The sequence below is a fragment of the Thermobia domestica genome, chromosome 18 (assembly GCF_964235325.1).
Source record: "Thermobia domestica chromosome 18, izTheDome1.hap1.1, whole genome shotgun sequence".
Classification (NCBI taxonomy): Eukaryota; Metazoa; Arthropoda; class Insecta; order Zygentoma; family Lepismatidae; genus Thermobia; species Thermobia domestica.
Genome location: NC_137471.1, coordinates 154,669,379 through 154,741,467, shown reverse-complemented (window position 1 = coordinate 154,741,467; position 72,089 = coordinate 154,669,379). Strand labels below are relative to the sequence as shown.

The 72,089-nt window shown below is 35.7% G+C and overlaps 1 long non-coding RNA gene across 1 annotated transcript; it reads right to left on the bottom strand.

Annotated features, from left to right (window-relative positions):
- Positions 1-50,232: 50,232 nt before the first annotated feature.
- Positions 50,233-65,859, bottom strand: LOC145674882 (uncharacterized). The gene is made up of 3 exons (XR_014129052.1): positions 65,467-65,859; positions 55,062-55,197; positions 50,233-51,146 (listed from the first exon to the last, which is right to left on the bottom strand). It is a non-coding gene; the product is annotated as an uncharacterized LOC145674882 (long non-coding RNA).
- Positions 65,860-72,089: the final 6,230 nt, after the last annotated feature.

The following is a 72,089-nucleotide window of genomic DNA, read 5'->3' as shown; positions in this document are numbered from 1 at the left end:
TATTTTGGCGAGTTGAAAAATGTAATAGATAATGTAGGTCCCGATGCATATATTAGAGAATTTTGCAGTGGCGGGACAAAAAAATATGCTTACGAGGTCTTCAGTGGAGGTACAACAAAAACATGTTGTAAGGAGCGGGGAATTACTCTAAATAGTGAAACAATGAAAATTGTTAATTTCGAACAAATTAAAAATATGGTTCTTAATGATGCCTCTCCTGTAACTGTGTCAAACCCTTGCAAAATTGCTCGTACAAACGACATCAAAAGTATCAGCAAAGTGGAAACGAAAACCTATCAATTGGTACATACAAAACGCAAAAGAGTTGAAGGAAGTTATGATACAGTGCCTTATGGTTTTAAGAGAAATAGACTATTGTAACAAAGAATAAGTTGTGTAAATAGATAATTATACATTATGGATAAAAAACAACTTTTAAGTTCTTTCTACTTCATTGATAATTCCACTGATCTTTGTGTATATTTGAAATATAGTAGTGATTATAAATTTTATGTGTTTGTAAAATTACGCATTGTTAATGAATGTATTGTGTTATCAATTAATGAATGGTCCAGGTTTTTATCATATTCCATGTATATAAATGATTGTTTTAGAGAAGATGAGAATGCAACTGAATACGCACTAAGTGAGAAAACGAAAGTAATACTTGACGCTAATAATGACGATGTTAATTTAATGTATATTTGTGCAAATGATGATAATAGTAGAGTTGAAATAGATTTTTCTACATGGAAAAAAATATGTTACTATTTCCCATGTATTGATGAAGCAATTTCTTCATGTTCTACACTTGCTCCTCTAATAAGTAAATATCTATATGAATGTGTTGTGAAGGGTAAATTTTCTAAAGGTACTTTTATTGAAGATACTGTCACAGCAAATCGTATTCAGCTAGAATTAGGTTCTATGTTATTGGGTGATTGATAAATATTTTATTTTTGAAGAAGTATAAAATAGAGAGAAAAAATGGAGTTTCGCCATCCTTTCACTTGTATTATTGCAGGCCCTACTGGGTGTGGTAAATCATATTTTGTAAAAGAGTTTTTAAAACATTATACCGAAAAATGGAAAAATATAGTATGGTGTTATGGTGAGTGGCAACCTCTGTATGACACTCTATCCTCAGGTTGTACATTTAAGGAAGGGCTCCCCAAAATAGATGATTTTTCAGCACAAGTTGGCCCACATCTTGTAATTATTGATGATTTAATGCGAGATTGTGATACACGAATTGTTGACTCTTTTACTAAAGGTTGCCACCACCGAAATTTAAGTGTTATTTTTATAACACAAAATATGTTTCATCAAGCTAAAGGTATGCGAGACATATCATTAAATTGCCATTATACAATATGTTTTAAACACCACAGAGACCAGGCTCAAATTAATTATCTAGCACGCCAATTATATCCTGGTAACACAAAATTTGTGCAGGAGGCCTATCAGGACGCAACACGAGATCCTCATAGTTATTTGGTTTTTGATTTAAAACAGGGCACTCCCGACGAACATCGTGTTCGAACAAAAATTTTCCCCTCAGATTCTTACAATTATGTTTAAGTACCAGTAAAAATAATCTCAATAACTTTTATATTTCAATACTCAATTTTAGTATAATAGGTACAAAAAATGATTAGCAAAGAGAGTGCAAATTTACTAAAAATTTTAGTAAAGGCAAAACCTAAAGTACGCCAAGCAATTTTACAAAATGCTGATCCCGAATTAATTCGCTCCATTTGTGAATGTTCCTATAACGTATTACAAGGAAGTTTTCCGTTAAATAAAAAAGAGAAAAATAGATTAAAAAGATATAGAAAGGAATTGAGGTATTTAGTGAAAAATGGTCCTTCATTAAAACAAAAGAAAAAACGAATAATTGTACAAAAAGGTGGCTTTCTTACTCTTTTGCTTGCACCTATTAAAGGAGGTATACTATCTAGTTTAATTAAATAAGTATGCAGCATGCACAAAAGCTTGTTTTAATTGCACCAGAAAAATTGCACCAATGTCAAACTATATCTAATTTAGATGATGAGATGGAGAAAATATGAGTGTTGAAGAAAACTGGATACGCTATAAAGATGTGTTACAAAAATATTTGCACATTGTGCAAAAGCCTACTGCAACAACATCAACTAGTGTTGGTACTAAGGAGGAGGAGGAGGACGAGGAGGCCGATGAAATACTATCTACTCTCCCCGAAAATTGTCTGCGTAAAGCAAGACCTTTATTACGTAAATTAAAACAAAATTCCTACATTCATTGGGATGACAATGGTAATGTTAATATTTATATAAATTAATTCCTGGTGCTAATATAGTAGATCTAATAGCAGATTTTGTCAGGTGGCGCAAGAAAAATATTCCCCCTACAGGTTGGGAACCCTTTGCTGTACTGTTAGCAAAATTCAATATACCTTTAGAGTATATAGGTAACCCACATCGCATAGAATATATTCGTAAGCTGACATCATCATTTGCCGGTGCTGCTGATCCAAAACAGGAAGAAGAAGAGGAGGAGGAGGAGCCACCACGTAAAAAATGGGAGTTATGAATCCCCGATTGCGTTATGAACTTTTCCGGTATTCTAAACCAGGAAGTCTTGAGGAACTAAAAGATAGGTTACAAACTTATAATATGCAGCAACAATCTGTGCTAACGTATGAACGTAAGCTTCTAGAAAACTCTCAACAAGTGCGAATTAAGTGTCATCTTTGTCACTGAAACCATAAACTAGTAAATTGTCCCCATAGACTGCAACCTATTCACAATAAAGGTATTGGTCAAGAGAAAACAACTTACAATAACATCAGTAATTTTAAGAAAGGAAGTGTGCGGACATTTAATGATAAAATGGTGCATCGTCCCCTTGCAGTGTTTGTTAAAGCAATTATATTTGAAAACCATGTTGAAGGAGCAATTGATACTTGCTCAACAGTTAGTTTGATCGACAATGCATTAGTAAAATTGTTGGAGAATAATAAACAAATAAAAACAAAAAAAGAAAGTTTTGTTGGTTCGGGAATAGATGGGAAAACAGTGACTATTAATGAGTCTGTGGAAATACCTATTCGAATTGACTCTGTTACTATGAATATCAAATTTTTCATTCGCCCTTGTTTGTCTCCAAAATTTATATTGGGAATTGATGCCGTTAAAGCTAATCATATGGTCATCGATACGGTGAACGACGTAGTGATACTGAAGGGTGGACAAGTGCGTGCCCCTATATTTTATAAACGTTACATACCATCAAGTTCAAACATTAATGAGTCTTCTAAGTCTTTTGTTAGTGGACCAGTCCAGCGGAACCGCAGGGGGAGGATCGAGTTGTTTTGGCCCACATCTAATCCGAAAAGGCGGCTCCAGAGGGAGGTCACTAATGGAATCCAGGGAGCAGTAGGAAATCGTGGTGTGATGCTGAGAAGAGATGGTCCAGTGGTTCATGCCTTGGTTGATAGTACGAGTTTGGCGAGTTGGTCCCCGGTCGCAGGATCGAGCCAGCAGTCCAGTCTTAAGAGGATAGTAACTTAAGAGTCGTTTTCGTCTACTGATGGTACCCAGGCCTCCATAAAAGGAGAGTCACCTGCTGTAGATCCTCAATTGGATAATCCGGAGGGAGAGCTTCAACGTTATGTAGAGCAGTTATATGCTTCGTACTCCGATGTTTTTACTGAAAAGGTAGGCACAACACATAACTATACTTTAGATATTCATGTAAACGATGAATCACCAATACGGTTAAAACCTTATCCTTTGCCTCGCCAAGACCAGAAAGAGCTTGATAAGATTTTGGATAATTTATTAAAAGATAACATAATAGAAAAATTAACGAGCCCATGGGCATTCCCGGCCTTTTTGGTGGATAAAAAGACGGAAAATAAGAGACTTGTGATCGATTATTCTAAATTGAACATAAGTTTGGATATTGTTTCTCAGCCTTCTCCCATTATGGAGGACGTTCTTTCAGCTTTGAGCAAAGGAAAAGTCTTTTCCGTGGTCGATATGTCTTCAGCGTTTCACAATTATTATTGTCAGAACGTTCGAAAAAATATACTTCTTTTGTAACTCATCGCGGTAGTTATATGTACCGAAAGTTACCTTTTGGATTAACAATGGGTAGTTATGCTTTAATTGAAGTACTTAATAAGTTATTGTATGAGTTGAAGGATGAAGGAATTGAATATTACTGTGATGATATAATTATTTTTAGTAAAAATGTAGAACATAAAGTTTTGCTAGAGAAGGTACTTACTATTTTCCGTAATAATGGGATTACAATATCACCAACTAAAAGTCTATTGTTTCAAACTAAGATAAATTATTTAGGGTTTGTGATTTCAAATGGAAACTTGGAAATGGATCCTAAAAGAATTGATGTTATACGAAATTTACCCCCGCCAAAAAATCGAAAAGCTTTAATATCTTTGGCAGCATTTCTCCAATTTTATGGGAAGTTGTTGAAGGGTTTAAAGAAATCATGTATCCTATACATAAGTTGCTCAGTATACGGACAAAATTTGCTTGGAAATCAGAGCAGCAGGCCGCTTTAGACAAAATAAAGGAGTTGTTTGAAACTCAGATTGTCTTAAAGTTTCCAGAATTAGACCGGAAATTCATAGTGCGGACGGATGAAAGCACCTGGGCCCTTAGCGGGGTCGTCGAGCAAATGGATAGCGCCGGGAATATTAGGCCTGTGAGTTTCTATTCGCGAACTCTTAAGCCAGCGGATTTTCATAAGAGTGTGTATCATCTTGAGTTGCAGGCAGTGGTAGAAACTCTTGAACGACATAAATTGTATTTACGTAATCGATTTGATCTTTCCATAGATAACCAAGCCTTGACTTACGCCTTGAGTAATGTAAGGCGGATGAAAAAGTATGGCAGCTTATTGTATAGGTTAGCATGCTTTAATTTTGATGTTAAACATTTGTCATCAGTCCAAAATATCGGTGTAGACTTGATTTCACGGATTTATGATCCTTTCAATTTTGATATTTATGATACCACTTTAGGTGAGGAAGAAATTAAGAAAAATTTGTTAAATATAAATTTCTGGAACAATCCGAATTCTTCTATTTCCATAAAGGAACATCAGTTGCAGGATTCTGAATGTATACAGATTATTGAACAATTGCAGCAAGGTAAGGAAGTTAAATCGTTCAAATTAGTTAATGGTATTCTTTGCAAGAAAACCAAGGCTCATATTCGTCCGTTTAAGATATATGTCCCGAACGCTCTTAGGCCTATGATTATGGATTTGTTCCATAATGACCCACTATTCGGGTCACATTTAGGGGTTTATAAATAAATCAATAGAATCGCCATGAGATACACGTTGGATCGGATTTTTACGGACGTTCATGATTATATTACTTCGTGTGAATTATGCCAACGCGCGAAAGCGAGTAATGTTACCCCGCGGGGAGAGTTAATCACTGAAGTAAGAAAAATTATTAATCCCCATTGGGTCATTGATACCCTAGGTCCCTTCCCAAGAAGTAGGGCTGGGCGATACATATTGATAATTGTTGGTAGATGCAGTAAATTTTTAATGTTAGAGCCTCTCAGGGAATTGAAAAGTTCTCTTGTTGTTATAATAGAATATTACGTAAATTGATGAACCGACACGGTTATATACATATTCTTTCCATGACAACGCGCCAACTTTTACATCACATATTTTTCGTGATTTTCTTGCGGGATTGGGGATTAGAGATTGTCGGTATCGCCTTATTTTCCAGCGGCAAATTCAGCGGAACGTCCGATAAGAGTAATTAAAGATATTTTGAAAACATATGTTCATGATAAACAGGAACATTGGGATAAGATGTTGGGAGAGATAGAATTCTCTTTGAATAATTCTATCCACGAGGAGACACGTGTTTCTCCCATGCAGATGAAATATAATTATAACGTCAATGATCCGGTAGACGTGAAATGGAGGATCGATATTTTATTTCAGAATAAACCAGATCGCGATACTTTGCAATGTGCTATTCAAAATATGGAGAGAGCGTGGCAACATCGTAAACGGTTATATGACCAAAATAGGGTCCCCACTGATTATCAGGTGGGGCAGAAAGAACTTTTAAAATCCCAACTGAAGTCTTCATTGACAGATAAGATTAATAAAGGATTATCTATGAGCTGGACTGAACCGTTCGAGATCATTAAGCTGTTGACGAACAACACATTACTTGTTCGGAATGTAGAAAATCCGAGAGATGTGAGAAGATCACATGTGGCGTTAGTAAAGAGATTTCGTGAGAGGAGGTCTGTACCGTGAATTTTTGGTACTGTACTGTCACTAATATAGAGAGACCTGTGGGTAATGATATAAGAGTAATATTGAAATTTTCAGTAAACTGTTAATAATTATATGCATATGTATGTAAATTGTCTTTGGTGATTTTGTACTGTTTCCTTTTTCTATTTATGTAGGGTGGCCACCTGCTAACCTAGTCATGTTTGTTCGGCTTCTTCTTTTGTATTTCGTCTCCATTTGTTGTGAACGTAATGGGGACCCATGATTTCTTGGTATGCTTATGGATTTCTGGAAGGAGGATATGAAATGAAATTTGAAGGTCGGATACATGTATTTGTATTCATGTTATTTTCATCAGGTATTGTGTTATGTTATTTGAATCGGTTTGGAGATTATACCTACATTAGAATTTATTTTGCACTTAAAAAGAAATAATTATATATTGAAAGTAATTTTTCCATACGAATTGTTACTATTTGTTAACATATTATTTGGATGTTACGATTCTATTTAGTGTTTGGTTATAATGACAATGTTTTCTGACACTTTTGCAAACAGTTTAACTAGTTGGATCCACGGTGAATTCAGATGGACGTATGTGGATTGATAATTTATTTTATCTTTTTCTAAACTTTTCCTAGTGTGATTGATTTTGTATGGTTGATCTAGGGGGATTTTTTTAAACTCTTAGTATGATTGTTTGAATGAGTGTTTGTTCCTTTCTTTCCTATACTAACATTTTTCTAATATCGTCCACAATATGTCCTTATCTGTAATTCTATTTATTTCTCGATTCGCTCGCTTTCAAAAAAGATTTTTTTTGTTTGCGAGTAGGCAGGGGCGAGGATGTAACATATAATCCATAGATTTTATGGATTTTATGTCACTGGTTATTAGATATTAATAGAAAATGTGTCTCTAGGAATAATTTATATTATTTTGTACCGAAAAAGCTTTTTTGTTCTTGCCTATTCTTTTGTTTTGGTTGGTTATGCCCTCTGGTGGGACGTACTAGCACGACGGATGAGCTATCTCTATAGGTGGCCATAGTTGTGCTGGAACGTTCGACGGAGGAAGTATAATGGTTGTATTTCGCTACTATTATCATAATTTGTGATTTAGTTATTATATCAAAAAAGGTTCTTCAATTATATATATATAAACTACGAGTGATATTCAAAGTATAATTCTGTTAAAGTTTAAAATTCGAATGTAATCATAAAGTATAAAGTGGAGTGCTGTAACCTCATGTCGGCTAGTTGTTCTATTCGATAGCACGGATTGGCTTAATAAGGCAGCGAGGTATGTAAGTTTCATGCTTTTCCTTCCTTCATTATATTATTCTTGCATTTAAAGGACCGTTTGCCATTTTGTTAGTTTTAGGCACTTTGCCTATAACCTTTCTACCTTTTTTCTAAATTGAATTAGATTCCTGCATTATTACCAAACGGCGTGACTAATTAGAACAAGTTAGCTGGTACTGAGGCAAATAGTTTACGCTGCTAATTGGATAATAGTCTAAGATTGAAACTATTTAAATTCTCTTTCCATTATCACGAAGACCATAATGCAATACTGATTTTTGCATTGTTAAATATATGTTGATTATTGGGTTCTTGAAAGTTTAAATATACTGTTTGAATTTTCCAAAGGAGATCGGTTGTACGAGTATTATTTTATGAACTCAAATCCTACAACTACTATTCAGAGATTTATTTTCATAGTATTGCTTATTAGTAGCGATACCAGATTACGTATCCTTTCTATATTTCATTGTGGAATTACGAAACCACTAAAATTAATATCGGGGGAACTGATTGATGTGTTCTCTTCTCCCACCCATACATATGCGCTAGTTTTCGAATCTCAGGTTATATATGATTTAATTGAACATATTAAGATATCGAAAGTAGCGTAATATAAGTATGGTTACACACTCACAATTTTCAGAATACACTTGCGTAAACTTGTTATTGAAAACCATGTGTATTTATTTATCATATTTGTTTCTATATTACCACATTCTATCACAAAACAGTATTAATATACACAACGGATAATCCTCACCACAAGTGAACGATATTTTGACGAAAACAGTCGCTCCAATAATGACTTGGTAACATCCCTAACATTAATTATTGATACCGTTCAACATAAAACTGAGATTGACAAGTACTCAAATAAATAAGATATATAAAACAAGGAAACATACAAAATACTATATACAACAAAAATAATAATAGTAAATGCAACAAGGTTTCGCTACTATATTTCTAAAAGTCTTTTCAGAGTAAACGAAAGTCCAGACGACAGTAGCAAATTATGTTATTTCAAATGTCTAGAAAGAATTGTTTCAAAGAAGTTTGACCTCTTGTTTATATTTGTATTTATTATTTTTAATTATTTCCTTTTTACGGATGCACTGAGCTACTATATTATACTTGCCACTTGGTATAATTGTTTCCAGTCCAGCTTGTCCAGCTATACATTGAAATTTAACTCGAGAAACATTTACCTCACTCCTACACTCATACTCACGTACACATAAAGGACCTTATACATCACTATACACTTCCTCAGGTATATCCTCACTTACACTTTTCTCATGGGTCTTCTCACAAGTCGTACCTACCTTTGCCCGCGAGGTGGATACTTCATTTAGTTTTTTGAATCTGGACTTCCTCGAGGATCCCAGCGGTGTTGAATATCCTCCTGGGAAGATCTCGGATCATCTCTTTCGTACCCTTCGTGTGAGTACCATTTCCTTCCTGGTCGTCTATTTCCCCTCCAAGAACGTGAACGACCGCCTCGTCTGCCGCGTCAATAGTTCGCTCGTCCTCGTGCACCATCTCGTCCTTCGTCCGGTGATTCTTGTCTTGGGTTCACAGGCTCTGTCTTGTTGTTCACCTGGTCCTTCGATATAGCTGCTACTTTAGCTTTACGAGTGATCAACTCTTCTCCGTTCTCCCACCTTCTAGCGCCATCTCTTCCTGTTTTCCGTCTTGCTTCCCATGTGTCGTGAATCAGTTCAAGTCGTCGGACTGTTTCAAGAATTTCCGCTAACTCCTGGCCTCGTGATGAAACCAACTGTCTCTGATATTGAATTGGTAGCAAAGTTATGACGGTGTTACAAATCTGGGCTTCACTGCTCTGGGAATCCAAGTCCCTAATCTGACAAAATCTATTTGTAACAAAACGTTCAACACTCCCATCAACCTTAGGGTTGAATGGTACAGTCTTGAGGCGCGTTAGCCTAGCACATGTCACGTCTTCTGAATGATAATGTCTTAAAAACATTTTCTTGAAGTCGACATACGTGATGAATTTATTCACATTTGAATAATACCATGACAGCACTGCGTCTCTTAGTATGAACGGTAATACCTTAAGCGTCTGACTAGGTCGCACACCCATTAGAGCACACCCTCGTTCAAATTGTGTTGTAAACGCTTGAGCTGACAAATCACCTCTCTCTGGCGAATAGTGCGTGAACGATTTTATATCCGTTAATCGCAATTTCAAATCCTCTTCGTCTTCTTCCTTTTCCATTTCCTCCCTATAGTCCTGAGCTGCTTCCGAATAGGCTCCGCGACGGTTCGTTAGTCTTCTGGCGTTTCCATTCTCGTTCCCATTAGGAGCAAGCTGTCTTTGTCGGTTACTTCTCCTTTCCGTCTTCGGGGGCCATCCATCTTCTTCTGAATACCCGCTCTCATCGGACGAACTGGTCTTGATCCGTCTCCTCCGTCTTCTCCGATTACTTGGGTGCACTTTAGGTTCCTTGCTCCGAGAAGCCGCCGTAGTCTTGAGGGCACTTCTTCCACAGCAGGTACCGCTGGAATTACTTCTATTGCGCCTTCCATCTAAGCTTGGTGATTGAGCAGAATTGTATGGCCGCTTCACGTCTGTTTCCTCTTCTACGCCTGAACTATGTCTTCGCCATTCCTCCTCGATCCTTTGTTGAAGTGACGCGATTGCTACCTCCTGACAAGCCATCTTTTCTTGTACTTTCCACAGTTCCAAAGTGTTTTGCCACATGACATCCTTCGACTGACTCACTTCCTCGCGACACTCTAGCAGTTGATTATTCATCACCGCGTTTGCTCTAATAATTCTTCCAGAAACCTCTTCTATCACCTTTCTACATTTATCAGTCTTCTGCAGGACTTTTAACTCTTCTTTGGCTAAATGATTTTCTATCTGTGCTGTAGTCATCTGCAACACCTCATGCTTCACATCTGCAATCTCATCCTGTATTCTGTCCTGGCATTGTGTCATACCTGCTACACAGCTCTTTGATACCTGATCGATTCTTCTGTTTACTTCTTCAAATTGCTGACTCGACTTTTTCTCTGTTAGTATTGCTACTTCCTCACGTTTACAGACGGTATTCTTCAAATCATGATTCTCCTGCTGAGTTCCGTTCATCTTTCGTGAAAATTCATTTACCTGTTCAGTTAACGAGGCGTTCGTCCTGTCACACTTCTTGCTATTTTCTTCAATCTTGTTCTCCAATTGCTCTCTAATATCCCGTAAATCTTTCTGAATGACCTTCATCTCAATCTGATAATCTTCTTTGATTTTCGATCTGAACTCACATTGTCCCTTTTCATTATACTTCTCAAACATCCAGATAAGCATCTGCTCCATAGCATCCAAAGACAAACTTCGTGCTCCCGTCTCCATCGCCTTATGTGGGTTGCACTGTCAACATTTAATAACGACTCAACGGGTGCATCATCCTCGAGTTCATTTTTTGCATTCCATTGTTCTTTTTTCATTTGACTACACACGCGGTGATATCAGCGATCACACAGACAACATTGTACATGATACTCATCTCTAGCTGGGTCCTCTTTCTGACATGGCCGCACCAGCAGATTCACTTGCACTTGCACTGTCTCTTCGTCGATTACGCCGATTTCAAACCATGTTCCACCCACTACACAACTAACAGTCCACGAAATTCACCCTCTTGATTGCAACTATTCTTCACAAGGGTCTGAGTCAGGACCATACCTATACTCAGGACCATACTTATGTGTTCGCAACCCAAGTCTTAAGGTTGTTGAGCTGATTGATCCGAACAGTGGGAAATTGATAGGACACCGATCCAAACATCAATGTAAATTGTGGAAGCCCACTAAGGAAGAATACTGGGAATGGCGGAAGAAGGCAGAAGAGAATTGTGCCAGTCAACTTCTGAAGGACTTGCCTGATGAATACTGCGAATAGATTGCAGGCTGTACATATTTCGAAATATTGTGTATATACGTATATAAGTGTATGGGTCCTGTTTCATTTGTTTGTGTATTACCTTGTTTTTATAAGTATCTGCGGAACTAAGTGAAAGTTAATTTTTGAATGCTTAGTGACGGCGCAGGGATCAACTTATTCGGACGCCATATGTGACAGGACACGCTGCCCCATCAGCATTTGTGCACCCATTGTTTTCGCAAGTTTTGCGTTTCGTTCACTTCGAGCGGTGTGACTGAGCGCTCCGCTCAGTAACCTTCTGAACTCCACCTTAGCTGTCTAGACTTGACTGGCAACATTGACAACACAGGATCAGCAGCAGCAGTATAAAAAGTAAGAACAAGTGGGAAGGTATAAAGAGAAGAATAAAATAAAAATTCAACTACGAAGAATTATTTGTAAATGAATTAATAATAGAACAAGAAACTTTTAAGGACTAGTTTTAACAAGCCGGTCAAGGTAAGAAAAACAGAACATGTTTAAAGCTAACAAGTAAGTCGTATTTGTGAAGAAGCAAGACACTGCAAGTAAACATCGCATGTTACTTTTGGAGAGTGTCGTACTTGAAATACTTGGATTCTATGCTTAGTTTGCATGAGTAAAATAAAAGAGATATTGAGCAATTGAATTTAACGTGAATTCATGTACTAACGTCAAAGAAAAGAAATAAACCAAGTGATATGTGTTTACGGTATACGACACACTAAAGCATGCTTTGCACTCGTAACCTTACAGAATTCTTTTGATATAACCGTAAAAACATATGCGCATATGAAAAGTTAATCTAAAATATTGATCATTATTTATGTAAGCCGATATAATAATATATATTTCAAATACTTCACTCATAATCTAACCTATTTTATTGGATACTGCATATGAGTGCTACAAAAAGAAAATATAAAGTTTCTTGCGCCAGACAATATTAGTAGAATTTGTATACACTCTAGAGGATCAGGAAATATAGAACGTCGTGTATATAATGAGCGCACAATATGAACGCATTACTTTGCATTGAATTCTTTTAGTCTTAAGCTCAAATTTGGAGCATATATCCAGAAAAAGCGCTTGAAAGAAAATCAATCTATATTTGATATAGGCCTATATAATAGCATAACTTCAATTTATAGCTATAAAAATATCTAACAACTACAGTAGTAATATAACATCGTTACATAAATGTATTTTTTCTGAAATCTGTGCTATCTAACCTATTTATTTGTGAAGAATGTTTGAAGTATCAGTACTAAATTAAATTCAATCTAAATAAAAGTTTGCCAGTCGCGACCACCAAGTGTCATTTAGTTAGTCACTTTGTATGTAAAGCAGTATTGCACTAGTGAATCATCTGTTCGGGTAAAGACAGAACTGAAGATATAAACAATTATACAAAAGTGGCCAGTACAATGTAATAGTTCAGTGCATCAGTAAAAAGGAATTAATTAAAAATAATAAATATAAAAACAAATAAAAGATTAAGCTTCTCTAAAACAATTCTTTCTAGACATATGAAATAACATAATTTTTTACTGTCGTCTGGACTTCCATTTATTCTGAAAAGACTTTTAGAAGTATCGTAGAGGACCATTATTGCATGTATTATTATTATTTTTGTTGTATATAGTACTTTGTATGTATCCTAGTTTTATATATGTTATTTCTTTTGAGTATTTGTCAATCTCAGTTTTATGTTGAACGGTATCAATAATTAAAGTTAGGGATGTTACCAAGTCATTATTGAAGCGACTGTTTACGTCAAAATATTGTTCACTTGTGGTGAGGATTATCCGTTGTGTATATGAATACCGTTTTGTGATAGAATGTGGTAATATAGAAATAAATATAATAAATAAATGCACATGGTTTTCAATAAAAAGTTTACGCAAGTGTATTCTGAAAATTCTGCGTCTTGCATCATGTTTCTACGTCCACGCTTCGTCTAACAACTTCGTGAATAACATCAGTGTTGGGATTTATATTGAAGGCTTAAATGGTAAGTTGTCGAATACGACCCAAGAGTGTTGTAGTATTAATATTGGTATTCTTATTTGAGTTAACTATTTCTTGATACACTGTTTTCGGAGCGTGCGCTTCTGCTACCGAGATTCCGGATAACGGGAGGTTATTAAAAATTTGTTTAATATTTTAATCACCAACACCCTCCACCGTTACCGTCACCGTCACTGATATTATTATATACCGTTTTTAAACTCGAAGTGGCAATACTAACAGAGAAAAAGGTGAGTCAGCAATTTGAAGAAGTAAATAAAAGAATCGATCAGGTATCGAAGAGCTGTGTAGCACGTATGGCACAATGTCAGGACAGGATGCAGGACGAGATTGCAGAAGTGAAACATGAGGTGTTACAGATGACTACGGCACAGATAGAAGATCGTTTAGCCAAAGAAGAGTTAAAAGTCCTGCAGAAGACTGATGAATGTAGAAAGGTGATAGAAGAGGTTTCTGGAAAAATGATAAGAGCCAACGCGGTGATGAATAATCAACTGCAAGAGTGTCGGGCGGAAGTGAGTCAGTCGAAGGCTGTCATTTGGCAAAACACTTCGGAACTGTGGAAAGTACAAGAAAAGTTGGCTTGTCAGAAGGTAGCAAAAGCGTCACTTCAACAAAGGATCGAGGAGGAATAACGAAGACATAGATCAGACGTAAAAGAGGAAACAGACGTGAAGCGGACATACAATCCTGCTCAATCTCCAAACCTAGATGGAAGGCGCAATAGAAGTAAATCCACTGGTACCTGCCATGGAAGGAATGCCCTCAATAGTACGGCGGCTTCTTGGGGCAAGGAACCTGAGGTGCACCCAATTTATCGGAGAAGACTGAGGAGACGAATTAAGAACAGTTCGTCTGGTGAGAGCGGGTATTCAGAAGAAGATGGATGGCCCCCGAAGACGGAAAGAAGAAGAAAACGACAAAGAAGACTGCTCTCCTCTAATGGGAAAGAGAATGGAAACGCCAGAAGACTAAGGAACCGTCGCGGAGCGTATTCGGAAGCAGCTCAGGACTATAGGGAGAAAATGGAAAATGAAGAAGGCGAAGAGGAATTGAAATCGCAATTAACGGATATAAAATCGTTCACGCATTATCCACCAGAGAGAGGTGATTTGTCAACTCAAGCGTTTATTGTACAGTTTGAACGAGAGTGTGCTCTAATGGGTGCGCGACCTAGTCAGACGCTTAAGGTATTACCGTTCATACTAAGAGACGCAGTGCTGTCATGGTATTATTCAAATGTCAACAAATTCCTCACGTATGCCGACTTCAAGCAAATGATTTTAAGACATTGTCATTCAGAAGACGTGACATGTGCTAGGCTAACGCGCCTTAAGACTATACCATTCAACCCTAAGATTGATGGGAGTGTTGAACGTTTTGTTACAAATAGATTTTGTCAGATTAGGGACTTGGATTCACAGAGCAGTGAAGCCCAGATTTGCAACACTATCATAACTTTACTACCAGTTCAGTATCAGAGACAGTTGGTTTCGACACGAGGCCAGGAGTTAGCGGAAATTCTTGAAACTGTCCGACGACTTGAACTGATTCACGACACATGGGAAGCAAGAGGGAAAACAGGAAGAGATGCTGCTAGAGGATAGGAGGACGGTGAAGATGTGGTTACTCGTAAAGCTAAAGTAGCAGCTATATCGAAGGACCAGGAGGATAACAAGACAGAGCCTGCGAACGTATTGGATTAGAATCACCGTACGAAGGACGAGATGGTGCACGAGGACGCGAAAACTTTCGACGAGGCAGACGACGTGGTGGTGCACGTTCTTGGAGGAGAAGTAGACGGCCAGGTAGGATATCGTACAGACACGAAGAATATGAAAGAGATGACCCGAGATCCTCCCAAGAGGATATTCAACACCGTTGGTGTCCTCGAGGAAGTTCAGATTCAAAAAAACTAAATGAAGTATCCACCTCGCGGGTCGGAGGTAGGTACGACTTGTGTTGTGAGAAGACCCATGAGAAAAGTGTAAGTGAGGATATACCTGAGGAAGTGTATAGTGATGTATAAGGTCCTTTATGTGTACGTGAGTATGAGTGTAGGAGTGAGGTAAATGTTTTTCGAGTTAAATTTCAATGTATAGGTGGACAAAAGTGGGAGTATAACACAGATTGTGAGAATATTGATGACGTGAAGACTGACTTTGAACGAATAAAAGATTGGTCTGGTATCATACTAGTGTGTGCGTTGGATGAAGTTTTGCAAGCACTTGTTGAAAGCGGTGCGGAGGTGACGTTGTGTAGTTTAGAGTTATGGAGAAAGGTTACGAAGATTATATAACATCCGAAATTGAAACCAGCACCCCACGAATTTCTTGTCGATTATAGTGGAACCAGGAAGAAAATGGTGAAAGGCGAAGCATATCTTCCTGTGACAATTAAGAGAATACAAATGGATGTTCGAGCTTTTGTGGTCGACGGGCTCAACCAAGATCTACTGGGTTGTGATTACATGAGCAAGTTTCAAGACAGAATGAATTTTGGAAATGGCATGGTAACCATTCAAACTGGGGAGCAAGAAGTCGTAGTACCCATGGTTGAAGCGAAGGAGGAAGAAAATGCATGTAATAATATGATTAATGAGTTGAGTGTGGATTACCATCTCTCTGTAACCGTCATAGAAGAAGAATGGAGTGAATGCGAATGCCATCCAGAGGAAGTATGCGGCTCACAGGTATATGGATGCGATTATGAAAATCTAAAAGAAGTTTTAAATCAGTGGAACGCGTATTGATTCAACAAGAAGATTCGTATAATGTAGTTAGGTCAAGGCAAAGAGAAGATTGCAACCTGAGACGAATTACGCTGGCACAAATAAAGGATCAAGCTCTTGTGGAAACTTTGTATGACCCACTTGTTCAGGAGATTCAATGTTCGGCTTGTTGTCCGAAGAGAGTGGAAGTCAGGGAAAAAGCGACTGAAGAGTCTCTACGCTACTCTAGAAGAAGTGAGAGAAGTGGTGCAGAAAGCTCCTATTGCTCCGGAACACAAGGAAATTTTGTTCAATGTGCTGATGAAGAGAAGAAAAGTTTTCGCCCATTTTCCAGGAAAATATAACAAGTTTAAGTATACAATCCAGGTTACCACTGAAGATCCAATTGTGAAACGACCTTACCCAGTTCCACTGTGTTATCGAGATAAGACGAGGGAGCAGATCCAAAAATGATTGCGTCAAGGTTCATTGAGACTGCAGTGTCAAAACATCACCATCCCTTGGTAATAGTCAGAAAGAAGAACTCCGATGATGTTAGAGTCTGTCTTGATTTGTTCCATCTTAATAAATTCGTATCTTTGACAAATTTGAAGGTCGAACGCCTCGATGACCTCTTTACAAGATTTAATGGGATGACCTGTGCAACGTCCCTTGACCTGGTGAATTCCTACTGCAAGATCGAGTTAACTGAAGATTGTAGGGATCTTGTAGCACTCTCTTTTGAAGGCCAGATGTATCGTCATTGCAGACTACCCTTTGGTTAGAAGAATGGTGGACCTTGTTTAATGGCAGCGTTGCAGAGAGTGTTGGGAGTTGCTATTCTTGAAAAGATCTGGGTATATGTTCCAGATCTGGATATATGTTCCAAATGTGAGCTTAAGGTTGAAAGAATTCAATACAAAGTAATGCGTTCGTATTGTGCGCTCATTATATACATGACGCTCTATATTTACTGATCTTCTAGAGTGTATACAAGTGATTGACTTCTACTAATACTGACTGGCGCAAGAAACTTAATAATATTTAATCCTTGTATCACTGATATGCTGTATTCAATAAAATAGATTAGGTTATGTGTGAAGTATTTGAAATGAATATTATTATATTGCTCTAGGTAAATACTGTATCAATGTTTTAAATTTACTTTTTATATGCGCATATGTTTCAACGATTATATCAAAAGAATTCTATAAGGTTACGAGTACAAAGCATGCTTTAGTGTATCGTATACCGTATACACATATCACTTGTTTTAATCCTTTTCGTAGACATTAGTACGTGAATCTGTGCTAAATTCAATTGCTTAAATATATATATCTTTTTTACTATTACGAATGCAAATAAACTATATAATGCAAGTGTTTTCAATACGACGATGCCCAATAGAAATGTGAGATGTTTTCTTGCAGTGTCTTTCTTCTTCACGAATACGGCCCACTTTTTAGTTTCTTACCTTGACTTGCAGGTTAACACGAAACAAGTCCTTAAAAGTTTCTTGTTCCATTATTAATTCACTTACAAATAATTCTTCATAGTTGCATTTTTATTTTATTCTTTTCTTTATACCTTCCCACCTGTTCTTACTTTCTACACTGCTGCTGCTGATCCTGTGTTGTCAATGTTGCCAGTGAAGTTTAGACAACATTGGTAGAGTTCAGAAGGTTACTGATCGGAGCGCTCAGTCACACCGCTGAAAGTGAGCAAAACGCAAAACTCGCGGAAACAACACGTATACAAATGCTGATGGGGCAGCGTGTCCTGTCACATTTATTTTGATTTGTTATTTAACTTGGAGGCTTGCATAATATTTACTCTAACTACGCCCACCTCCAGCGTGAAGTACTTATTCCCTCTAACCACGAAGTCCGCTTTAAATATAAAATTAACTGCCCGAACATGACAATCGAACCCCGGTCGGGTTATAAAATACAGAACATGTAAGTAATATGTAGAGATAAAAACAGCGTAAAAAAATGTAGTTAATACTGTGGAGTCATAATACAAAGCTACCTATTTGAACAAGTACCACAAGTTAGTCCTTAGATTTCACATTTGTTTTTCTTTATGCGTATATCCATCATCACTGATATTCGTGTTCGAAAAGGACGCGCGAGCAGGTCGTTCAAGCTCGCTTTGCTCTGATTCGGAGTAGATGTAATGCTACCTTGTGCAGGTCACGTAGCACAGGTTGGTTCAGCCTTTGCATTCGTCTTTTTTAATATATAACAAGTTTGCAAGTGTACTATAAATCCGTGTGCAGTTAGTGGGTAGGCACCAAGAAAATAACAGAGTAGAAAGTATTAGGAGCTAAATAGTGAAAGAGTTGTAATCAATGGCGAACCTTGAGGGAAGTTACAACAGTAAAAATTAAATTTTTATCACTTCAAATTAAGATAAGAAAATTTACCCAACTTACTAACCATTGTATAGTGCACGTAATCAAAACATTAGCAAGTTTGTTATGTTGAATTGAAACGATGGAACTAATTTTAACCGATGTGACTTCCTTCTAAATGCACCACTGCTTATAACTTTTGTTGGCGGCTTTCACCAAACCTGTTCCTAGTAGGGTATTAGCATACGCCAAAAAAGTTGTTTTTGACGCATGATGACACTATTCTCTTGAAGGAGTGAGTCACTCTTATATCAACTTAACCGTATATTCTTAATCTGTACGATAATAAATGATATAATGTCACGGTCGTATAATCTACCCAATGTGCTGCAAGCTCATTACTTACTCCAATATGTTTATGAGTAAAAGTGTTGACAACAAAAAGCGCCCGCATCTGTCCTTCTGCGCAGTAGATGTCTGACTACTTTTAAAGCATTATCTACCCAGTAGGTTAGGTAATAGCCCATAGCTAAAGACTGCTAATAAAATAAGGCATTAGAATACAAACTTTAGGTGATCTACACTAAAAATTGGTCGCACCACTTTCGTGATGAAGAAAATTGACATTTAGTCGACTGTTCGTTTTTGTAACTGGCAAAGAAGATTTTTCTTGAAAACTGTATATAGAACAATGCGTAAACGTCGTTTGAAGTAGTGGGTTTTTATTCAATTTAATACGTATCAAAGCATATATAAGTAATCACGTAAGGAACTATTTTAAAAGCTAAATAAAACTGTCCAAACGTAAGGGCAATTTACGTAATCCAGTTCGTATGAATTACTGAGAAAATGTGTACGCAACAGCTGTAGACACCGAACTCAAAACATGTTAGTAAGTATACAGATAAAGGAAGTTGTTTGCAAGTGTCAGGTAGTCTAAAAATTATCGAGCCTTTGTAGGGTAGAATTGAGAGTATGTTAGTTGTGATTAGGAAATATTATGAACAGGGATGAATTCAGGGGGTAGCCCGGGGGGAATCTCCCCCCGAGGAAAATTCATTTCCCCCCCGGAGAAACTCCCAAAATTTCAGTCACAAAGTGTAGAAATTACTTCACCCAATTATTTGCTTTTCTTTCCGTGCACGTGCAGACGAAATCCGATCTCTCAATATACATATAAATGATGCAGACCTATTCTATATACATAAATTTTAAACATGTAACATCTAAGATAGAATACCAAATAGTCAACAAAATCTGTATTTCTTAACGCTATGACCGAGTTTGGCAGAACATGAAATTGTTAACTGTTGATGAAAGGTTTGTATTTTAGTAGGTACTATACTCTCGCCCTATATTATATATTAGTACTGTAGGTAGCACTAGCACAGATTGAGATAAGAAAGGAAAGACAGGGAAGATCTTTCGATCATACCATATGATCTCTGATGTCAGCAGACTTCATTCAATTCTTGAAAATGTTCAGTTCTTGCATTATTTGAAATAGAACGCCTAAATTCCATTTCTCGCATCGGAAGTAACAGACATAAATGTGGTTTACGATTGTTAAAGTAAACACACCTTTCTTTAACCCGTAAGTGCTCGCGTGGGGGTCTCCTGGACCCCCAGCAAGTTCCCTTAGTGATTTTCTTGAAAATAGAGTTGGTTATACTGCTGCCACTTACAGTACCTTCCCAAAGTAGAACAAGCATTCTAACAAGGCCCGAAAAGAAAGGTTATAAGGAATGTTTCTAGCAATTCTCACCGCAATATTTTAATTAACAGCTTAAAAAAACAACAAAAAATATGGGGGTCTGTGGCACCCCCACGAAATACTTACGTTACAAAAAATGGCGCGACTACTTACGGGTTAACTAAAAATAAGTCAGTTAAAGGGTGAAATTCAGAGGAATCAGGGAAGAACAGTTATCCCTCCTGGGTTGGAGATTTATATAGAATTTATCAATATAATAGTAGCATATAAGTGAAAGATTGCTATTGAAGGTGATGAAGATCCTGCTCAGTGCCGTGGAATGGGAAGGGGGAAAGCGGGGCAACGGCCCTGGGCGCCGAAGTAAGGGGCGCAAAATTCGGGAGGGAAAAAGAAAAGAAAAGAAGGAAAGAAAAAAGAGAGGAATGAAAAACATATGCACATGTGGGCATGTGCACATATATAAAATGAAAGGAAGAAAAGTAATAAAAAGTGCTCAAAATCAAGGAAAAGCAGGGTTTACTTTTTAAAATTTTCTCACCTTTCGCGGCTGGTCTGTCGACCTCACTCACACGTACGGGGCTACCGTCGTATACTGTCGCCCCAAGCGCTGATTTTCCACGACACGGCACTAAGTCGTGGAAAATCCTACTGAAGATTTCGCAAAGTAAACTATTGATGTGTATGCAATGAAGAAACCAAGGCTAATATGCTTGATTTAGAATCAGAAGTGTGAGAAAAATGATAACATTTTGTTAATATATTCCTATGTATGTTTGTTTTAGGACAAAAAATATTTGAGTTAATTTAGATCTTTTTAAAAACTTCTACATTAGTAACAAACAGTAACTACAGAACATAGGAAACAATAACAAAATAGCTACTGTAAATAGCAGTTAAAGTGTAGTCTAAAATATTTTTGCCAGTCTTTATTTAATGTTTTAGATAAAATTAAACGATTGTTTTTTTTTAAATTATAATATCACATTGAACATTTATCAGCAATTGGTAAGATGTGCATGTGAATGGAATTGTTAAATATGCTGCTTTCTTACAAAAATACAGAAAAACAACCCTCCCCCCCGAGGAGTTCACATTCCCCCCCCGGGTGAAATTGTCTGAATTCAACACTGATTATGAACCATATTTGCACCAGTTTAGTCAATGACTTTTTGTCACTTCATTGGCAACTGCATAATCCCGTTGCTAGAGACCTTCTGTAGTTTGTGGTCAAAAATTTTGACACACGGTTTCAACAGATTTCTTTTTAAATCTTAATTTACACTGCTCAAGGAGTTTTCCAAATATCGAAACAAACAATAGTCTAACAGTGCCATGTCCGTGCTATACGGTAGCAAGAAAGCTTTCGGCCATTTGGTGCGTGTGTGGCTTTAGGCTTTCTACGCTTGCTGTATTAACACGTGCTTTCATACAGTTTGCCTTTTGTTGTACTTGCATGCAATATTTTAGATGATTCGCAGAACGTCATAGCATCATTGGTAGTTCATTAGCTTATTGGTTTGCTGCCAGCGTAAAACTCTTAAGTCAAGCTTGAATGTAACACTGAATGTAAGGTTGCACCCATGCAACTTTGTTACTGGAATCCAGTTTGTGGTATGCTTGCACGCTTTCCAACCAAGCTGGATGCAAGCTTACCGATTTCTAATGCAAGCTTACAGTATGCAGTTTGCAAGTTGTCTCTGCTCGTATGGTCATCTATACTGAACCGAGTTCTCTCAGTTTCTGATAGGTCAAGTATGTAAGCGCACTAATGATGTTAGCCTGGTTTACCACACTCTTGCTGTTGATAAGTTCCAGCCGTTTAATTTGAATTCCTAGGCACACTCGCATTAAGTGTCGACAATTCAGGTCCGAGTCTGTCGTTCTGCCCGACATCATCAGTTCGTGGTGCAAGATACTCTTTCAATTCCACCAAACGCACAGCTTAATCTACCGTGGTGATTTGTAAGCTTTGCCAGAGATTGTAGAACATCTGGTGTCTTCGACTTCAATCTTTCCCGTATATTGATGTAGGTTATCTGCTTTTCATCACTTGTGATCAACTGTATTAAAAATGGCTCGAATTCGTTACCTTTCAGTAAGATTTTCAGATAAAATTTAATCGTGTATAATTCTTTGAGTCAGCTCATATGCTACTAAAGTGTCGTGCTCTTTTTTCTACCTAGCTTTATCCAAATCACTTAATACTATTTGATGATGGACATTAGGTCATTGGTAATGTCATTAGTGCCGATCATATTTCTGGACTTTTTCAAGAATATCGTTCACTATATCTGTGGTTGGTCGCTCAGAGCGAGTTGCATTCTGGACATCAAAATTTCTGGAATGAAAGCGACTGAATTGTGTTTTTGCTGTTTTTCAACGTATTATATTCATAAACAACATTTATTTCGTTGCAGACCTTCGCAGCATTTATATCTTTATCGCAATAAAATCGTAAGATGTAATGCAGCTTTGCCGAAAGCACACATATTTTCACGTCATATCTTACGTCTGAATGCGAGAATTTCGATACATTTTCCATATACTTGCTTCAACCGTCGGCTAACGAATGATGTTAAGCCTTACTCGCTGAGACTCATATAATCTGAGATTAGGGATACTCACACCATCTTTTGTGCAAAAGGCTCACTACTTTTGAACTACCTGATAGTGAAAAATGTAACAAGATGGATTGGCATGAATTTTTAAACCAACCCTCGTATTATTCCAACGTCAATTCTTGGAAATGAAATGCGACTAATCAACAGTTGGAAAAGAACAATGCTCAGGAATTTCTCACCCAAAAGGTACCTCATTTTTCCAGACACTCTTATTTCCTCCCGTCAGTCCATATTTGAAGAAAAAAAATTTAGCTACTCTCGTGGTATCCGCCCACGCAGAAGCCCTCATGACGATGACAGATTTTTACGTGATAATATAAAGTCTATCAATAATCGTCGCTTGTACAATTTATTCGAACAATCAGTGTTTTTAATGTGATTTCTATTAACTTATAAACCATTCATTATATATTATTAACATTATAATAATGCAAAAACTCAATGCTCTCTACGAACTATATTTTAGTTTTGTCAGTATATTCTTGCGCTGTGATCTGGCAACAATGTGACGCCGGAAGAGAGGTGTGTGTGTTTTGCTAGCCGCAATGTGAAGCAAGTGTACTAAGTTTCTGTCTCCACTAAAAGTATCGACATATGAAAGTTTCAGTGCCTAACTTCCAAAATGATATAAAATAATTTGAGGAACACTACACTCGAATTTAAGTAAACAAATCAGTACTTTTCACATATCAATGAATAATGAAAACCACATAGTCATACAATTACAATTCACAAGCTAGTGCAACATACTGAATTTTACACTTTGGAACAGTGCTATGTGTACAAAGTATGTTTTAACAGCAATGGAAGTTTACTCTTCGTTAATGCATTAGTGATTTTCATTTCGTATATTCGCAGTAATCGTCGCGCGTGTTTACGAATCGTCGTGCGCGCATCGTGTCGTTCCGAAATCTTTGGGCCAATTTCATTTCGAGTGAAATGTCAAAATTAATATAAAAATATTACTATTGTTCTAAATAATATGTAGTATAACCAACATAGTGAATCTAAATACACAGTGACCCACAATTCTTGTTATCATTTCTGAAAATGATGATAGTGCTAACCAAATGTGTCTAATAAGTCATATTTTCTTTTAGTGCTTCATATGTGCATAAGTTAAAGTGTATGCGGCATAAAGTGTTTATCAACAGGTAAGGTATTTCTAAGCAGTGGAGAACAAACATTACTTTCGTCTCCCACTATCCATCTGGCGTGAATCATGCATTGCTGCCCCACTTGTACTCTTTTACAGGTATTAACTGGTATACCTTGAAGCTGACGCATCAGCGACGGTGGGTAAACGGCAAATGTCTCTAGTTAGTGCTACGCTCGAATCTTAGGACCGTGGAGGAGTGAAGATACTTGTTTATTGCCAGTCTTTTACATTACTTTACTAATTTGTGCATTTAAATGATGTTGTAAGGAAGACTCCAAAAGAGATCCAAGGTTCGAATCCCAATATTATTATTGTTAGTCGGCCTTCTCGAACTGGAACAAACGAGTATCGAACCCCATTCCCATTATATCTGGCGCCCGAACAGGGACATCCGGAACTCGAACCCAGAACCGGCACTCCCATTATATCTGACGCACCGAACAAAGACAGATGTTTTAGTGGGAGAAAGTGAATTTTTGAACTTCACTGTTCTATATTCAATGCCATTTTGTAATTTGCATGTTGTATTTTTAAGCATAAGATTTTACAATGTCAACCCTTAGTGAAATGGAAACACTGCTCGAAGCATTCAGAAAATTATCCGCAAGTTTGGCTGCAACTAACCAAATGCTAAAATCAAATCATAATGAGTTAGTCAAACAAGGTAATAGTGTAAAAGCAGAAATTACAGAATTACGTGAAAAGTATGAAACGCACAAAAAGATTGAAAATTCTCAGGAGCTGTTAAATCAGCCAAACACTGCTGTACAAACGCAGGTAGGTCCTGGTTTAGGCATACAAGAATGCGAAACAATCACTGAAAACTTAAAATGTGAACCTAGCAAATAATGTTCTGTGAAAGAAACAATTCCTTGCATTTTTTTCACATGTAGTGTTATTTACATTTTTATATTCTTGTGTTTATTTTAGAATATAATTCATAAATCCACGTACAAAATGCTAGCGCTAAATTTAATGAATGTAAGAGCACAGATAGAGTTAGAATACACTAACGTAATAAATGAATACACATATAGTACTGTTCCATTTTGTTTAGAAGAGTTTCAGAATGTTTTAGGCCTCGATGCAGAAACTCATAGTTTCAATAGGGTAGCGAAACTTGCAATTTGCGAATATGTATTCAATTTTAATTGTGAATATAGGAGAGATATAGAAAAGGAGATAAATCTCCGCGTACGTGGTATTAGAAAAACTGCCCAGTACCAAAAATTGAAAGAGAAATGTGCTCGCGGCAAAAATGTATACTTTCAGTATGTAGCAAAAAAGTTGAAACTTCAATGTGATGACGTTAATGTCAGGAATAAAGTCATTGAAATAATAGTCGAACGCCTACAGAAAAAGTATTCTAATGATGTTAGTTCTTTTAGTGATCATGATAGTACGTTCAATGGAGAGGAAAAAGAATTATTTTCAAGCAATGTTGAAAGTCCTCCTCAAAATGCTCTTGGTGGTATTAAATCTATCCTCAAAAAACGTAGTAAGGATGTCAGTTTACATACTATGTCAGGTAATGTGGGTCAAACCGAAAAGGAAAACAGAATTCCTAAAAAAGTTAGATTTACTGATGAATTTAACGTGTACCCGTTAGCACATGTTCGCCATAGTTGTCCTTCTGAGGTTAGAACTAAAAGTTGTAAGAGGAAATTGGAAAATGTTGCCGATGATAGTGATTTATATCCAAACCCTGTTAAGAAAGGTAGGTTACCTGAAGACCAAGAATCCCATTTTGTTCAAACTAACGAAAGTGAAAATAGCAAGTGGAATCAGTTGTTTCAGTTGTTGGAAAATAATTCCGTACAATTACAAAGCATTACGACCAAGTTGGAAAATGTATCTGTTTTACATAACAATAATGTTTTTGCTCAGGGAAATCAAGTAAGTAATGAAAATGTCAGTGTAAAAGTAAACACCGTGCAGGTTGACTTCATGGAGGCTACCTCCAATAGTAGTACGAGTGTGGTTAACGTAACCACCACTAGGGAAATAAAAAGTGATACTGTTGTAGTATTTTTAGACAAAAATAAAGTCTGCACTTGTCCCTTATGTGAAAGGAAGTGGGTGGATCAGCTGTTTCCCCCCTCCGGCTCAATGCTACTTGTTCGTAAAAAATGTTTGTCTGCAAGTCCTGTATTTTTTGTGGTGTATACACGGCATGTTACATGTTATCCCAGAGTAAGATTCATTAAGCAACCAATTCAGATTGGTGAGTTGCATTATTTTTCCAGTGGTAATATATCTTTAGTGTTGCTGAAAGGTACGGTATGTATGTTCGTAATTGTATGTTTTAATAGAAATGAAACCATTCCATGTTCGCTTGGCATACATCGTGCAACTTGTGAATCCATGAAATTTAGATTCAGAAAAGGTAAGGACAAATGTATTGAACTAAGTCAAAACGTTCAGATTGATTATACACCAACCAACATTTTTTACTCAACTCGAAATGTTACTGAGAAAAACAAAAATTTTTGCTTGGAAAGCAAAAAGTGCAGGCAAAGGTTCTTCCACCGTGCGAAAATAAAAAATAACCTGAAAAGCTCCAAAGATGTGCGTAAATTAGGTAAGGTATTACGTTTACGTAAAAAATGTAAATTCTTCGCTGCCAATAGTTGTAATAACACTCAAGTGGTAAATGTTCCGAGTGTACAAACCAATTACAAGGTATCAGCTGATTCACATAGTAAGGTAGTACGAAAATCTACTGCTTACAGAATATTGCGTTCTTGTATTAACAAAAATAACTGGATGCCTAGTATGGAAGTTAAACTCAAAATTTTTGAATGCATGAGAATTTTACTCTACGATGTTGTACCAAATCCAATACGAAAAGGAATTGGGTAAACGACACTATTACATATCCGGATTGCCCATTTTCCATATTTTTGACATGGCAATGAAAATAAATTCTGGTTACATTGCAGAACATTTTGTACCAAATTCTTTTTGTTGTTAGTAATTATTTTTCATGCTATAAATATTTTCCAACACTGTTAGTGTTTTACAAAATTTTGAATGCTCAAATAAAATAAATAAGATTTTATTATATGTATCACGTTAATGGCTGTAGCCGACAGATACAGGAAAATTTTGAATATTAATTTTTTCGTTTCACATATTGTTGGACCTCATAAGATATTGAAAATGTTGAATGAGAGATACCATTTTTAAAATCTTGATATTTTAAATACGTATTACGAAATTACTTGTAATAGTATATTTTTTCGTTAGTGCGCTCACGATGAAATTTCATTTTTCGAATCATAGAAAATATAGTGTTTCTTTTCAAAGTGCAAGAGTACATTTGCGTAGTGAAAATTTTCAAATATAGTGAAAGGAAATACGTTTAAATTGTGAAAATGTGGGAAATCCTTACAGAATATTCCATCACGGTGTTGCAATTTTACAAAATTAAAATGTTTCGAATCACAAATTTAAATATTTTGGTGATAAATTATTCGGTAATAAACCTGAATAAGTATATTTTAAATTTATGAGTTGAATCTCTCAATTTCTAAATAACAACTATGCGTTAATTAATAGTAATGTATACTTACGATGTGTTACATCAATTTATTCGTTTTACCTAATCAGTATGCGTCTGGGATTATTAATCAGCTGAGGATACTTGAATTTTGGTGTGGTAAGTTATTGTAGTAGTAAGGTTTTACACCTGTACCCACCTTCATGACGTGTCGTTCAAATGAAAAGAATATATAATAAGACATCTTATTATAAATGAGTACCAGTAAGTTGTGTAGGTAATAATTGTTAGCGACTATTGTTGCATTCACTTTGTAGTAATCTTTTCGTTGAATACGAAAACATTTCAAGTAATACTTGAAGACATTGAAGCAAAGGTTCCTCCAATATTATGGGTTATTCATATTATGTAATGCCCGGAGTAGGCAATTTTCTTATTAGTCCCCTCTGTATTATTTTTGAATTTTACCCAAATATCCTATCTTTTCACTTTGCTTCGGGGATGGAAACATATTAACTAATAAATGGGTTAGGGTCCTGCTAATGTAATGCAGGCAGTATATTTTTATATACTTTGAGCGTGACGAGCTCACATGTGCCCAGTTTATTTCATTTTAAATAAATGAAATATTTTTAGTGTTATATTTACACATGTGTTTTTAATATGTAATCTTAATAAAGCATGAACCTATCGTGCGCACTATATCATATGTTTTACTTGTGTTGAATTATTTTGAATGTTCCTAGTAAATAATTTGTGTTAGCATGTCAATGAAAGTACACTTTTGAATTTTATAAATAATATTGATGTTTCAAATATAATAAATTTTTATGCTTTACATTTTATCTTCATGAAAAATAAAATCATGATAAGTCGAATTATTTAGTGATATATGCTGTTCTTGAGAGATATTATGTGTTCTATTTTAGAAAGTAAGAAGCATTATTGCAGGATCTCAAATCAATTTTACTATTTTAAACTTATTGGTATACATTTAGTTTGTGTTATTGTGCATTTTTAAATATGGCATTGAATATAATACCTTACCAAACTTAACACGTTATTAAATATAAAACTTTATTGAATATAGTATTGCATTGAAGATGTTAATATATTTGTGTAATTTGGTTTGAATTTTGAAAAACATTATGAAGTATAATGTTGAATAGTGTTTTGAATTACAAATAACTATTGATTTATATTCAAATATTGAAATTATTTTGTGTTTACATTTCAAGGAATAATTGAAATAAATGAAAGATATAAATAAATAATAAAAATGAAAGGACTCAAAAGACATTTACGAAATGGCCCTCGCGTTATCGTAAATGGCCCTCGCGTTCGTTATTCTTGGAATTTCGCGATTATGTGCGTCCGAGTGAACTTACGAACTGTTCTTCTTCAGTGAAAATGAATTTCAAATAACATTAACCCTCCATGGACTAATGGAGTGTTGTGATTGCTGTAGTGTTGCAGTATGGTTATGAAGACTTGGATTCCAGGGTTCTTGCCCACTTTTGTGATAACGTCAGTGGACATTCCGTTCGCCGCCAGTTGTAACAAGATGGATTGGCATGAATTTTTAAACCAACCCTTGTATTATTCCAACGTCAATTCTTGGAAATGAAATGCGACTAATCAACAGTTGGAAAAGAACAATGGTCAGGAATTTCTCACCCAAAAGGTACCTCATTTTTCCAGACACTCTTACTTCCTCCCGTCAGTCCATATTTGAAGAAAAAATTTTAGCTACTTTCGTGGTATCCGCCCACGCAGAAGCCCTCATGACGATGACAGATTTTTACGTGATAATATAAAGTCTATCAATAATCGTCGCTTGTACAATTTATTCGAACAATCAGTGTTTTTAATGTGATTTCTATTAACTTATAAACCATTCATTATATATTATTAACATTATAATAATGCAAAAACTCAATGCTCTCTACGAACTATATTTTAGTTTTGTCAGTATATTCTTGCGCTGTGATCTGGCAACAATGTGACGCCGGAAGAGAGGTGTGTGTGTTTTGCTAGCCGCAATGTGAAGCAAGTGTACTAAGTTTCTGTCTCCACTAAAAGTATCGACATATGAAAGTTTCAGTGCCTAACTTCCAAAATGATATAAAATAATTTGAGGAACACTACACTCGAATTTAAGTAAACAAATCAGTACTTTTCACATATCAATGAATAATGAAAACCACATAGTCATACAATTACAATTCACAAGCTAGTGCAACATACTGAATTTTACACTTTGGAACAGTGCTATGTGTACAAAGTATGTTTTAACAGCAATGGAAGTTTACTCTTCGTTAATGCATTAGTGATTTTCATTTCGTATATTCGCAGTAATCGTCGCGCGTGTTTACGAATCGTCGTGCGCGCATCGTGTCGTTCCAAAATCTTTGGGCTAATTTCATTTCGAGTGAAATGTCAAAATTAATATAAAAATATTAATATTGTTCTAAATAATATGTAGTATAACCAACATAGTGAATCTAAATACACAGTGACCCACAATTCTTGTTATCATTTCTGAAAATGATGATAGTGCTAACCAAATGTGTCTAATAAGTCATATTTTCTTTTAGTGCTTCATATGTGCATAAGTTAAAGTGTATGTGGCATAAAGTGTTTATCAACAGGTAAGGTATTTCTAAGCAGTGGAGAACAAACATTACTTTCGTCTCCCACTATCCATCTGGCGTGAATCATGCATTGCTGCCCCACTTGTACTCTTTTACAGGTATTAACTGGTATACCTTGAAGCTGACGCATCAGCGACGGTGGGTAAACGGCAAATGTCTCTAGTTAGTGCTACGCTCGAATCTTAGGACCGTGGAGGAGTGAAGATACTTGTTTATTGCCAGTCTTTTACATTACTTTACTAATTTGTGCATTTGAATGATGTTGTAAGGAAGACTCCAAAAGAGATCCAAGGTTCGAATCCCAATATTATTATTGTTAGTCGGCCTTCTCGAACTGCAACAAACGAGTATCGAACCCCATTCCCCTTATATCTGGCGCTTCGAACACGGACATCCGGAACTCGAACCCAGAACCGGCACTCCCATTATAAAAAATGCATCTGTTGCATCTTAGGACTTGAGATTCATAACAGCAAATTATTTTAGGTCTTCTGTTGGCCCTTTATCAATGCATTTTCCACTACTATACCGCTCACTAAAACGTTTTTTATAGGAGGAAATGGGAGTACCCCGAGAAAACCCACGGACACGATGTTCTCCATGACAAGGTTACTTGGTCGGGGATGGAACCAAGGACCCTATGCACCAGAGGTAAGTGCTCTACCGCTGTGTTTTCCTGTCCCTCATAGCCATGTTCTAGTGATCAATGTAGTAGTAGAATAAACATTGATATGTGGCTCCAGGAGTGCCTGAAGTACATTGCTTAATAAATCTCAAGTGATGTAATGCAAAGTAGATTCAATTTCCAAATACTTAATTTTTTTGAAAATATGAAATTCTATGTATCATATTACTTTTGTACTCAAAATGTGAATTATATCTTTTTCATTTCTTTCAGGCAGTGGGGAATTTCCGAATGGATACCATGGACAGTATTGCATGTATCTCAATAACATGCGTGACAGCAGTTTTCCAAAAGAGTACTTTAAAAGAAAGCTGGAAGAAGATTGGATGCGGTGTCCTCTACTCTGTGACTATGAGTATCCGTGTAGAGTACTCACGCCCATCGTTAAGTCCGAGAGAGAGAGGCTTAGTGGAGATATAAATAATTATTCACAAGAGGACAACAAATGTATCTGTGTGATTATTTGCAATGTGAAAAGTAAATCTTCGTGTTTTAAGAAGGAGTTGTCTGTATTAGTAGAAACAGTAATTGTAAAGTTTTACATTGCACTAACTTTATAGACTGAAATTGATTTAAACTAGTCGCAGAGTAAAACAATACGCTTATTGAAAGAATATTAACGTGTAACAGATTCGTACTCTTGGCTTCATAGCAAAATATATTATTGTACATTTTTTACAACTTGGTAGTGGTGATGATAATGATGAGGCCATAGAAATTGAACGTTTTATGTGAAATATGTTTAGATTGTAAAATAAAAAAAGAAATAAAAAAATAGTCTATCGAAATGTATGTAAATGTTATTTTGAATCTTCGAAGTTTGACCTTTTAAATGGCATTATTTTATTTGATTGTCTTGCATTTTTAGTATTCTCATTCTATTCTTCTATCCCGTCGGCTAAGTAAGACGATGGGATATGATGTGAAATAAATGTTCAGAGGTATTACATGATATGCATATTCTATCCTGCAGGTGCTTTAGCTAGCTTTAACATGTTAGACGGCTTTATTTTATTCACACTACTCTTAGGAGAGTGAAATTCTAAATATATATCACAGGCTATTATTAACTACATACAGAACTCTCTGGAATTGTCCATATAGATATCAATATATGCTTTTTCATATAAATATTTTGAGTTTTGGTTGTATGTCATATATGGTGCATTAAGAGCACAAAAGAATCAAGTACTTTGGTTTTTGTTCCTTTTTTAGATGCAATTCATGTTTGAGATATTTAATTGAAGTTAATTTCATTGTTTATAGATTCATACGAAGATATTGTAAATACCTTTTGAATAAAAAAGTTTTGGTTCTAACCATGTATTTTCTGTCAGGAAAGTAATTGTACACCTGTTTTTCGAGTCTGGCATTCCTGCGCTCCATCCGTGGAGAGTATGAGAATTAAATCAATCAAATGTTTACTGAGGGGCAAAAAGAAAAGTTCAATCGGAATAAGACACTGCAGAGGGGCACAAGCTGTGAATACGAATAGTGCATAGTGTAAATAAAGGACGACACCGAAAGAGAAAGCCAGAAACAGCTGTTAAACTTAGAAAAAAGAGTACAAATTGTCGAAGTGGGAACAAACATAAATACAACAAATACGCCGACAACTAAACGTTCACCACGCCGCGATCTTGGTGTAGTGGTTATGGTGCTGGCTTACAAAGGCAAAGGTCGCCAGTTCGAATCTTCGGTGGGTACATTTTTAAAAATTTTTGTTAATAATACATGCAGCTCGTGAGAGATGGTAAAAGACGTCGTATTTAGTTTTTCGTAGCAATTATTATTGGTACTGATAATATTTTTGTCTTTGCGTATTGCTTTTATTCTTGTCTTAGTTTTGAAAGAGAAGAAAATCCGATCAAATGCCACCAAAATTGCTCACATTTTGAATGTAAATGCCATTTGCAATTAGTAAAGAATAAAATTTGAACGTTCCGATGTAGCTGCAAAAAGTAAAAAGAAAAACATGAAAGTGGAGTGTTCGAATGCATACTCATGGTTATTAAAAATACAATTTCTACATGCCTTACACCTCCTGACCACGTTTCTACGTTAGCAAGTAAGAGGTTTCTGTTTAGGTTAGGCTGCTCAATAAGTTTTGCAAAGGGGCCCGGTTTAGCTCTGACGCACCACAGATGCGAGAAGGGAGCAAAACACTTTTTCTCTTTTCCTCTGTGTGTCTATTTATCTATCTATCGGTATATATATATATATATAACGCTATTTGTGAATGCATTAGCCACCCTAATTTTCAGCGAATTGATACGAAACTTGGCACAAACTTTAATTGTTGATATATCTTGAGTTCGTTAACCAGAATAATCAGACGAAAATGTTCAAAATGGCGGCCCTCCAAACTCTTAAAAACTTCAAAGGGAACCAAATTTTGCCCATAAATAGGTATTCAGAAAGTTTGAATAACTTTTCCTTTTTTACGGAAATATTTGTGTGCAGAGACTTATTGAAATATTGCACCCGATTAATCGCATACAGAAGGTTCACGCCCTTTCGCTACGGTCAGGCTTTTTTTTGTAGGAGGGGGTTATTTTCGTATCGGAACAAGATGATTTTTAGTGATGATATGAAATTACACATTCAAAGTGAGGTAACTTGTTAAACGTGTTATTTTAAAGAATAATATAATAAATGTGCTTTCCCCTAACACAAAGAAATGTAAATCATGTATTTCGAGTTCGGGAGCGTAAACAGCGAGGAGTGTTATTTGATTTGCTTTTTAGTAGCACATTGCATTGCAAATAAAGGTAGGCAACATTAGTGGTAAGTAAAATAATAATAATAATAATAATAATAATAATAATAGGTGTTGTTTGTTGCAAGGCAATATTTTTTTTCAATTCTTCTTCAAACGAAATGATTGTAACGCCATATCTCCCTTACAAACAAAATATTAACAATTTATATCGAGAGAACGGGAAATTGTAGAGTGATGGTGCAACGTTGGACAGTATGCACTCATAGTACTCAGAAAAATAAGCGATTTCATTGCAAAATGAACGAAGAGTCATTGTCATGAACTTATATCGAGAGAACAGGAGGCGTTATTGAGATGGGACCAACGTTGCATGTCGTGGACCCATAAGGCGCATCGAAAAAAATTAGGGGGAGCCAGCATTACTTATTTCCACATAATAATATAAAATTATATTGTCGAAATACACACACGAGTTAGCTAGTAATATTTCATATTATTATTATTATCAACAGCGTCTTTTCATTGCGTGTGCATGTTTGACATGAAGCCAAAGAGAAAATCCATCATTCGTAGAAAAAAATAAGAATAGTCAGTTACTTTAACTGTGAACGACGGAGAAAAATACGAAAAGAGTGGCTACCTGTAGCGAAAACAAACAATACTTTCTCTCAAATAGAAAAAAAAATCAAGCCGAGATAGATTCGAACTCGCATGGACGAAGCGAAATGTCAGTGCTTTGTCCAGTTTTTTTTTTAGCTGACTCACCGAACGTGTTTCAGTTACTTACTTATTGCTAATTTTACTTGCTTCACTCGTTTAACTTGCTTTTTCTAATAACTTATAACGACAGGGACATGAACACAGAAATACCAAGGACAGTTAAAAATCATTGATGGTCTCCCGCCGGGAATCGAACCCGGGACACCATACACCATACATCCGGCGCACGTGCTAGCCACTAGACCAGCGATGAGGGCACTGCTCACTCCCTGTGTCGTTAGGGATTACGACCACTGTATTGCCAGCTATCACTTCTGTGGGTTGTATACAATGATCACATGTTTCTTCTTTGCTGGAAGAATTAAACCTACATGCTATGTAATACATGAGGTATTTAGACTAGGGATGGTATCGAGACGAGACGAGACTTTATACAGTCTCGGTCTCGTCTCGGTTGATACGTAGCGGTCTCGATCTCGTCTCGAGTCAAAAATCGCCGTCTCGGTATCGTCTCGGTTAACAGATGCCTGTCTCGATCTCGGTCTCGGTCTCGAAGGCCAACTCTCGGTCTCGTCTCGAAGGTCTTGAAATATATAATGTGAAATTAAAAGTGTGAACGTATTATTATTTTAAGTCTGTCGTTTCCGCTTCTTATTTTTTGCCTTCATTCTTGACTTAGAATCACGGTATGATATATCTCTTCGTAGCTAATTTGCTAGCGCTAATGCTTTCCATGTGTGGGTTCCAGGTTCAATCATCAGTGGGTATAACATACCCGGGATGAAACCCTAATAGTAACTCATATTTCACTTTCAGCAATAGACTTTGTCTCAAATAGTTTTAGTACTGCCTATACAATTAAACTCTATTAAATTATCCCCAGTACTATACAGTAGTTTATTTCCTTCCTTTGAATCAGAATTGTTCAATACCTCCTAACGGATAACGCAACACATAGCAGCACGAATGTATTTAATCGTACCGAAATTGAAATTTTACAATTTCTCAGTTATTATCCAATACATTCTGCTTTGGCTGTCATTTTAAAAACAGAATATAATATTCATTATCTTAACAAATAGAGTAAATTATTACTACAATATATTTTGTTTCAAATTGATCAAATGCTTTATTACCGTTTCACATCTCAGTGTTTAATTGACACTTTAAAACAGAAACTTCCTTAACCTTGTGGTGGGAGCTATGGCACTCATCTTTGCTATCTGTGGTCTCGGGTTGGATCACCAAACAAGTTACATTCAAAGTCCGATGTTTCGTATATTTCGCGTCTCACTTTAAGTACATTCTGTTTCTTATACAAGTTCATAAGGTCGTAATGTATTACATAAGCATATATCCAGTGCCGTAACATAGATTAAGCTTATTCCGGAACTCTCAGCGGTGCATGTGATCTTTATTCGAGAAAACTAATCGTGCGTTCATTATGTTGAAATTTCATATTGATTGAAAATTACTTGCAAAACATGAACATACATATTATATAAGTGTATAGATAATTCGAGTTATATGTATCTATTTTCTCTGTCCCGGCAATACGAGTGATTCTTAACTTTCTACTTTTCTTTTCTATTAATTTTCGTAGTTTTGCTGCAATATGAAGAGTCAACAATGTATATATTTTTTTATCGCTGTACGAATTTCGTTAATTTTTGGATCCCTTTTTACCCTACCTTACCCAGTAAAAGTTTATATATATGAATTTTAGAGGTAAACTATGCTAAGTCACTTTTTGGTCGAAACAGATTTAATAATACTATTTAATAGATTATGTTCTTTCTAGTGGTGTAATAATATAAGTCTAAAAACATCCTATTACTTTGTATCTACTTAGTATATTTTGAAAAACTGTACTATAGGTCTTACTTAAGGAACTGGTTTTTCGCTTCTATTGTAAAATTACGAAATTATGACTTGGTTTAGTTTAACTCTGAGGTCCAGATATAATAAAATCTTAATCAACCATTATCAACCCACTCCTAGATGAAGGTCTTTCCAAGTCTTCTCTACAAATATTTATCTTGAGCAATTCTTTCTTTCTCAGGTTACTCCCCAGTTGTCCTTGATTTCGTCAAACCTTCTTGTACAAGAACGTTTTCTAGGCTGTTTATAGCTTGTGGTATCCTGTCTAGAATTGTTTTTGTTCATTGATCATAATTTCTTCCAATATGTCCAGCACATTTTCCAGCCCATATTAAAAATCATTTCATTAGTACTAGTCATTAGTTGCCAAATAATTCATTTCTACTGTATATATTTGTCCTACAAATAGTTCAAATCCGCTACTTTTGGAGCACACACACGCTAGTTTTTGATCTTCGAATCTGACAACACTGACTCAATGCTTAAAGTCAACACAATGTGAGGACTCCATTTGGTCTAGTGGCTAGCACGCTTGACTTCGGTTCGCGTGGTCCCGAATTCGATTTCCGGTGGGAGTACAGTTGAACGACCGAAGTGGTTCGGATTCCATTATTATCATTAGCTCCACGTCTCCTTTAGACGCCCTAGCACAATTGTGAGACTAAAACAAACCAAACCAAAAATCAACACAATGTGTATTACTAACTGTAAGTCCTTTAATAACTGCATACAGCTATGGTATGGATCGAGTTTGAGGTGGTCGGTGGTCAAACTAAAACAAGTGAAATGTAACTAGGGTGTAATTATAACTTTTAATTACCCATGGTTTTGTGTATATCACGATTAAGGCTTAGGGAAACAACCAGGGTTACTAAAAAATTATCAGCTACATTTAATTTCAGTTACAATTTGCATTTACGTGTATTGCTGGAACCAAAACTTTGACATTAACATTAACATTATAAAGACTACGAAAAACATCGTCCTTTGAAAACATTATTGCACCATAAAATAAATTACGAGTAATTTAAAAATATTTTGCAGTTTAGCTACGTTATTTGCACTAGAAATATATATTTAAAATAATATTGGCAACACTAAAAATAATGGAACTGCGAGTTGTAATTAAAACCACTAAAAACTATTGTTGTAATGTTATAGAAGCAAACTAAAGCAATAATCATTATAAAAATTTAACACAAATACGTTATTTTAAGCAGTACAGCAATCACTATCCATGTGTTTGGTATCTCTGAAACGGTTTGAAATAACAATTGTTGTAAATGACATTATGATCACTTAAGTCTTTTGGAAGCACCTACATGATGAGACGTGATATGTCAGCACGTTTTCGAAGTCACGTCTTTAGAAAAAGTTAATTTTTTCATTCCTTGTAACTTTGATCCTTCATTCATTCGAAATACATTATACCATGATCATAGTATTTGACGCTAAGATACAAATGATGCACATTGCACCGTCTATGACATTTGAGTTATTAGAGATCTCCAAAATGTTGATGTTGGTGATACTGTATTGCCCTTTGTTACAATGAATAATGTATGTGGTATTGCGGTTTTATTTAATATCTAAATTAGCAGTAGGTAATGCCTTGATTGTAGTGCAATTTGAGAAAATACAACTTTATTTTGCGTTACCAACACTGCTTGTTTATCTAATGGTATTGCAGAGTATCTAGAATAATTTTCCCTTCAATATTTCACACAACATGGTACAAATTTTCAGTATTATATATATATATATATATATATATATATATATATATATATATATATATATATAGGCGTGGATCCAAGGGAAGAGCTATAGGGGCCATATCCTCCCTTAACGCTCAGGTATACACGGAATAAAATGAACTTCAACCCTGCTTTACACTGGATAAAGAGGCAAAGTATGGTTTAACCCCTCCCTTGATCATATCCTGGATCCGCTCCTGTATATATATATATATATATATATATATATATATATATATATATATATAGAGAGAGAGAGAGAGAGAGAGAGAGAGAGAGAGAGAGAGATTATATACAACAGCAGTAGATTTTGTTTCGGGAGAAGCATGAGGAACGGGTAAGAAACATTTGAGTTGTACGTGCAATGCGAAAAAGTGATCACAAATTCATTTCGGGAGGGGCTTCAGCCCGACACCTACCCCCTAAATACGCCACTGTACATCAGTCAACCGTTCACATATTATCTCACACAGCAGCGAAACAAAATTTTGAGTAAAGGCAAAATAGCTGTCATAATTCGAGAATAGACCGAGACTTTCGAGACTGACCGAGGTGTCGTCTCGGTCTTGTCTCGATTCATAGAGGTCTGTCTCGGTCTCGTCTCGGTATGTAAAGTCCGTCTCGATCTCGGTCTCGTCTCGGTATATAAAAGTCCGTCTCGGTCTGGGTTTCGTCTCGAATTATCGAGACGAGACCGAGACTAGGTACCATCCCTAATTTAGACCTACATGCTATTCATATAATGTAATAAAAGGGTCATGCTGGGAATAAGAAAAAGAACATTCCTTGGAAAAAACGGAAACTATTGGCATCAGAAATATTTATCTACGAGGCATGCACAGTAGTATATTTCACAATAGTTACTGTTTAGTTCAGAAAACGAAGAAAGGGGTATAAAAATGCAAATATGTCGCGTCAACGAAATCGACAAATGAAATCGGAATTGACAGAGGCGGAAGCAGATGTGTAGTAATACAACAACTTGGTTAAATTGATAATTGGTTCTTTATTCTGTAGTAGATCGTATCACAACTTTACGGGAGAGCAGAGAAAGACTTACTAGCGCTGTCATATAGAAAGCTTTAGTAACACGATCATATAGACACACATGGATGTAACTGTGAGTACTACAACTTGGATTTAACGAAAGCCGTTTAGATATTCAGTGGTTTGCAGGGTTGTATAAGACAATACAATTCTTCATACCTCAGCTTCCAGTAGCTAGATACGTGCAATTTTTGGATAGATACTGAAACTGCGGTCGGATTTTAATACATGACGAATTCCAGGATACAAAATGCTTTGCATTACTTGTTTGTTTGTAGACAGCTACTAGCTTAGTGTTCTGAAAGGTTGTGTATAAACTAGGGATAGCCAATTCCGGAATTATTACTTTCCGGACTCCCGAAGGTCAAACCGGACAAATTCCGGAATTCGAAATATTCCGATTTTGGAATAATTCCGAAATTCGGAAAAATCCGGCATTTAGAAATTTCTGATTTTGTTAACATTCTGGAATTCAGAAAAGTCCGATTTTTTCGAAATCCGGAGTTTTCTCAATTCCGGAATTTTCTAAATTCCGGATTGTTTCCGAGTTCCGGAATTCTTCTAAATTCCGGAGTTTAACTGAATTCCATAATTTTCCGAAATCCGGAAAGTGAAAGTTCCGCTTCCGAAAAATGAATTTATTTTGGTTAATATGAATCGTGGCGAGAATAAGTCTTTCACCAGGTAATGGCGACTCCTTTGAAGGAAATGGGGTGTATGAGAATTCAATCTGTCACATTTGTAGTTTCGTGTGTAGAAAAAGCAAACTTGTGAACCAGCGGTTTAAACAACTTAAGTTATTAATGTAAACTTTTCCGACTTCATAAAAGAAATACGAAAGACATTTTGAATCGAAGAAATATAACATACAAGTTTGCAAGCTGAGACAAAGAAACCTAACGTAACCAGACTAAAAACGAATCTTTTACCGCGTAGCGATCGCGGTTCAGTGGTCATGGTGCTTGTGCGAATGCACATTGAATTTTTTTTTTTTTTTACTTTAGGATTTTTGATGGCGATTGATTGGCGATAACATATGTTTTATTATATTCAGCTATTTGAATACTCGGATGTTTCAATACTTGAACTATCAAATCTTCAGCAATAATAATAGTAATAATAATAAACTAATAATAATTATTATTATCTCGTAAAAGATTAAAAGCTAGGAGCTAATTATCGCTCAGGTCATACCATTACAAGCAGAAACGTGACATTTGGAAAGAATATTTTGGTTTGGTTTAATGTTGCTCACGAGAAGAGGAGTTTCTAATCTCGTTTCTAAAACAAGTAAAATAACATGAGAATTACCATTTTACATTCGAGACGGGTCAAGGCTAACTCAAAATTATCGTCTCACTTTGGAGATGAGAATCGAGACGAGACGAAAAGTATGGTAAACATTTCCCGTCTTGTCTCGATTCTCGAAATAGTGTACGTCCATTCTTGAAGTAACAATTGCTCTGTAGACTAAATCTCATAGGCTATTTCGTTACATTATATTTCAGAGCTCATTGAATTATGCTCTGTGTAGGTATTTTGTAGCAAAGCTTTTATATTTACCTCTGCATATCCTAAAAATTAGTTTATTATATGCCGTACTGTTGCGTGATATTCAGTTATATTTATTACAGTTATTTCTTTAAAACATACAGTAGAATACTTTCTACATGAAACTTCAATGAAACGTTACAGTTTAAAATGTTGGTAGTTGCAGAGGTGTGTCTTGAAGGTACGGAACCCTTTCCCCGAAATCTCTACTTTTAAGTACGATTTGCCAAATTTCAACGGCAAGTTTAAAACTTTTATTATTATTATTATTATTAATATTATTATATCAACACCGTGTATAATCTTTAAAAGATATACGGTTTGTATCTGAATAATAAACACTAATTGACTGTCGATCTCGGTCGTGGAGAAGTCTTCAGGAGGGAAGAACAGTGGTCACGCTCTGGGTTTGAGTTCCGAAGGGGCAAGTATTCGGGCTCGAGCCAAAAATTGTTAAAAGTTATAGGCTTCAGCCAAACATGTTCAAAATAGCTGGGACTGGGTTTAGGCTTCTCAACGGCTCGAGCGGCTCGGCTTACAGCTTATTAGCTTCGAACAGAACCGAGAAGTGAGCCGAGCCAACAGCTCACCCAACTGAGCCGATTTGAGCCATCGGCTTAGTTGAGCTGAATCGAAACGTGCCGATGGACTAGTTTCAACTTAGATGGCTTGAACCGGTTCACATGAGCCGAGTAGATAACCCATCCCAACCGAGAAAGCTCGAGCCATTGTCTCAATTGAGCTGAGTCGATGGCTCGTTCCAACTGAGCCGGCTCGGGTCATCGGCTCATCCCAACCGAGCCGACTCGAGCTGTTCGCTCAGTTGATACGAGCCGAGCCGGTTGATATCACTACCCGACTTGGTCTTCTGCTTGGGCTCAAGAATTCGACAGTGAAGGTCTCAACCTTGATTTTAAGAACTACCGTATATACTTATATTGGTGACTACGACATTTGAGGCTGTCTCGTAATAATAATAATAAAAAAAAACTCTTGTCTTCTCGTTATCTAGACGAGACGAGATTCACTAAAATTGCCCCAGGAGATGCACTAAAATTACGAGACGAGACGCACCCCTGTCGTGAGCAACACTAAAAGTATTCAAAACGAGTTAAAACGAGCTCAACGAGCGAGCGAGCCATTATCAAACTCGACTCAACTCGAAACTCGCCCTCGAAAACAGCTTGACCTTGATCGCTACGCGGTAAACGATTCGTCTTTAGTCTGGTTATGTTAGTTTTCTTTGTCTCCGCTTGCAAACTTGTATGTTATATTTCTTCGATTCAAAATGTCTTTCGTATTTCTTTTATGATGTCAGAAAAATTTACATTAATAACTTGAGTTTTTCTTAAACCGTTGGTTCACAAGTTTGTTTTTCTCCACACGACACTACAAATATGACAGATTGAATTGAATTGAATACACCCCATTTCTTTCAAAGCAGTCGCCATTACCTAGTCAAAGACTTATTTCCGCCACGATTCATATTAACAAAACTAGAATCATTTTTCGGAAGCGCAACTTTCACTTTCCGGATTTCGGAAAATTATGGAATTCAGTTAAACTCCCTAATTCAGAAGAATTCCGGAACTCGGGAAGAATCCGGAATTTAGAAAATTCCGGAATTGAGAAAAACTCAGGATTTCGAAAAAAATCCGGATTGTTCCGAATTCCGGAATGTTAACGAAATCAGAAATTTCTAAATTCCGGATTTTTCCGAATTCCGGAATTATTCCAAAATCGGAATTTTCCGAATTCCGAAATTTGTCCGCTTTTACCTTTAGGAGTCCGGAAAGTAATAATTCCGGAATTGGCTATCTCTAGTTTATACACAACATTTCAGAACACCAAGCTAGTAGCTGTCTACAAACAAACAGGTAATGCAAAGCATTTTGTATCCTGCAATACGTCATGTATTAAAATCCGACAGCAGTTTCAGTATCTAACCAGAAATTACATTTATCTAGTTACTGGAAGCTGAGGTATGAAGAATTGTATTGTCTTATATTTTTGTGTCTTATACAACCCTGCAAACCACGGAATATCTAAACGGCTTTCGTTAAATCCAAGTTGTAGTACTCACAGTTACGTCCATTTGTGTCTGTATGATCGTGTTACTAAAGCTTACTATATGACAGCGCTGGTAAGTCTTTCTCTGCTCTCCCGTAAAGCTGTGATACGATCTACTACAGAATAAAGAACCAATTATCAATTTAACCAAGTTGTTGTATTACTACAGATTTCCTTCCGCCTCTACCAACTTTGGTCAATCTCGTTGACGCGACATATTTCCATTTTTATACCCCTTTCTTCGTTTACTGAACTAAGCAGTAACTATTCTGAAATATACTACTGCGCATGCCTCGTAGATAAATATTTCTGATTCCAATAGTTTCCGTTTTGTCCAAGGAATGTTCTTTTCCTTATTCCCAGCATGACCCTTTTATTACATTATATGAAGAGCATGTAGGCCTAAATACCTCATGTATTACATAGAATGTAGGTTTAACTCTTCCAGCAAAGAAGAAACATGTGATCATAGTATACAACCCACAGAAGTGATAGGTGGCAATACAGTGGTCGTAATCCCTACCGACACACAAAGTAAGCGGTGTCCTCCCCGCTGGTCTAGTAGGTAGCACGTGCGCCGAATGTATGGTGTCCCGGGATCGATTCCCGGCGGGAGAGCATCTCTGATTTTTTAACTGTCCTCGATGTTTCTGTGTTCGTGTCCCTGTCGTTGTAAGTTATTAGAAAAAGCAAGTTAAACGAGTGAAGCAAGTAAAATTAGCAATAAGTAACTTACTGAAACACTTTCGGTGAGTCAGTTAAAAAAAAAACTGGACAAAGCACTGACTTTTTGCGCCGTCCATGAGAGTTCGAATCTATCTCGGCTTGAATTTTTATTCATTTGAAAGAAAGTATTGTTTGTTTTCGCTACAGGTAGCCACTCTTTTCGTATTTTTCTCCGTCGTTCACAGTTAAAGTAACTGACTATTCTTATTTTTTTCTACGAATGATGGATCTTCTCTTTGGCTTCATGTCAAACATGCACACGCAATGAAAACACGCTGTTGATAATAATAATAATATGAAATATTACTAGCTAACTCGTGTGTGTATTTCGAGAATATAATTTTATATTATTATGTAGAAGTACGTAAGGTTGGCTGGCGCCCGGCCTCCTAATTTTTTTCGATGCGCCTTATGGGTAGTGATGAGCGCAAGAGTCTTGGTCTTGCAGTTTTTGCAAGTCTTGGTCTTGCAGTTTTTGCAAGAGTCTTGCATGCAAGACCAAGACCAAGACCAAGACCAAGACCAGGTATCCCGATGCAAGACCAAGACCATACCTGCAAGACCAAGACCAAGACTCTTGTGCAAGAGTCTTGCACAAGTACCGACTACTTGATTTTTTTTATATATAGATTGTAAAAAAGAAGGAGATGGATTTCTTGGCTTCAGTAAAAATACTGCTGGAGTGAATGTGCCCCAGTAGTTTATGCAATCCGTGTGAGTCGATCTGACCCTGTAGCATATAGCTACAGTATGTCGACTTCTGAATTGATTGTTCGCGTTTTCTGTAGATATTGCTCGTTTCCAATGCACACAGGTGTCATCTTGCGTAATGTGAGCTTTTTTAGTGGACAAACACTGTGTGCGTGGATTTTCTCGGTGTTTTTCTGTTTCCTCCTACTTTCTTCATTCCACCATTTCAGTAGTTTCTCATCATTACCGTCTCCCTTATCCTTGATGCATAATTGTGCAACGTTAAACTAGATACTTCATTTCATTTCAAAGCATATTAGTGGTGTTCTTCTTCCAAAACTAAAGAGAAATGTAGCATTGAACATCGGTAATACTGTACACCATAGGTGTCGACTCATGAGTATGGCCTTGGCTCCGAGACTCAAGCATCCGTTGGAAGTTTTTAATGTGTGCTCATAAAATTAATATCGAAATAACATTTTCATGACACTGACAAAAACAATTTCATTGGATGCTTGTACGTTGGCAAGTTTGGACGGATGCTTGTACGTTGAATAATTGTTTATTAATATATCTTTTAGCCTCCTTATGCATACGGCACATCGAGGATTGAGCGATATAATATTATACTACAATAATAAATCTATATTATAAAATTGAAAGTGACTATTTTTGACTACTAATCTCTTGAACCACCTGACCGATCTCGATCAAATTTTCAACATAGATGAAGTTTGAGCCTGGGAGTGTTTTCATCGTTTCATTTTGACGGAGCAACGTAGGGGGGGAGGAGGAGGGGAAGATATACAAAAATCAATATAAATAGAAATAAAAGTGATAAGTTTGTGACTAAACAATTCTTGAAGCGATCTCAATCAAAATTTTAACATGTATAAGGTTCGGTATAATATATATAATATAAAAAAACTTAATAACTTTTGAAACACCTGATCGATCTTGATCAAATGTTCAACATAGATGAAGTTAAGGCCTGGAGAGATTTTTATAATTTTACTTTGATGGTGCAACGTAGGGGAGGGGCAGGAGGGGGATACATGTAAAAAATAAAAACATGTGACTGTCTTTGTAACTTCATCACTCTTGAGCAAGCAGATCGATCTCAATCAAATTTTCAACATAAGTGAGATTCGGACTTAGGGTGTTTTTTGTCATATTACTTTCACGGTAGAACTTAGAGGAGGAGGAGGGGAGGGAAGTGAAAAAAAATAAATGAAACTTAATAACTCTTGAACCACCCAACAGATCTCGATCAAATTTTCAACATAGATGAGGTTCGGAGCTCAGATTGGTTTCTGCTATATCACTTTGATAGTGTAGCTTAGGGGAGGGGGAGGGGAGAGATATCTAAAATGATCGAAAATGGCCGATATTAGAGTGGAATCTATAGTTTAGGGGGCCGATGAGATAAGGAGTGACACTTCCGATGCTGTTTAAATCCAAATTCAGCCCCGTAGCTTCGGGAGAAGGAGAGTAGAGAAATATAAAAATAATCGAAAATGATTGATTCTCAGAGAGCGATTTACTAATAGTAAAAAGTAACTGACTAACGAAATATATATTAGTTTAACCCAACGAAGTGGGTAATTGATGCTAGTAATCCATATTGGAGTATGACTTGGAGTATGATGCCGTTATTTTGTATTTCTAATACAGGTCGAAAGTATTCATATAAATTGAGTTTATACCAGACATAGACAGTTGAGTGATTTTCAGTTTTCATTAAGAGGTTTGATAATAATTATTATTTTTTTTTAATTTTCTCTCTTTTTGGTCAGTATTGCTAAACACATCATCATCATCATCATAGCTATTCTGCCATTATTGGCAGGTTACTTGCTGTAACAGAGAAAGTTCGGTTCGGTAGGCCTCAGCTAGTCTCCGTCTTGACGTAACAATTTTCTGTTTTAATACCTTCTTTCAACTACAGTCTCCTTCGCTCCCATTCCTCTGTTTCCATCTACAATACCCACCAGCACGTCCCTCATAATACAGTTGCTCCTCAGCCAATATCCTAACCAGTTTCTCTTCCTCCTCTTTAACAATATCTAAAATTCTTCTTTTTTCCCTACTGAGTGAGCGTGTGGCCCCCCTCACTCCCATTCCATTTTAATTTTCCCAGTTCTTCTTGGCTGAATTGGAATAAGGCTCCATGCACTGTACGCCAACGCAAATTGTGTTATAGTTTTATATTTTTCTATGAGTTGGCAGTCCTGTGAGTGGTGACTTGTACTTCCTGTTCACCGAACAAAAGGGATGTGATGTGGTCGTGACGTTATAAAATATAGTACGATCGAAGAATATTTTTATTATTTTTAATATTTTAATTATTACATGTTAATGGTGAACTCATTTAACGCCTTACGATATATATATTCCTTGTAAAGAATACTTCTTATGGATATTTTTAATATAATCTTCTGTCGTGACTGGCGCAGACTTACTGACGCTTAGTCTGAAAGGCGCGAGGGTGTGCTTGGTGATGATGGCTGCATAGACTGTCCTGCATATGTTGCGTCCATCGAAAAATCTAAGATTTCCTTAACCATCGTTGAAAATGTCCTGAATTTAGTTATGTGAAAACGAAGTAAAACCGGAATAACTGCTTTAACTTAAAATTTTCACGAAACCAATGAACGTATGCTAAAACATCGCCTGATATCGAAAACAATGAAAACCCACGATTTATGAGCAAGGAATCCATGCAGGTAAAAGGTTGATTACGTTCACAGTTGAGGAGCAATAACCAGAACGGAGCCTAAATCATGACCATTGAACGGACAACGATAATCAATAAGAAATTTCATTACTGGGAATAACTACATGACCCCCCCTCCCAAATCCATCAATTTACAGTGCAGTAAAGTGTAGTGCGAATAAATAGCGTGTGTTGAATGTTAATGCATCGTGTAATGTAAATTCTAGCCGGCATCTACAGTGCGTTATTTTCTTTAAAGAAAGAAAGAAATCAATCATTCATTATTACTTCTTCGTATAAATTCTAAATGAGTATAAATATGAGCTTATAGTGTGTTAGTACATTTTGAGTAAATTTCTCAATAAAATGTAATGTTACACACGTAAGTATTATACATTACCTGTGTTAATTGAATAAAAGTTACGTATTGTACATGTTTTGTTTGCAATTATCTTTACTGTATTTACTACACGAATCACTACTGGAATGGTGGTTATTATATCTGACCACTTGTGTCTATACTGTTGATGTCAGCAGGCGTGGCGAGGACGGTGGGCACCCGAAGTCGCAACCTCAAATGAAAGTTATATTGGTTCGAGATCCAACTTGGAGGTTTGCGCATTCTTCACTTTGGTATTCTCAGCTGTGGAGCGAATGTCCTTTTCCCACCAACTACTAGAATTCACCATAGGTAAGGCGTACCGAACAAGAGTCAAACCCAGTGGGGTCATAAGAACCACTTATCCCGAACAGGAATACAAACCCTACCGGTTATAAAAATGGCGCTCCGAAACAGAGACAGAACTCCTGCACCGTACATGCAAAAAGTAGTGATTCGTGTGTACCCACACAGCAATGAAATATTTTTAAAACGTTTCTAAAACGTATCATCATTTTCCTTCAGAAAATGTATCCTACTTCCCTTAAGGAAATATATTCCATATGTTGTTGAAAACATTTTCCAAATAATACTGAAAATATTTTCGCAATATACTCAAAAACGTTGTAGAAATATTTTATACGCCGTTAGAAAAGATTTCCAAAAAACGTTTTCTGTACCATTTCCACACATTACTGAAAATGTATTTGAAACGTTTTATACAATGTTAACGGAATGGTTTTTAAAATGTTTCGCATGGAATATTTTAAAATCATTTGCCAATAACACTGAAAATCATTTGTCTAAAATAAAGAAATGTTTTCTAAATATTTTTACAATGTATTGGGTACTTAGTTGAAATGTTTTCTGAAGATTTCTAATCCATTTTTTAAAAAAAATTAATGTTCTGTAAAATAATAATTTTAAAATATTTTCCACTCATACCAAAAAATATTTTCTATACATGACAAAAAATATTTAGTGAATATTTTCCGCACATCACAGAAAATATTTACTGAACATTTTCTGTGCATGATAGAAAATATTTAGAGAATATTTTCTGTACAAGACAGAAAATATGCAGAGAATATTTTCTGTACAAGACAGAAAATATTCATGTACAAGACAGAAAATATTCAGAGAATATAAGGTAGACATATCAAAAACATTTTCAAATTATTTTCCTTGGTGTTTTGTAACAGTAGAAAATGTTTAGAAAATATTAAACTAGTTTCAGATATGAATTTGTGCTAAGAAAGAAAATATTTACGATTCATTTTTCAAATAGCAATTGATATGTTTTTGATTTGTTATTGTATGTAGTTTCAGAACGTACTTAAAATACTTTCTAACGAATTCTGGTTTTCACATAGAATATTTTAAATTCTTTCTGAATATTTTTTCGTCATTACCACGATAACACCTACAGTTTGAAATACATTTCTTTCTTCAATACTCAAGGAAATGCATACTGAACAGTTTTCCAACTCTTGTAAGTTAAAACATCTGGATTTCATTTTTCCAAATTGATGGGGTGGTAGAAGTCTGTGTATGTTGGAACCGGTTTAGAACACACGGAAACTTCTATCATCACATAAATTTGTTGAAATAAATTCTAGTGTTCTAACTTATAGGTTGAAGAAAGAAATGTATTCCAAACTATCGGTGTTATGGTGGTAATGACGGAAAAATATTCAGAAAGAATTTAAAATATTTCTCTGCGAAAACCAGAAAATGTTAGAAAATACTTTAAGTACGTTCTGAAACTACATACAATAACAAATCAAAAACATATCAATTGCTATTTGAAAAATAAATCGTAAATATTTTCTTTGTTAGCACAAATTCGTCTGAAACTAATTTAATATTTTCTTAACATTTGCTACTGCTACAAAACACCAAGAAAAGTAATTTGAAAATGTTTTTGATTTGTCTACCTTATATTCTGAATATTTTCTATCATGTACAGAAAATATTTTCTAAATATTTTGTCATGTACCCGGGATCCCTTAATATTACAAGGCGACACCACAGGGGGCACTGTGCAGTACAAGTGGAGAAAACTAAATTATCTCGGACACACATTCTATATCTATGCCAATATTCATTGAAAAATAATATGGAGGAACAATAACAATCGGAACAAATCACATGCTTTTTGTGAAAAGTATTCTTAATGGAACTAAAATAAAATGCTATAGTACAGTTTCTTACAGAAGTATTAAAAATATACGAAACTTAGAAACACGTGTATATGAGTTTTTCTTATAAAGAATCACTATAAAACGTGATCATATCACCATGAAGCCATTTTATTGCACCACGACTCTTAACACAAGGACGACGTGGACCACTCAGATGTCCACAGTCGAGGTGTCTTAATTGTGCTCTTCGTTGTATGTTTTACACAACACTAAAACAGCTATTGTAGTACGTAGAATAAATAGAGCACAAGGAAGACATTCCAGTTATCAACATCTGAGTGGTTCATGTCGTCCTTGTGTTGAAAGTCATGATGAAATAACGCGAGTATAAAGAAATCAGGTCTACTAAGCTAAAGTACATAATTACAAAAGGAAAGAAAATGCAAGACTGGACTAAGATTTGAACCTGTAACTTCAACTTACCGTGTCGATGCATTAACCACTAGGCTACTCACTGTTTCCGAATAGTCATTCATTCTACCACTCCTGAAGTCAGTGCTCAAGCAACCAGACCGTATTGACTATACCGCAACTTGTGAAGTACTTGGGCAGCCATTGTCTATACTACAGAACCCCACTGGTGGTAAGGTTTATACATGATAAATGGGGAAAATAACTTATTTTATATCATGTAAATATTTAATGCGATATACAATCGATAATTTCTTTGAGTTATCGTATATAATAGAGAAATTATCCTTAAAAGGATCTAAATTCCACCATCCTACATTACTTATAATTACATAAACCGAAAGCCAAATAAAGGAATGAACCTTTAAAAGACAATACATAAAATAAAATCCTGTAGATTTATTGAGAATAATTACAGTAATAATTTATTAAATTTTACATTAAGTATACATTTGTAGTACACAATATATTTAATGTGAATACATAAACAAAAAATCTATATTAATTTAAGTCTACTAATTGCATACCGTACATTATAATAGTTTGAAATGTATATACACCTCATCAGTGTATCAATTTTAACAAGTTTTATTTAACATTAAAAAAAAAAACACTTTGTAAGAAAAGTTCGAACAGAGTTGCACCTTACAAACTCTTCCCCACACCCTAGTATTGTAGTTCAGAAGATGACTGTACCAATCACCGAAAACCGAGCAGCAGAATCATACGTTTACTTACGTCCCCCCTTCCCTCAACACACACAAAATAAGTTAAACTATTTCTTGAAAAGCTCTCTGTTACCTTCATCTAAGAATATATTAAATGATACGAAATAGGTATATTATATATTATTTTAGAATCTGAAGTGTGATTTAACTGCCATAAATTAAAACTAAGCATAATATGCACGCAAATGAGCTTAAATGAGTACCATACACATCACACGAAGCCAGCCACGCCAATAAAAAAAATACAGTCAATAAGAATTAATTAGATCTTCAGTCTATATTTTTAAATTGGTGTTATGTTGACGCTATGAATTTTGGCCTTCCTATACTAAATGTCTCTATGCCAAACTCTATTTATAAAACGTTTTTCGTCGAATCTGCAAATTGAGCAAGCCGCGCGCTAATGATGGGAGGCTGGTGATAGTTCATCACATAGGAAGACACTTTGAAATGCTAGGTGAGTCACAACACTTTCTTTCTTTTTCTGGGATTCATCCTTACTTACGGTCAAATTTGGTACCGTCTATGTAGTACCTGTGTGCGGCGTACCTTGAAATCATCTCGGTTGATAGCCTCCAAACACAGTGGACTCCTAAAATAAAGCAATTGTTGTAAAATTACTATTTGTAGCATGTGTGGCAAAATTTAAAAACGATATATCTCAGAATCAAGGGTAAGTCAAACGAAGCGTTTTATGCAGTTTTTTTTATCTTACCTCAGGCTATCCAAAATACTAAAACATTGTTTCCTATACTTTTGGAAGTTATATACTAAATATCTTAATAACTATCACTCAAATTTGGTACGCTGAATACAGTTATAGTGTAGATATAGAATTGAAACCATGATCCAAACTTAAAATAATGATATTACAGAACACAATAAACTTAACTTAGGATGAAAATGGAAAATGTAGATGCATGAGTATCACTGAGCGAAGGAACGAAAGTAACTCAGCTGGGTTACGAGTTTGACAGAGTTCATACACAGAAATCGTTCGGTGGTTTATATTTCCTGCTTCGACTTAAAAGATAAAGAAGATAAGCTCGCTTTAAAAAGAGTTAAAAAGAAAAAAACTTAAAAGATTTAATTTATTCTGAATTTTTGTTCAGTATTTGTAAATAAATAATGTAGAAAACCGACACAGAGCTTGCCCACTGGACTCTGGCGCCCAAATCCCAACTCCGCTATATGCATGCCTGCCATAAAGTAATAGATATAAACTTTTTTAAAAAAGTGCAGATTAAGCCTAGCTTAATATTTACATTTTTTTAACGATACCTACAGTATGGCGCTAAATTCGTCCTACAAAAGCAGAGGAGTGTTTTCTGAGAGTAAAACAAACAAAAAAGTTCCAATAAACTTAGGGCGAAAAGCCCATCGTTCACGTGTTATAGGCTGCCGAAAACATCAAAAAATCAATTCTAAAGGTCCATAGCTCTAAAACTATGGGACCTACCAAAGTCGGGTCAAGACTTCACTTAGGAACTAATATGTGCTCTATTCAAAAAATACATGTTTTAGAATCCTAAGGTACTCACGCAACAATTTTTATGGAGGTAGTTGGAGAGTACTTTATATCATAGGCCCGTAGTCAAACTCCCTATATAACAATTGTTGTGGAAGCACCTCAGGATTCTGAAACACGCATTTTTGGATAGGGAACATACTAGTTTCTAAGTGAAGTCTTGACCGCACCAAGGTAGGTCCCATAGTTTTGGAGCTATAAACCTTTAAAAAGCAGCCTATAACACATAAACGATGGGGTTTTCGCCCTATGTTTATTGGAACTTTTTTTTTTTACCCTCAGGAATCACCCCTCTGCTTTTGTACACCGAATTTAGCGCCATACTGTATAAATTAATAAGGTAGAAGTGTATGTGGTCCTTCTCACTATGCTCACTTATATATACAGGGTGTTTCAGATAAAACGTCCAGTGCTTATAAATCCGAAACGGCTGAGAATAAAAAGATGAAACAAAAACTGAGATAGGAAAATGTCATAGGGCGCATCACATAGTGTTGTTGTGGTGACCCCCAGGGCCCTCCTTCAAGGGGGCCGAGGGGCCAACTTCAAATTTCAAATAGGAACACGTATTGAATCATACCTCATTCAATAGTACTTAAAAAACGAAACAACTTTTGTAGGAAACAATTTTCGATTTGAGCCACCGTTTTTAAATGACCGCAAAAAGTGGGTTCTATATCAGATAAAACGTCCAGTGCTTATAAATCCGAAATGGCTGAGAATAAGAAGATGAAACAAAAACTGAGATAGGAAAATGTCATAGGGCGCATCACATGGTGCTGTCGTGGTGACCCACAGGGCCCTCCTTCACGGGGGCCTAGGGGTCAACCTCAAATTTTCAAATGGGAACATGTATTGAATCATACCTCATTGAATAGTGCTTGAAATACGAAACAACTTTTGTAGGAGACAATTTTCGATTTGGGGCACCGTTTTCAAAATGGCCGCAAAAAGTCCTGTATCAGTTTGAAGTTGGCACCTGGGCCCCCTTCACGGAGTTTCCTGAGGGTCACCACAACAACACCACTTGATATGATTTATCATCGTTTTTATCTCAGTTTTTGTTTCATCTCTCTATTCTCAGCCGTTTCTGATTTAGGCCTATAAGCACTGGACGTTTTATCTGATACAGACCCTCTTTTTGCGGCCATTTTGATAACGGTAGGTCAAATCGAAAATTGTTTCCTACAAAAGTTGTTTCGTTTTTCAAGTACTATTGAATGAGGTATGCTTCAATACGTGTTCCCATTTGAAAATTTGAAGTTGGCCCCTGGGCCCCCTTGAAAGAGGGCCCTGGGGTGTCCACAACAACACCATGTGATGTGCCCTATGACATTTTCCTATCTCAGTTTTTGTTTCATCTTTTTATTCACAGCCGTTTCGGATTTATAAGCACTGGACGTTTTATCTGATATAGGACCCACTTTTTGCGGCCATTTAAAAACGGTGGCCCAAATCGAAAATTGTTTCCTACAAAAGTTGTTTCGTTTTTCAGGCACTATTGAATGAGGTATGATTCAATACGTGTTCCTATTTGAAAATTTGAAGTTGGCCCCTCGGCCCCCTTGAACGAGGACCCTGAGGGTCACCACAACACCATGTGATGCGCCCTATGACATTTTCCTATCTCAGTTTTTGTGTCATCTTTTTATTCTCAGCCGTTTTGGATTTATAAGCACTGGACGTTTTATCTGAAACACCCTGTATATATCTTAAAGGCTAGTGATAAATAACACCAGCCCTCTGCTCCTATACCACCCTGTGATACCGGAGCAGGACGTTTGGGCGCGAGACGTTTGGACGCAAAGCCGTATATTTAAATAGGTTAATCTACTTAAATGGGTTATAATGTACTTCAAAAATAGAAACCGGATGATTACGTACTAAAAGCCTTAAAAATAGGCATTAATATCACTAAAACAAAAAATAACTGCACAACCTAAAATTAAGAAGTTCGGAAAGGTTAAATTTGATCCACATTTTCTTTAAAATGCCATGGCAAACAGTCACTGAAAGTCTCAGTTCCAACAAATGCTTAATTTATTTCTAATATTTTTTGTATAATGCAGAAAAAAATGGGTCTAATTATTTTGTTTTTAGAATGATATATCCTAATTTCAGGAAAATCGGAGACAATGACCTGCAGAAATTTTTTCAGCATGAATCTATATTGGGCTAAAATAAAATTTGCTGTAGGCATCCTACAACACCCCAAAGTAAACTTCTGTGAAGTTATCTTTACAATATCTCTAACGTAAAGGATATTCATAACTTCATAGCAATTCAATACACCGCATTACTGCTTATTACTACGTATTTGCAACACAGATAATTGGAAAGGAAACAACAGTGAAATCTAATATACCTATTGAATAATTTATTTTGTCTTATGTTACAATTACCATGACATTAACATTCCATGACGGAATTATGGGCCAAATCCAGCATTATTCTGCAATGTCAACAGTTTCAAAATTCTGTACGGCGAATTCTTTCATCAGCTTGAATATATTTTCTTCTTTCAGTTCAATTGATTTTGAGTTTAACGTCCCGTGAACAGCGAGGCTATACAAAATGTAAACCTACTGATTAGCGTGGAATCCGAACCACGACGTGAGCTCTCGTCGGGAACTTTCTTCTTTTCTTGGGCGGATCGTCTTCTCGAAGCATTGCCTCGTGTCCTGCTTCTCTTTTTTCCTTCGAAATGCATCAATAAAGCGCCAAATCAACCAATGTCGTTCCTTTATGTTCGATATATTATAAAGAACAAAAGTTTGTTAATTTTGGGGTGTCATTGGCTGCCTACAGTAAATTCTATTTGACCCATTCTTCCTATTTAAATGTATAATTAGTGCCTATTTCTATGAAAATTTATTAATATTATAGTGTCTCAACTTTCTATCAATACAATAGAGTCTCAACTATATGGTTTAATGGGCATATCGAATAATAATAATAAAACATTCAATAAATACTCACTTCCTGAACTACCCAATACATAGCATAAAGAACACCATTTTCATTTCAAAACCAGCTTGTATTCATTTTTCTGATCTCTCGGAACAGGTCAGTACTTAATAAACATTTCTTATTTTGTACCATGTGTTTTAATAATCTATTATAGAAAAAGAAAATGTAAAAAATTAAAATATGTACAGTATTTTACGAATTTTAAGTCACATCTTTATAGTAACTAAAATTAATGAGAAACGTACATTGTTTTTAACTTAAAATAGATATCTGGTACCTTCCATTTCAACTGAGGCAAAAATAAATAAATAAATAAAAAATAAAATTGTACCATCACCATCTCAGATATTGTTCAAACTTTTTTTTAATAGGAACTAGACATATTTTTAAGGGACCCGTATTTTTTTTTTTGTCGGAAAAAAAATTCCCACCAAGTAATGGGCCATCATGGACGGGGAGTACAATTCATGAATTGTAGAAAACGTGGAAAATGATCAAATTCGGAGCCTCACAATTCAGCAATGGAGACATGTAGAGTTATAATTCTTGTTGTGGTATACACATAGGGATATGAATAAACTATATTTTACTATAGTTTGGTTTGTGCATGCGTATCTTTTTTGTACATAAATTAACAAATGAACTTAAGTTTATGTGAAAAGTCGAAGTGCTTTTTAAAAGTCGAAGTTATGCTTTTTTGAGCACTTCCGGTTCAAAATTTTAAATTCCGTTTTCACGGTTGGTAAGACCTAGTTACCCGCTTTCCAAAAAGTATCGCTTCTCTGTGCAGCCGTTTTATCGCAAAAAATTCGAGAAATCGTCAAATTTTCAAAAATCGTCATTTTCTCGAAAACATCATAATTTAAAATTCTTAAATTTTGTCAGATGGTTCAACTGTACATGAATAATAAACAAACCGAATAGCATTCTCGACCAATGCTTCATGAATGAACTACAGCCTTTTAAGTTAGCGAACTTTCGTTAACTTTGAAGTCACAGTTGGCAACAATGAAAACAACGAAAGTGTAAAAAACAAAAAAAATGCTACCGCAAAGCATTGTGTAAAATTTCAAGATGCAAATTCTATTTTACTGCATGTGGACTTCGCTTAAATTGGACTGTTATTCTGCAAAGGGAAGTTCAGAGTGATCACTGGAGAAACGAGCAAATCTCCTCCTTTACGGGAGTGATATATTATCATGAAACAACTGACAGTTTTGCAGTAATAAGCGATGACAAAACACACGATTCGGCTCGTACTCATAGCCATGAATAAGATTCTAAAAATACTCGAAGAAAAGCGAAAATATACGTTATAGAAAAAGGTTTGAATACGTGAAAATAAGTGTCTACAATTTAATAAACCATTTCAGTGATTTCTGATGGTGCTGCATTCCACTTTAAAAATTGCTTTCAGATGTCCAAGATGTAGACAGGTACGATAAAGCAATGGCTTTCAGTGAAACCGGCCGTGGTAAGGGTCTCTGCGACGTATTGGGGAGAGGGGGGATAAGAATGTGGCAACACGGGAAAACGAAAAACAGATTCACAGTATTAAACCTGCAGAAAAATTCGTGAGTATAGTGCAAGTTCCAACTCCGGGTATTACTCTCGTCTTGTTGCCAAAAACCGAATTGGACAATTAAAAAAAAAAAAAAAAAAAAAAAAAGTGGGAAAGTGTGCGACCGGTAACTGGTATTTACCGAAGTCATCTTTGGCTTTTATGGCAGTAACGGGTCACCATGGACTAACTTCATGTTTTCCCCAAAATCGAGCTTCTGCAATTCAAAGTGTAGATTTAAGAAATCTGCAAAAATGAACTTTTGTTACATACATATATGACCACCAGTTATGGGTAGCAGAAATATTATCAATAAATCAAATATTACATGAAATTGCAGTGTTGTTTGTGTTTCCAGGAGGCGCGGTGGCTCAGTGGTAGAGCGTTCACCTCCGGTGCTTGGGGTCCTTGGTTCGATCCCAGCTCGCGCCGTGTGGACTTTGTGGTGGACAAACACCGTGCTGGTGGGTTTTTCGGGGTTCTCCCGTTTCCTCCCACCTTCTTCATTCCACCATTTCACTCATTTCTCATAATCACTGTCTCCTTTAGCCTAACCGGCATAAACGTGGGACGTAAAACTCGCAAGATTTCATTTCATTTTTTTGTCTTTGTTTCCACATGGACCTTCAACAGGGTACAGGTTTCCAGAAGAGAATATAAGTGTTTTGTGACTATCGACAACGTGCTACGAGTTGTGAGTGCACCAACACCTATTGGAGCATCTGCCATGATTACATGCTATTAGCGAAGAAGACACTAAGCAAGCAAATAATTACTTCAGTGTGGAAAAAATCAGTGAAACTGTTTCCGAAAACCATTTTAAGTAAGTTTAAAATTTGTTTCGTAATCGTAATTTTCACCTCAGGTTACATCGGTTTAAGAAAACGGAGTAGGGGGAGGCTCATCTTATTATTTCAGAGAGCCTTTTTGATCAAAATAATAAAAAGGAGCCAGGAAAAACTTTTATTCTTTATTTAATGAATGTAAACCACAAACATCATCAAAGTGTTGCACTTTCATTGTTTTCAGTGTTGCCAACGGTGATATTGAAGTTAATGAAACTTCGCTAACTTCAAGAGGCTGTAGTTCATTCATGAAGCATTGGTCGACAATGCTATTTGGTGTGTTTCTTATTCATGTAAAGTTGAACAATTTGACGACATTTCAGGATTTTAAATTATGGTGATTTCGAGAAAGGTGATTTTTGAAAATTTGAAGGTTTCTCGAATTTTTTGCGAAAAAACGGTTGCACACACAAGTAATAATTTGTTTTTTTCGACAAGCGGGTAACTAGGTCTTACCAACCGTAAAATAGAATTTTAAAACTCGAACCGGAAGTGCTCGACGCAAACTTCGACTTTTTAAATAAACTTACGTTCATTTGTTAATTTATGTACTAAAAGATACGCATGCGCATACCAAACTATAATAAAATATATTTTATTTATATCCCTATGTACACTCATGTCCAAAATTATTGTCGCATACCTATAACTGTCTTCTTGTAAGAATATAATTTGATAATGATTTTGCAGGGTACTATTGATACTGATACTACATGTATAATCGGGAAATGTATATTCGTAGTAAATTTCAGAAGAAAAGAATTACAAACACGAAAATTAGAATGAGTAAAACAAAATGTTGCTAAATGGACAAGAAAGTTTTATATTTCTTATTTACTGCTCTTTTGACATGAAATTTGCCACATACATCTTTTTTCCCGATTATACACATACTAACATTATAAGAAATACAGGACGAATTCGTTATCAAATTATATTCCTACAACAACATATTTATAGACATGCAACAATAATTTTTGTCATGTGTGTACAAACCACAACAAGAATTATAACTATCTGTCTCCATAGCTGAATGGTGAGGCTACGAAGTTTACCATTTTCCACGTCCTCTAAAATTCGTAAATTGTACTTTCCGTTTTGATGGCCCATTACTTGGCGGGAAAATCTTTTCCGACAACAAAAAATACGGGTCATTTAAAAAACATGTCTAGTTGCTATAAAAAAAAAGTTTCAACAATATCTGAGATGGTGATGGTACTTTTTTTTTTGGCTGAGTTGAAATGGAAGGTTCAAACTATTATTTATGTTATTTATATGTTGATTCATTTTGCAATAGCAATCTACGTGAAACTATATATCGGAACCTTATATCTATTATAATATTTATCATAGGTAGAAATACGTAATGCATAGTACTCCGTAAGGAAGCTATTATGAACTCAAGGCATTATGTAAAGTGATGATGCAGAACCACAGGAGTGAAGTAAAGCTATATTAGATGTAAGACATAGTTGTATGGGATATAACATTTTTACACTACCCTCGGTTACGTGCATATCCACCGTCGCTGACATGCCCGCTCCATACGGAAGCAAACCAAGCTCATCCTGCTACGCCCTTGTACTCACTCTGTTAATAATATTCGTGCTTTTCAATGGCTATCTAGCACTGGTTGGTTCGTATTTTTCGCACTGTCGTTCTATCATTGCTTTTTTTCATGGTAATCTTTACTTTCAATTTTCAATACATATATATATTTGCGCCTGATTTACATAAGAGTTGTACTTCTGCACTTCTGAAGCACAGAGTTAAGTTGTTCTAAAGGAGAATATACTTTCGGAAAGAAGAACAGGTTACAAATACAAAACATAGCTAAAATAGAAAAACTTACTCTTTTCTTTATCATAGCACTATCGTATTCTAGATTCCTCGCCCAACTAAATGAGGATTTCACTTACGAAGTATCAATAACACTAAAACTGTATTCTGTAACCATAGCCGCCTGCTGCAGGGAGCACTTGCTTTAACAATGGATTTTCCCAATTAGTATTAAAATATGCTAAATTTTTTTATTCACACACAACAGTTAGTGAACTTAGCAGTGAGTTGTAATAATTGTTTTTTACATTAAATATTATGTGGTTCTAGGTATCTGTATCTTCGACTTGACTTGTATGTCGGTCCTTTTGCCCACTCCCCCCTGTAAAAAAAAACCTGTGGGAGTTACTATGTCTACATTTCCCTTTAAAATTCGCTTATATACTACATATACATCTATACAGACACTAATTTTTAATAAAGATGAATATATTTATGATTACGGCAACCACACGATTAAATTAATCGAGAGCCGTAATTAGTAGACACTATTTTAATTGGTCAGTGCACAGGGTTTGAAAAAGCCCGGGTATTTTTGTAAAAACCCAACCCACCTGGGCCCAAGTGGGTTTTTTGGGTTTTTTCGGGTTTAATTGGGGTATTTCGAAACATTTCAATCTCTTTGGGGTAAAAATGTTAAAATATGATTTACAATTCATGAGTGTCATTGTCACAACTTGCAACAACTTTCTATTCACTGCTGTTTTGAAAAAGATTGCCGCCATTTTGAAATTTTATATTGGATCGCCGAAAAAAATCTATACAGCAAATTTAGAATGTCTTGTGCTTCTACCCTCAAAATACTAACTTAAAAAGTCCGAAAATTCCACCTTGTAGCATGGATACCCACTATTTTGAAAAATGGCCGCCATTTTGAAATTTTATGCCGCCAAATTATATACAGCTAATTTACTCTCGTGCTTATACTTTGAAAACCTAAAATTGCGCTTTGTAGTGTGGATATCAGCGGCGCAAATTTGTCTTCAACATTGGGGGGACGGGGAAGACGGTATATATATATATATATATATATATATATATATATATATATATATATATATATATGCGATGTACAAAATATTTATGAAGGCAAAAAACAATGCTGAGGAGGATTACCCATGTCGGTCCCGGCGTCCTCCACAGGGGACATAATATATGACTATATTATTATTGCTTTATAACTTTAAAATCCGAATAGCAACATTGAAAACTGTTTACAAGGGATGATACAAATATGATCATTCTCTGTAAACAGTTTTCAATGTTGCCAGTCTGATTTTAAAGTTGTAAAGCAATAATAATATAGTCATATTTTATGTCCCCTGTGTGGGACTCCGGGACAACATGGGTAGGGGAGCAGAGTTGTCTTCAACATTGGGAGACGGTCAGATTTGAGGCTTATTCTGGGAGGTATCAATTTCATCTGACTTTCCTTTGTGACACTTGGACACAAACCATCACATTTCTTCCTAAAAGACACATTTCCAATCGGATTATTAAGGGGGACAGTTCCAAGATTGTAGGGGATATGTCTCCATCATCCCCCGGGATTTTCGTCAGTGGATATACGCTATTTTTTTTTTAAAGCGCGATATTTTGTAATTTTACGTCGGTATGCTGCCAAAATCTAAACAGAAAATTTAGAGTGTCTCTGGTTTGTATTCTGAAAATTTAAAAGACCGAAAGTTGAACACTGTGTGGTAAAGGTAGACAAACGAACAAATGTAGATCGAGTCATCCTAAGAGCCTCAGTGACGTTCGCCAAATATGAATACCAAATAACTATATTAATTTAAAACAAAGACATAATTCATCAAAATGTCTTAAATATTTTTCAACGTAAAATAAATGGTCTTATTGTTGAAGTTCACTTTCGATGCTTTGTGCATTCAATTACGGGAATTTCCCGAGCACTTGTTGCAAGACGGTTCTTTCCTGAAAATTAATTTAAAGCAATTAACAAAGATAGGCCTATAATTCATATTTTATTAAAGTAAATGTTTCAAATTGTCATAAATGAAATGAAATATCCTCCAGCGTAGAATATATAGTTTTATTGTTGAAGTATTCACTTTCGATGCTTTGTGGGTTCAATTGTGGGAATTTCCCGAACACTTCTTTCACGACGGGTTTTCTCTGAAAATGCATCTTGCTTTACTGTACATCGAAACTTCCATTAATACTGAAGTTTGAATGCAACACTTGAAATAGTAAGAGTTACGTAGTCTTCGGAGCTCCGAGCATTAAGCTTCTTAATTTTGACAAGAATTTTTACGTTATTGCTAGTGTTAATTCTACAGAATGCTTATTTGAAGGCTAGCAACAAATGACTGAAGTTAACTGTTGTTGTTGGAAAACCAAATTTTACTAATCTATTTATATATTTACTGTTAGTACCGGCACCTATGACCTTAAACCCGTCAACATATGAGGGATAACGTCCCTCGGCGGCGCCGAGTCAGGAAACACACTATTCACGGAAAGTATTTTCTAAAATATACAATCGCTTATTTTACTTCAAATAGGCTATAAGCATAATCCACACATTAATTTGTTCTACAATTATCTCAAGCTAAGATGAAGTTTTTTATTTATTTATTTATGTATTCAGTGCATTTAGAGCTTTATAATGGTCTTATGTTAAATATTGTTGTCTATCTTAACATGCAAGCATATAATTCGCCCAAAGAAAGTTTAAAATCTGATAAAAATAACTTTCAACGTGATCACCTTAGTTGTACCAATAATACACTAACAAAAAAGTCAAAAACCCAGGTGGGTTTTAAGATGGGTTTTTTCAGGTGGGTCCAACCCCAAAAACCCCGGTGGGTTTTTTCGGGCTGGGCCCACTTGGGCAAACCCTGTCAGTGTATCGCATACACGACAATGGCAACTAGCATATCTGAGGATGTTTCATACTGTGACCAGAAAAATTTACTTCGAAATATCCCATACTGCAGCTAATTTAATATTATATAAGAATTTCGATACTCGAAAAGAAAAATCAACTGAGACGTGTTAATTTATCCTGAATAACTGAGTCCTGCAACCAAGGAAGAGGGGTTAAAATAACTAAATGTCTATAACAGCCCAAGTACCAGCAATAATTAAGTGCAAAGAGCAATTACAAAGACGAGACTGCTATTTTTATTGCAAAACTGTACAGCTGTTATTCCTTTTGCTTAATGTAACCAAGTAAGTTGGTTAACACGTTTTGACAATTTTCTTGGTAACTAAAGGTCAGAAGGTATAGCGTCGTTGGCTTCCCGCACTTGGACCTGCTCGTCACTGGGGGTGTGGTAAGAGGATAGCAAATCACCAGCCACCATTCACTGCATTCAGCGAGCCACGAGTAACTAAGCTGGCAACTCCCCATAAACGTCACTACAACTTTTCACGGGAAAGCAATGACGTTATACCTTCCGTACTATAGTAATCCAGGAAAAGGCAAAGTGTAGTTTCACTGAGTACTGCTCGGTTACAATTCGGCTACACGACTTCTAGCGTAGTTTTAACCGAAATTCGACTACCAGCAGCTAAGTTATCATTTAATTCCTACTCTGCACACGAAAAGAAAAAAAAAAGTTCATATGGACCCGTGGTCAAACGTCTATAGTTCCACTACTGTGAGACCGATCCCAGTCGAGTCAACACATTACTTAAGAGCTAGTACGTGCCCTATCCAAATATCCATATTTCAGAATCTTGCGGCACTTACACATGAATTTTTATAGAGCAAGTTGAGGAATACTTAGAAAAGTTAAAGATCTCATAAACTGTCCATTGATACGCAAGCACCGCAGAATTCTGAAACATGGGTATTTGAATAGGGCACATACTAGTTCTTAAGTGATGTCTTCCTTGACTGCGCTCGGTCCCACACTGAAACTATAGATTTTTAAAGTTTATTTTCTTATGTCTTCGACAGTCTATAGCATCGAAAGTATGGACTTTTGACCACAGGCCCATATGAACTATTTCTTTGCTCTGATGTGACAAATCACCTCTGTAGGTTTGATGCTTTAAATTTTCTTACACCCTATATATATACCAGGGTTGGCTGGTTTAAAACAAGGTGGTTTAAACCAGCTGTTTTTTTAAAAAAAAACAACTGGTTTAAACCAAAAAAACGAAAAATGTTCGTAAAAGTGTAAGTGTTTGTAAGATCTTGATGAACACACATCTGTGGGTTATCACGTTTCACTCCCATATATTATTCGTGTTATATTCAGACCTAAATTCCCCATTCATTACTCAAAAAGATTATACTACAAAAGCAACTTTTTTTTTAAGTTTATAAATGTTTGTGATTTTTTTCTAGTTGTTATTATTGTTATATAACTGCAATCAAAGAAAAATTCTAAATATTGTTTCGTTTCAATGTTTACTATTGATAAAATACTTCGAAATGCCGTACTTTGTGTGTGTGAGGGGGTCATACAAAACGACAGTCATTTAGTGAAATGAGAGTATTTTTGGTATCTATTTATGTATAAATGAATCTGAGCCAAAGTGGACACAAATAATTCGTATCTTTCTATGTAATTCTGTATAATAATTTCACTTGTGCAACTGTTTATCTTTTTGCTCTTCTGAAATTACTCTTGACAATTATATCAAGAAGCATGTAAAGATCAGTTCAACATATTTTTATCAGGATTCCTTAGTGAGTGAGTCGGCAGGCGTATCGCATTTCTGGCCAATTAGTCCTGGTTCCGAGTTCAAATGGAGGACAATTTCTCTCGGAAGTAACTCGAGAAGCGGTTTTTATTCCGCTTTAAGCTTATGTGACCCCTTCCAGCATAACCCGGTTGTTGCAGAGTAACATCAAGATGAAACAAACTTATTTCTTTTCATATATGATATGAATATATAGAGCAAATTATTTAAACCAAAAAAACGTTTTTATTTTTTTTGTTGTTTTTTCAATATACTAATATTATATACTAATATAAAGAAACGCGGAGAAAGTTATATTGTTTACTGTAACGGTTAGTGACATAACCAAGAAGGCCGCAATCTTCTAGAACACAGACCCGTATTCCCATTTAACTGTAATAAAAACAGAAAACAGCGTGCCTTGCGGGGCACTAGCCCGTCTCCACTCGCTAACGCTCACTCGGCATTATTATGTGAATTAAATGTAAAACTTTGGTAAACAAAGAAACCAATTATTACACTTTTAGCCAAAAAGTAGGCGACGACCAACTTCGGAATAAATACCTGTTAGTGTGCTATTCCACTATCATCGTTTATGCGCGTAACCCTCGTCGCAGACGCGCCTGCTCCCTACGGGCGCACCGGTATTACTCGGGCTTTCGTGCTGCACTCCTGCCCTGACTCAGTTAGATAGCACTCGCGCTTTTCAGTGGCTACCTAGCACAAACTGGTTTGTGTTTTATGCACGGGTTAATTTACAACGCCCGCGGTAATAGTATACATGAGAACCCGCTGATCTGCGTTTCTTCTGTGTTCTATTACCACTTCTACATGAAATACCATAAATTTTCTACGTAGTGCAATAGTAAGAAGTATCCATGTGCACAAGACATGTGATATGAGTTAAATTCCCTCCCCCCAAAACACACACATAGATAAAGTACAAGGGCATTACACATGCAGATATAAAGTACAGGTCCGATCATTTTTATTTTCGTATTAGTCGATAAGTAAATAAAAGTGGCTTTGTTACCCTCTTTGTAAGTTTGTACATACTCAGTGAATAATCCCTAAAAGTATGAGCGTCCTGCTCCTTCGGGAACTAATGCAGCTTCATGTACACTATATCCATTGCGGGCACCGTTAACGGAAATACAAAGGGCTTAAGTTTAGAGTTGCCCCTCCAGTCTGAAGGTGCCTTTGGACTTCGCAACATACAAAAAACGGTGTTCAAAGTATTAAAAATTGTCACATTTCACTTAACTTTAGTACTCCGTGGGCTTCACAAAAATTTAAAAGGTTTTCTTCATTATTTTTGAGCATCAGTAACACCTGTTCACCATATTCGCCATATTTTACAACTACCATGCTGCTGAAACCTTCCGCGAATGCTTCCGCATCCGGCAAATAGTACTAACTTCCATATATCTTTTCTCGTATTAAACATAACTCTCATGCCGAACTTACATTCCTAAACATCAAATAAAAACTTCAAATTATCATTTCTTACCTCATTTCTCCTGTAAATTTTCCTGATTTTTATAAAAAGCGGAGGGGTAACTCTATACCTAACCACAAAAAAGCTCTACCCTAACCTAAAAATGGAAGAAATTTGTCAAAGTTATATATATAAATAAATATACACTTGTTTGAAATGTTAGCTTCTTTGCTTCTGCTTCTCTTCATAGGACTATTATCACCACCTAGGTCCACCAGCTTATTAGTCGTATGTGCTACTACTGCTAAATGGTCAAATGTGTACCTCAAACAGAGGATTTATGATTGAAAAGCAAAATAGAATAATATACATTACACAATCGGGAAAAAGTGACACAAGTCAGCAAAAGAGTCAAAGTCCTTCTTTGCTTCACTTCACATACGTTTCAAACCTCAAACGAATTGTCCACCCACACTCGTTTGTTTAAAACTCGCTGGTTCAAATCAGCGTTGCCAGACTGACAGCTCGGAATTATTCCAAAACCTGATCGAAATTATGCTAGATTCAGTCAAATTATGCTACATCCTCATAATTACTAATTCAGGAGTTTTAAAAGAAAAAAGAACGAGGTTGAGATACGATACCGTAACTTAAAATACGCAGAGCGCAAGAATGCGTGGATAGAACTCAATACTTCACGCACCAAAGCTTTAACTCAACTAAACTAGTGCAGTCGTTGCTAGACTCAATGCCGTATATATCGTATAAATGAATGCAAAGCGTTTGTTTACATATTTTGAAAGGAAATTACCTAGCAGCATAAGCTGAGTTGGGAATTGTCTGCTGGGGGGGGGGGTTGGTCGGTCTCGGACCTTTCGTTTCAGGAATAAAGATGGTCATGAAGTCAGAAATAAAGATGGTGAAATTGTCAAAAGGTTGGGGGGAGAATGGTCCCCACAGCTCCGACCATGCCTCGCAGTTAAAGGATTAGAAAACCCTGGGTGGAGCCACAAAAAAAAAAAAAAAAAGCCCAAAGTCGTTTTTAACTTACTTCGGAAAATAAGACTGCCTGTATGGTTTACCGACTATATGAATCGATGAAAAAGGATACATTTCTGCCGTTCTTTTTCTTCCCACGACCAACTTGTTTCTCATCTTCAGGTTTTACGGCCTTTTGATAAATTTGCTGAAATTATGCTAGATTTGGGTAGGATGATAAAAGCAAGATGTTAGATTGTAAAGAAATTGCAAATTATGCTAGATCTAGCATCATTATGCTAGATCTGGCAACGCTGGTTCATATACTTGCCCCTGGCGCTGCATACTACAGGTAATAGAATCAGGTGTAAGGCTGCGCCTCCATTGCTTCCGAATGCGATTGCGAATGCGAATCAAGTTGCAATGTCTCTTTCAACGCTTCAATGTGAAATATTTTTGCTTCAAAATTCGTACCTTAAAATCTTGAGAGCACGAAGAAGACGAATGCGGATGAATGACATATTTTGCACATTAGAAGGATGAATGGCATTTCCTTTGTGTGCAAAATAGACTGAATATCTCTCCCTTTATTATTATGCTTTCGTGGTAACCGCTACTATTTTCACTTTAAAATAAATTAACTAGATAAAATTAGAGATTACAGAATCAATCTACTTTCTAAGTAACTTTTCTCCATGAGTAAAATGAACCCGTTTTTGCTATTTCAAACATATTTGTTAATAATTACATATATTCCTAAAATCATTATTTAAGGAACAGAAAGGAAATAGAAATTGAATAAAAAGTTGGAGTTCATGTATTAATTAAATCTTCATATTTTAAAGACAAAACAAAGAAAAATATACATACCTTCCACTCCAAGTTCCTTGCTTACATCTGTCCATAATTTGTTCGCGACGTGTCGTTTGTGATAATCTGGATAAGCTTGGTTCCACAATGCAACTTTATCAAAAGCACAATTTATTAAACCATGAACATCTACTTCCATCTTAATTTTTATTTTTTATTTTATCTCCGCACCTTGCAACGTCGTCTGCTTTCACGCAAAACAAACTTTATTTCTCTCGTAGCGCTCAATTCCTCTGCAGACAAATCTCCTTCGCACGTATTCGGACGAACAACCCCAACAGGTTGGGATCATTCGCATCTTTTCGTCGGTTTTTTCACAATTTGCTGGTCGGAACTAGTAGAGACCTCTCCAATTTATTTACACGTGCTGGGAAATTCGCATTCGGAAGTAATAGAGGCGCGGCCTAAAAGACGTCCACATTTAGTTCGGATTCCACGTTAATCAGTAGGTCCACGCCTCGCTGCTAAAAGGGACGTTAAACTCAATATATATAATGTGTGTGTGTGTGTGTGCGTGTGTGTGCGTGTGTGTGTGTGTGTGTATGTGCTTTTGTGAATTTCTTCGCGTTTGTATGGTTAGCATATACGCCTTGAGCACGGGAGACCATGGTTCGATTTCCGGTGGGAGCTCATGTAGTTGTTATACCACTTTAAACTTTAGCGGAAACAAACGTAATAGTTTCGCAATTAAAGCTTATAATGCATTACTAAACACGTATTTACTTACTTTGTAGTTCCTTAATTAGCTACTATAATGAACATTTTGCCTACCCATACTCCTTTATCGTGAAACTTCAGATTTCTGTGGCACTACCAAAACTTACAAGTCACTCAAATCACAATGCCTACCCACCCAACCAGGTACATTCTAGGAACGTGCCATTTAAGTTCCATATGTACCGTTTACGTACCTGGTACTTGAAAAATGTACATTTCATATGCATAGCACGTGTCGCTAGGTACGTGCCTTTCGAGGAATTTCTGACACTTGAAAGGTACTTTTACATGCTTCACTGGAATGTGAGGAATGTGAATGGCACATACCCCAAGTACCATGGCATGGTTGTGCGTAAGTTGCTTCGTATTGCGACTAGGGTTGCCAAATGGCCAGATCTCGTCACAAAGTGCCTAATTAGCCACTTTGTGACGAGATCTGGCCATTTTGAGAACGTCGTTAGTCACATAATTTCCAAAGAGCCAATAGTGGCTTTTTAGCCATATGCTTTTCACTTCTATAGCCACTTTCTGAGTTTAGCCACATTGTAATATATTGTGTGTGTCATACAACCGCTATATACAACAGTGTGGTGTTGGAATGTGTAATGATTAGGATGTGATGTTTTATTTTATTTTTTTGAAAGTTCAACACTTCCAATGTACCCGTAAAAATGTACTAAAGAAATAGTGCCCATGTTTTTTAAATATTCAATTAGAACTGGACAATCTACATGAAATTTGCAATCGATCAGTGAAAACGTCATCTTTCTAGAGCCTGTAGTTTCTGAGATCTCATTGTCGAGAAACATATACGTGTATTTTAAAAGAGCTCCAAAGATGGCAGCACAATTCATTTGCATGTATTTCGGAGAAGGCTTACTAAAGGCAAAGGCCTTTGAACAATAATTTAAAAGGATAAACTTTGTGAAAAATATTTATTTCAGTAATTTATTTAAACTACACTCTTTTAAAAATATTTGTCTTTGTTATAAACGTGAAATCACAAATAACCGTAAATCAAAGGGTTGAATGCTAAGATTATAGGTTAGAGCTCGGTCGCTCGTAAATGTTACTGTAGTATTTTAATAGATAGTTAAATTGCTACACAGATGCCGGAGGAGGGCATGTATTTTCAGAGTTAGTTGCTTGGCTTTTTTTAAAAGTACAAGCTTCTAAATTCGAACGTAAAAATGAAGCTTTAAGGTTTTAGTATTTAAGTACTCGCACCCCCAGTTGCATAGCACTGCCCTAAGGAACATTACTGACATTCCTGGCACATGCCAATGCCAAGTAAATGTGTCAAGTACATACACGGTACGTGATATACACATAATAGGTACATTCCTCGGTATGTGTCATGCACGTACTTTTGGGCGGAAGTAACCTTATTCCTTACATGTGTATTTCACATGATTGCTCTATTCACGTACCTATCATGTACATTCCAATGTACCTCGAGGAACATTCTTTACACATGATCAGTATGTACTTGTGTTGGGTGGGTACTGATTCTCAGCCCCCAAACTTTGTGGGATTACTTTCTAATATCAGCGCCTTTTCTTAATCGGAGTAATTAATGTGCCCAACACAACACTTGGCTGTTTATGATTCATAGAGACGCTAGAGACTGAGGTGCCGGATTAGGGATAGGGGGCTGGTATTGGTAACTTTCCTCTCTCTCTCTCTCTCTCTCTCTCTCTATATATATATATATATATATATATATATATATATATATATTCTCCAACATATTTAAATTAGAAAAATGTTTCACAAACATCTCTGATAAAATTCATTTTAGGTATAACAAGGAATAAAAGTATTTCTTTGATATATAATAAAATACTATTAGCTAAAAGCACAAACTATATTTCATAAACATGATAGTAAACACTTTCTATTCATTTTTAATCTGTTTTAACTTTTTTAATTAAACATTAGATAAAATATTCTGAAAATAATTCTAAAATATTGTATGAAAATATTTTATTTAACCCTAGGAAGTCCAAGGGAGGGGCTTCTGGAGCCCACTCGTTTGTATTTCTTGAAAAAAACCCGTCGTAAGTCTTGATGAAAATATTAAGAATTTTATTTATTTTGTATTATTACTTCTTTAATAAATCCACATCATTAATGTGCATTTTTATTTAGTAACTTGTAAGTTAAAAATTATTTCAAGTAGTGGGCTCATCGAACCCCCTCCTTGGACTTCCATGTGACATAATTTCTACAAGTATATTTCCTGAAAAACTCCGTCGTAAGTCTTGATTAAAATATTGAGAATTTTATTTGTTGTCTATTATTACTTCTTTGATAAATCCACATCATTAATGTGCGGTATTATTTAGTAACTTGTAAATTATAAATTATTTCTAAGTAGTGGGCTCATTGAACCCCCTCCTTGGACTTCCATGTGACATATTTTCTACAAGTATATTTCTTGAACTTAGATTTTTTCGTTTGTATTTAACAAGGATTGTGTTCTTATGTTGGGAAACAACGTATCAGCCACGAGTAAGTTCTGAATGCTTATTTTATATTCATTTCTTGTTTGATGGCATTATGTGAGTTATAGTATGTTATACTGTGGGTTCAAGGAGCCCCCCCCCTTGGACCTACTTGAGACAAAAAAAATTCTTGGACTTCCTAGGGTTAATTTACAGTAGAAGGTTACAAAAACATTTCCATACAAAATTAATAGGTGTTTTAAAAATATTTCTGGGAAATATTTCTCACATTACGAATGAATTTATTTTTAAAATATACGAAACATTTTTAAAATTATATTTCAAACGTTTTCTCGTAACAATAGAAAATATTACAAGTAACACGTTGGAAAATATTTGTAAAATCTATGGAATATATTTCCTATTCTGTTTTTTATATCATGTATGTAAAACATTTTCAGTGTTACTTTGAAAACATTTTCTCTCTCAACATTGAAAACATATTACATTACATTCAACACAATAGTAGAATTTGTGAAAATTTTCCTTAGATTATTTTCCTTCTAACATTCTAAAAATATACTTATTGTACTTCATAAAATGTTTTCCAAACATTTTTTTAAAAATATTTCCGGTAAGGATTTGGGATATTTCTCAGATATAACAAGACATATATTTTCTCCAGTAACGGAAGAGTATATTCTGGAAACAATGTAAAAATATTTCTATAATATATCAGAAAATGTTGTTCACTAAAAACACAAAATATTTTCCAAAACATAACGGAAAACATTTTCTATTCATTTTAATATGTTTACTTTTCCCTGTTTTAGAGTTTTATATTCAAAATCCGATAAAATATTCTGGAAATAAGACTAAAATATTGTACGAAAATATTCCATTTAAGTTATAACAGAAGGTTACCAAAATACTTTTGTTAAAATTAAGTAAACCTTTTTAAAACATTTCTGAAAAATATTTCTTATATTACGAAAGAATTTATTTTTAAAATATTCTAAACGTTTTAAAAAATATATATTCAATATGTTTTCTTGTAAAAGTAGAAAATATTGCAAATAACCTATTAGAAAACATTTTTCAAATATATGGAATATATTTCCTTTCATTGTTTCCCATATCATGTATTGAAAACATTTTTATTATCATTTCGAAAATATTTTCTTTCTCAATAGTGAAAACATATTAGATTACATCCAATGAAATATTTCTAATACATTTTGTGAATATTTTCCTGGATATACTTTCCGGCTAGCATTCTCAAAATGTACTTTCGGTAATTTCTAAAATGTTTTCTAAACATTTTTGGGAAAATATTTTCCGGAAATATTCGGAATACATTAGGGAAACCAGCATGGAAATCTCCAGAAAAGGAAAACCTTTTGGAAACCAAGGAAAATATTTTCTTTTGGTTGAGAAATTATTCCTTGCTGTGTGGGTAGAAACGTAAAGGTACAAGGTAAGTTTCTGACTCGTATTTAGAATTTTTACATAATTGTGAAAAATGGATGCAAGTAACGTTAAGTCATTGTTATATGCAATTAAAGCTGAAATGCAAATGTTGCATGAGTCATTAGAAACTAAAAGTGCTGCTTCTAATAACGAAATGCAAAATCTTTAGAAAATAAAATAGAAAAAAGTAATGCATCTTTAGAAAACAAAATA